Source organism: Fistularia commersonii, chromosome 12 (assembly GCF_037954325.1).
Source record: "Fistularia commersonii isolate RoL2024-O1a breed Wild chromosome 12, RoL_Fcom_v1.0, whole genome shotgun sequence".
NCBI classification, from domain to species: domain Eukaryota; kingdom Metazoa; phylum Chordata; class Actinopteri; order Syngnathiformes; family Fistulariidae; genus Fistularia; species Fistularia commersonii.
The window spans coordinates 1145664-1217752 of NC_141295.1; the positions used below are offsets into that span (position 1 = coordinate 1145664).

The 72089-nt window shown below is 43.4% G+C and overlaps 2 protein-coding genes across 2 annotated transcripts in view; both read left to right on the plus strand.

Annotated features, from left to right (window-relative positions):
* The first annotated feature begins 25431 nt into the window (after nt 1-25431).
* On the plus strand, nt 25432-43822 carry LOC147228064 (mucolipin-1-like). Its single transcript, XM_086156263.1, has 14 exons — nt 25432-25634; nt 32158-32435; nt 32585-32752; nt 33021-33177; nt 33748-33829; nt 34102-34198; nt 35102-35201; nt 35402-35508; nt 35846-35995; nt 36129-36230; nt 37146-37268; nt 40382-40588; nt 41040-41170; nt 41775-43822. Exons 1-14 carry the CDS (start codon nt 25604-25606, stop codon nt 41809-41811), a joined length of 1770 nt encoding a protein of 589 aa, XP_086012389.1. The 5' UTR covers nt 25432-25603; the 3' UTR covers nt 41812-43822.
* Nucleotides 43823-58628: 14806 nt separating this feature from the next.
* LOC147228065 (uncharacterized) overlaps nt 58629-72089 on the plus strand; it is a 21176-nt gene continuing 7715 nt past the window's right edge. Inside the window, exons 1-3 of the mRNA XM_086156569.1 lie at nt 58629-58876; nt 65682-66296; nt 66447-66534. Of these exons, the coding sequence (XP_086012695.1) occupies nt 65720-66296; nt 66447-66534 (665 nt within the window). The 5' untranslated portion in view covers nt 58629-58876; nt 65682-65719. The remainder of the gene's footprint in view (nt 58877-65681; nt 66297-66446; nt 66535-72089) is intronic.

The window sequence follows — 72089 nt, forward strand, 5'->3', positions numbered from 1 at the left end:
AGGTGGCGGTTTGCAACGTCCACTAACAGGTCGTTGGCGCACAGTAAGTCCAATAATGGGGGTTGTGATCGCGGTGATCACAAACTCCCGCTCAAAATGGCGGCTATCAAAGCAAACTGACAACGACCGTGAACTGAAGGTGTCTATGGCGGACCCGTTTGCAGCACTCAACAGCAGTCCACTGCCTCTGGCCCACATGTCCTCCCCTGTCGATGGAATCAGGCTCTTCTGCGATCCAGAGTCAACCAGGAACCTGAGCTTGGACCTGGAGTCAATGACGGCCGCTGGCGCACACAGCTGCTACTGAGCGCCAGCTCCGCCATTTCCCCGGCTTCGCAAACGAGCAGGGCAGGACACACCGCCATGCTCTGCTGCCGAATCGCTGGTGGAAAAAAGAGAAGCCCGTGCTACGTCTCCCCCGCGCGGATACTTCGGCTACTACGGTTGCGTCCTTGTCTTCACGCGCTGTCTATAAGGGCTCAGGAGTCGCACTCTGGACAACGAATGTTCTGGAAGTTAGCAAGATGCGGTCAGCCTCCTCCGCCGAACCACGGTAGTCGCCGGCGGCTAAACATCAGGAGTTCACCAGGATCGCACACGCACAGGGGCTGGCAGTTGACGAAGAAAAACATGTAGAAAAAGGAACCCGCCGTCGTTGGATCCCAGCAGCGACAACATGTTCTCCATAAGATCCACAGCAGACCCGTCTCCCAAGCCAGGAAAGTAGCCTGGCGCCCGCTCTGGAGCTACTTCTGGAGTAGGAACTCTTTTAACGCAGCATACCTGCTGCGCCACGGAGGGTCCGCAACAGCCTCATGGCCCATTTCGTGGTCTGTTGGTCCTGCGCCGCGACGACCAAAAAATACCTGGCATCCTCTGACAAAACTCCGGCAGCCGGACGGCCGTGACGATCAGGTCCGGACGATGAGGTTGAATCGCAAACTTCACCTGATTCAGACATGCCCAGCTCGGAGTCACCAATGTGGTGTTTCAACGATGATATAAGGGCGGAGGCGTAGAGAAGTTCAGGAGTTCACAGTTGCAGAGTGGGAAGGCAGAAGTGTCCTATTACAAGGCCAAGTGGGAGGGAGAATTCAGCCTGCCTAAGTGGAGACGCAGCGCTCAGAAATGGGCCAAAAGAGAGGACATCACCTCTGAGCAGGTGTGCAGGTTATCACGCATCACGAACATAGTGATGAAAATGAAGGACAACAACAAAATGCAAAACCACAAATACAGAAATGCGCCGCAGCTGCAGCCAGTTGCGCTTTCTGAAAAATCAAAAAAAGAAACTCTAATGAGACGGCAACTCTAACCCACCCTGCCCCCTCTTTACTCCACCCCCAGCGAATCCCCTGCAACTCCTCCAACCGGCCTCTTCCACATGTTCCAAATAACTGGAACGGTAAAGGGAAAGGGAAAAATAATCCTGACATATGACTAAGGTACTGAAAGTGATGAGGCAGACAACGAAAGTAAGGTAAGAGTGACAGCCATATCCACCCCTCCCTCAGAACCAGCCAGCGCCTCACAGAAGGGGCCGGAGGAAGTAGGCGCAGGCGCTAGTTTCTGTGATGATGATGTCAACAAACGTATGAGGAAGTGTGAAACCATGATGGAACATTGGACAGATGAGTATGACAGAAACAAAGTCTTACTGGCTGATGCTGAGCAAACACACAAACGAGTGGAAATAGCCTTAAGTCACTGCAAGGACCCATTGGAGCGAGTGAAATTAGACCAAGACAAGAGTACAGCGCTTAAGTGCGTAAAGAGGTACCGATCAGAGGTAAAAGAAGCCTGGGAAAATCACCAAAGGTATTGAGACATCTTAGTGGCGCTCTCAAATGAAGCAGGACACCAGACGAATAGAAAAACAGCAATGCAATCAAAACAAAAGCAGAGGGTGCAAGGTTAGCCAAGACGGTTAAGTGAAGGTACGGATGTTGTGATCACAGGGCAAATGATAACAAGGCCAAAGGCTAGCGTCGCAAGAGCAGGAACAAGTTGTGAAAAGAGTAGGTCCCACAGTGAGATGGAGAGCAGAATGGAGTCAGAGTGCACAGACAGTGATGATGATTCGGTCAGAGTATGCCCATCTGGGAATAATACCTCAGAACCCCAAGAACTCAATATGATGCCCTTAGTAATAGATAATCAGGGCCAAGAACGTCATAAGCCCAATGCAATGACAGATGTGGTTCCCATAGTAGCCAGACGGCCCCCATTGGCCAAGGCGGGGGAGCCTGGATCACCAAATGAATGGAAGTCACTATGGGAACTAGCCTGGCCCTGGGAGACGTACGCAGTATACTGGCTGGCTGTGGAGTTACCGCTTCCACAATCGCTGATATGGAAATGGAAGCTGGCACAAGTGCTTTAGGACACAAAACATCACTGAGACAGGTGCAAAGTACCCTCCATAAGGCCATCCAAGAGGCATTCCCCCAGAATTGGACTCATGCCGCTGCCCAATATTCCCAAAAAGAAGGCGAGTCTGGCGTGGTCTACTTGATGCAAACTGGGGGAGATTGGGAGTCAGCAGCGGGTGTTTGCCCACAAGGCCCGCCAGGTGATGTTGCGGTAGCATGGTTCCTGACTGCAGTGCTAAATGGTTTGCCAGATGCAGTATCAAGTACCCCAAAAGATGACCCCCTATTGATGGGATGCGAGTGGACAAAGTTCTCTCTGAAGGTGGCCCATGCTGTGGACAGACAAACGGACAGAGAAAGATCAAAGCCAACCATGACACAACACAGAACATGTTGATGCAACTCCAATTGAAAGAGTCGAAAAATAAAGCCTTGGAAACTAAGAAGGGTTTTCTGCTTCCAGCCTCCCCTGACACATGTCGCCTGAAATGACCCCCTGGTCAAGTTGTACCAGCAGGCTGTGACCAGTCGGCCCCCATAACGGACCCCACTCCCTCAGAAAGGGAGGGAACGTGCCATAAGACAGGGCCCCCAAAGGGGAGGGCCAAACTTACTAGGTCCATACTATTGTTGTGGAATGGTGCAACATTTCTGACGATTCCGCGCAAGCTTGCAGCAACAGTCACCACTGCCCCAGCAGTAGAGCGGTCAACCCCTGCTTCAGATATGGCAATCTAATTGGCAGAACCCACAACCTTAGGGGCATACAGGTCTCTCAACCAGACTCTCACACCTAGCTACAGTATCTTGTGCTACAGAAACTTTATGTAATTAATTCCTTATTACCGACGTATGCCACTTTGCGGCAGGGACCTACTTCAGAAATTAAGTGCATCCATCTTCTTCACACCGGATGGTGTCAGAGTCATGTTTCTGAATGGGACCGTAGTGGCATCAACAGTTCCAACTGAGGACACGCTGCTCATGGTTTCGGACAGCCCCCAGTCGCAGGAGGAGGGAACACTGGCACACATCTATTGGATGCTACTAACACCAGAGACTGCTAAACGTCCAGGGCTACTTTCTACTTTTTAACGCTTGAAGCCCTGGATCATGGAAATGGGCACATACAGCCCACCACCAGACCCCCTGCATGTAACGATGGACTATACCAGGGAGGACGATGAGACCAATGTGGAGCGATGGGCTGCGGCTGCTGACCAATATCCGGCTGTGTTGCATCTGGGTAACATCATCGTGGGGGAGGCAGGAGTAGCGGCGATTGTTAATTTAACACCTGAACAAATGAAATGGTATTGCATGTCCAATACAGCTGTGCTACATTGCTCGCTCTTACAAAACATCAAAGGTGAGGCCAAGAATTTAGGACCCAAGACTAATCAAGCATCTTTGTTAACCGACTGGGTGCCTACCCAGATACCAAATGTTGTCTATTCTCCGTTGACAGCATATTATCGCATCATATGTGAAACTACACATGACTTTTTGGCTAAGGGGCCACATTGACTTTTAAAATTTGACAGGCGGGCCGGGCCAGCACAAGATACGGTGAATATAAAAAAAACGCATTTGTAAACGGTACATATCAGACTCATCTGACATGGTCTACTTGATGCGAGCTGGGGGAGGTTGGGCTTTGAAAGTAAAACCAGCCTGGTTTTGAAGGCTCTGGCATTTCAGCAACAACCACTTTTTCCCTTGTAGCTTCATGCCAGCTCATTCATGTGTGTCAGTATATTCCCAGTAAAGGCTCTTTTCAACCTTTTTTGAGCCGTGGCACAGTTTTTACATTCACAAAATCCTAGGGCACACCACATACCAAAATGACACAAAATGACACTAACACAGTACATATAATACATATAGTTAATAATATAGTTTTTAATGTATTTATACTCAGTGTGTGAAACTTGGGGCTGCTTCGATGAACACACAATGGATATCCTGGCAGTAATGGTTGAAAGACACACATGAAGCGCTTGCTCAAGCTTTACAAGTTGAGAGTATTCATGTTTCTGTCACAGTGTGGGACTTTTTGATTTAGCTACGAGTTCAGCAATAAGGTAGCTAGCTTTGAGGGCTCTCTCGTTTACCTTTGTGGTTTTTCTCCAAAAAATTGCCAGTTTCTCATTAATTGTACGTAAGCACACAAAATAGTCCATCGGCTTGTTTTGAAGGGAAGGGTGTTTGATTTGGAGACGGGGTTTAGGCTTGCTTGGCACCATGGCGCTATTCGATAGCTTCTCACCACACACCAAGCACAGCTGAGTCGGTGCCGTTGCATCCCCGGCACTGTTCCATCTAAGCCGCACGTTTGTGCAACTATGCACTGCTCCAGTGTTCTCCACGCACAGCAAATCTATGCTGTGCACAAAATAAAATCCAAGCGGAACTGTAAATTAAATAAATGTGTTTATTGCTGTTTATTGCTATCGCTCGTCTAGCTGTGATCCCTCACTGCCACTGTCACGCAGCTTTAACTCTAACATTGACCTCCACGTCATCGCGTCACAGACGTGACACTCAAAGATCTCTCATGGCACACTAGTGTGCCGCGGCACACTGGTTGAAATTCACTGGGCTAAATCACAAACCCGATTTGCTTTGATGTGTCATTCAGCTCAGAAAAATTCTCAAGTAGCTCCAAAAATGAAATAACATCCTGTTTGAGCTCCCATATTCATTGATCCAATCATTCAATCATTCACATCAAGTATGAATTCTGTTCCGATCTTTGGCGGGCCGGATTAAAAAGACCAGCAGGCCGGATATGGCCCGAGGGCCACAATTTGCCCAGTCCTGATCTAGAGAGTTACCATGGATGAGAGAAAACTGACCATCCTGCCGCCGAAGCCATGCTATCAGGGATCCCTGTCCATGTATGGTCTATGGGCAGTTTTGACATGGAGATGATTGATATCCCGCCCATCAATAAAACGGACATAACTTTTAAGCCGCATTATCCGCTTAAACCAGATGCAGTGGAGGAAATCCTTGATACTGTAACTGGTTTGATAGAAGCTGGTGCACTGATTCCCACTAATTCAGCCTCAAACACCCCATTGCTGCCAGTCAGAAAGACCGATGGATCCTGGCGAATGGTACACAACAAGTACAGTACAAGAGAAGTTAATGCACAGTGCATAACGGGTAAAGAACCAGTTCCTAATCCACTGGTTATTCTTACGCGCCAGCCCAGACATGGTTTACAGTTCTGGATTTAGCCAATGCCTTTTTCTGCGTTCCACTGCATGAGGACAGCCAAGACCTATCTGCGTTTACATATGACAATAACAAGTATACATGGTACACCCGAATCTCCCAGGGCATGGTTAATTCTCCTGACATTTTCAATTGTTGCCTACGTGCTTTGACGAAGGATGTACAACTCCCTGATGACGTTGAGGTCATTCAATATGGGGATTACATCCTAATTGCGGCTACAAATCCCCAGTCATGTCTAGAAGCCACCAGAAACATTCTTCTACAACTTGCAGACCGTGGCTACAAGGTCTCTAGGAAGAAGCTTCGGTGTGTTCGTTAATCAGTGGTATTCCTCGGACGCGTCCTTACTCCTGCAGGGCTTTCACGTACGACCACCCAAATGACCTCAATCTTACAATATGCTAGGCCAGAGAAAGTCCGAGACATGATGGGATTACTGTACTCCTGAACTATCACAGACACCACATCCCTGAATTTGTGGATCAAACGGCCCCCTGGAGACAGATGATGGCCGAAACAGGATACTCTAACCTCTCTGCCCCCCTTAAATGGACTCCACAACTGGAGGTGCATTTCATCAAGGTAAAAGGCCTGGTTATCCTGGGCATCACCTTTGCCATGCCAGATTACTCCAAACACTTTTGTTTGGAAGAGGCTGAAAACAAGGGCACTGTTAATGCTGTTCTTTTTCAGCAGAGAGGGAGTGGACAGGCAAAAGATCAAAGAGCAGTATTAATGCACTACAGCTCGAAATTGGATCCTACTGAAATGTCACAGCCTGCCTGCACAAGAGCAGCAGCAGAAATTGCTAAAGCAAATAAAAAAACTGAACATATGACAATGCATCACCCACTGATAGTGTACAAAACACATCGAGTGCAAGCGTTCCTGGAGTCCACAGCCTTCTCCATGTCAGCATTACGGAAAAGGCGACAAAGCAAAATATTGCTGAAACCAAATGTCTCATTCCAAAAACCTGACGTTTTAATGGCAGATGAGATCTCACCATTTCCGTTAAATGAATGCGCCCCAAATTGTGCGCCAAGACCTGAAGTTTGGAACTGACCTCCAAGCTGACTCGCTACCAGGTGATAGAAGAGTACTATACATCAGTGGCTGTTGCCACTGCACACCGTATGACATATATGAACTGAGAGCAGGCTACGCAATCGTGGAAAGAATAAAAGGAGCATGGCAGGTGGTAAAAGCACAAATGCTGGAAAAGAGTGAGAAACACTCAGCCCAGAGAGCTGAACTAAAGGCCATGGTGGAAGCCCTGACAGAGCTCAGAGGTCAAAGAGGAGAGATCTGCATAGATTCCCAATACATATATGGACTATACCATACAGAATTGGCAAGAATGTCCAGAACTGGCTCGACTCCATTGACAGGTACACCATGCAGACAGAGATCTAGTAACACAGTTGGCTCAAGCAATTTTGGTACCAGAAGAACTGTCAATCAGCAGCCCACACCGGTGGGTTAGATGAAGACTCACAAGGAAACGAACCAGCAGACAGACAGGCAAAACTAGTTGCAGAATTTGCAACGGAAGATCTATCGGTAATGCTGAACAAAGAGGAAGGAAGGAAGCTCCCCAAACAGAGATAGAACAAAGCTCTTGGATAAGCATGGACCCTGACCAGCTAAAAGAACTAGGCATGAACCCACTCCATGGGAAAAGTCGGTTTGGGCAGAAAATGGAGCAAGAAAAAAATGACAAAGGGTTCTGGAAGACACCTACGGGAGAAATGGTGCTCCCTTTGGAAGTGGCATATTGGATCAAGGAGTATGGGCAAAACTGTGGCAACTATAGAGGGATATAGTTGATGAGTCATACAATTAAGTTATGGGAAAGAGTGGTGGAAACTAGACTGAGAGCAGAAGTTAGCATTTGTGAACAGCAGTATGGCTTCATGCCTAGGAAGAGTACTAGAGATGCAGTATTTGCTTTGAGAATGCTACTCGAGAAGTACTGAGTAGGTCAGATGCAGATGACATTGTGATCTGCAGTGAGAGCAGAAAACAGGTCAGGTCAGAGAAGCCAGACTGAGATGGTTCGGTCATGTACAAAGGAGGGATAGTGAATATATTGGTAGACGGTTGCTGGGGTTGGAGCTGTCAGGCAAGAGGTCTCGAGGAAGACCAAAGAGAAGATTTATGGAGAGGATATAAAGGTAGTTGGTGTGAGAGAGGAGGATACGGAGAATAGGGTTAGATGGAAAAAGTTGATTTGCTGTGGCGAATCCTGAAGGGAAAAGACTTCAATATGAGAAGAAGAGGACTTCAATATGCAACGACAAGTCACACAATGCAATCACACAATGCAATAGCGGGGGTAGCCTCCCAACTCCATGCAACTCCTCTTATAGTGTATCAAATTTGTATCACTCAGGATATGATGTGGGCCGAGTGTGTTCTTTATTTGGGGTTAAAGGCGTTTATACCAAACAACACCGCGCCTGATGGATCAGTGTCAGGAGCCCTGATGGGACTAAGAGCACTGTCCGTGAAGTTAAGAGTGGATAACCCTTTAGAAATATGGTTGGAGAACACCTTTGGTAAATGAAAAAGCCTCTTCGTAGGCATTGGTACCTCATTATTAACGGTCATAGCAATATTTGTTTCATTAGATAAAGCAATACACAAGCCCCAACCCTATGACCATGCAGTGAGGCAAGCCCTCCTTACAGTAGAAGATCCCTTTGACGACAAAGACACATCACTGGAAGAAACAACCAATGGAATAGAAATGACATTTTGCTTGTAAAAACACCTGAGAGGGACTGTTAAAACCCCAAGCCACGCTCAAAGTGCATTATGTTTTTCTCATTGTATATGTCTCATCTCGTGTAATGGCCGCCCAGGCCAGGGGGCCCGGTTGAGAATTTCCCTGCACCAATGATCAAACGCAAACATGTAACAACACCAGCAGGTTTTCAGCTCCGCCCACTAAGTTTGTATTTTCGTATAATTTTGTGTGATGTGAGGATTCTCATGTCAAGAGATGGACTTGCAAAATTCCCTACCTTTATTCAGCATTCCTCTATTACCAAGTGTACTTGCAAACAGTGATAAAATTTGCGCGCGATTCACGCGCAGGAATGCATCACGTGGTGACAAAAGTCCATCCCCTGTATTTTTCCACTAATACCCCCCGCACTTATCAATGACGTATCCCAAGGCCCAGTCCAAGACGCAGCCTTGGACGCCTGGCTGCCCACTTCCGAAGGGTGTGAAAAACAACTTCTTAGTTGGACGTACCCTTGACCTTCGAGATAGTGGTATAAATCACCCATTGTCCCTCAGAGCGGGGCCAAATCCTCCTCATCTGCACATCCGACTGGACGCGCCTAAGCGGATGTCTTGGGAGGGCGAACGATCCCCTTGGGGCTGACATTCATTCGGGCCGTGGATATCTCGTAAGTGTATCTCTTGACCTCTAATAAATCACTCATTGTCTAATCAGTTCCTGATAGTATTGATGTCTTTCTTGGATCACATGTGAACACAGCGGGACAACAGAGTCCGGTACCGTGGCAGAGGCCCCAAAAACGGACACTTGTTTCCCTTACTGATACAAATATGAATTTCTTATTCTTCCATGGATTTAAACTAATTCAGTATCAGTCTTCGTCTATCATAGGTTCTTATTCAGATCCTACTTTTAAATGTTTCAGCGGTAGGTTATATTGTTTTAACTACCATATTTTCCACACTATAAGGCGCACCTAAAAGCCTTTAATCTTCTCAAAAACCGCCAGTGCGCCTTATAACCCCGGTGCGCCTTATATATGGATCAATATTGAGACGCAAGAGGTCTCGCAACTGAGGGAAGCAGCCGCCGACTCAATTTTCTCCAGTAAAAGAAGTAGCGCCCGGTGCATGTTGGGATATATGACTGCGCGAAGCGTGCATTTTCATTTCCATTGTGTGTGTGTGTGTGTGTGTGTGTGTGTGTGTGTGTGTGTGTGTGTGTGTGTGTGTGTGTGTGTGTGTGTGTGTGTGTGTGTGTGTGTGCGCGCGTGTGCGTCACCTGAGTAGCAGCGGTAAAAACGGTAAAGGGGAATTCCACTCCCACACCACTTGTGTGTGTATAAAGACCCCAAAATGGCACCTTTCAAGAGACACTCTAACTACGCAGAGTTTAAACTCAAGGCAATCAGTCACACAATAGAGCATGGGAAGAGAGCAGCAGCGAGAGACCTAAATACACGAATCAATGGTGCGGAAGTGGAGGAAGCGACGAGATGACCTATGATGAGTAAAGAAGACTAAACAGTTTACAGAAGGAACAAAGTGAGACGGTTGCAGTTAGAGGACAACCTTGGACAATGGGTTGTTGAACAGAGAGCAGCAAGTAGGAGTGTCTCTACAGTCACTATTCCAATGAAGGCAACAGCGCTAGCTAACGACAAATGCAACGATAAATGCAGAGGGCTAGGTCAGGAAGTGCATCCGGCGTGAAACTTTTGCCAAAACCAAATATGCGAATCAATCATAATAAATAGATCATACTGGATCGGTCGAGGCCGGGTTATTAACGACCGCCATTGGTATCGATGACCGACAGGGTACCAATGGAAACTGGGCTACTGCAGGTCAAAGAAGGAGAGGAGGAAGGCGTGTTTGGAAACAGAGAGAGGAGGAAAGGCAAGAGTCTGGAACTGAGTCGGGACTTTGAATATTGGGACTATGACAGGAAAAGGTAGAGAGTTGGTCAACATGATGCAGAAAGGGGAGATGGATATACTGTGTGGAGACCTGGTGGAAAGGAAGTAAGGATAGAAGATTAGAAGCAGGCTTAAAGTTATACTTTCATGGTACTGACAAGAAGAGAAATGGAGTAGGAGTTATCTTGAAGGAGGAGTTTGTTAGGAGCGTTCTGGAGAGGAAAAAATATGTCAACTAGAGTTATGAGTCTGAACCTGGAAATTTAAGGTGTGATGCTCAGTCTTATTAGTGGCTATGCCCGCAGGTGGGATGTGAGTTCGAGGAGCAGGAGAAGTTCTGGAACGACCAAGATGAAGTGATGCAGAATATCCCCAGAGATGAGAGAGTGGCATTTTGAGAAGACTTCAATGGACGTGTTAGTGCAGGCAATAGAGGGGATAAGGAAGTGATGGGCAGATCTGGTATACAGGATAGGAACGCAGAGGGACAGATGGTGGTAAAAAGGGTGGAAATGGCTGTAGAGAACACTTTTTCCCAGAAAAGACAGGAACAAAGGTTAACTTATTCGAGCGGAGGGAGACGCACGCAGGTAGACTACATCTGGTATAGATAAGGTAACCTGAAAGAGATTAGTGACTTCAAAGTAGTTGTAGATGAGAGTGTTGCCAGAAAGCATAGCATGCTGTTTTGTAGGATGACTCTGGTGATAAGGAACATCAAGAGGACAAAAGCAGAGCAGAGGACAAAGTGGTGGAAGCTGACAAGGGAGGAGTGTTTATGGTTTTCAGGGAGGAGTTGAGAAAGGCTCAGGGTGGTCAGGGAGAGCTCCCACATGATTGGACAACAACAGCTTGTCACTCCCAAAGAGAAGGTTAACATCTTCATCTCTGCAAACTCTACCTAGCCTCCTGTCTTTTCATCATTGTAATTGTTTCTAGTCCATACAGCATCGCATGTCTCTTTCCCATGACTTCATTGTTTGGCTCATCAACTTTATCCCTGTATAGTTGTCGCAACTCTGCACATCCCTCTCATTCTTAAAAATGGACACCATCACTCTTTGTCTCCATTCTTAAAGCATCTTCTCCCGCTAAGATCCCATTGAATAATCGAGTCAGAAACTCTACCGCTGCCTCGCCTAGACACTTCCACACCTCCACAGGAATATCATCAGGACCCACAGGCTTTCCACTCTGCATCCTCTTCATTACCTTCCTCACTTTACTTTTACTAATCTGTGCTGCTTTGTGGTCTACAATAGTCACCTTCACTACCCTTGCCTCTCTTTCATTTTCCACATTCATCAGCTCTTCAAAGTACCTTTTCCATCTTCCCATTACTCTTCAAGCATCTGTCAATACATTTCCCTCTATCCCCTCTATTTACCCGGACCTGTTGTACATCCTTTCCATCGTTATTTCTCTATTTCGCCAACCTGTATAGATCCTTGTCTCCTTCTTTATTGTCTCCCGCACCAATTCCAATGGTTTTGGAGAAGCCTGTGAAGAGCCTAGGTCGCTGGTATGACGCCTCCCTCAAGGACAAAGAGCAAATATAGCAGCTCAGGAAGGAAGTTGCCAGCGGCCTGGAGAACATTGACAGAACCCTGCTTCCAGGCAAGCTAAAGCTCTGGTGCTTGCAGTATGGCCTACTCCCACGCCTCCTGTGGCCACTAACCCTCTATGAGGTTCCACTCTCAAAGGTAGAAAAGCTGGAGAGACTGGTCAACTCATATGCAAGGAAGTGGCTTGGTCTTCCCAGGTGCTTCAGCAGGATTGGGCTCTACAGCAAAGGGATGCTACACCTGTCCATTTCCGGTCTGGCAGAGGAGTGCAAGTGTGCCAAAGTCAGATTGGAGATGATACTATTGGGTTCAAGCGACCCATTCATAGCCCAAGCACCCCCCATCCTGGCAACTGGGAGGAAGTGGACCCCGCTGGCTGCAGCTGAACAGGCAAAGGCAGCCCTCAGACACAGGGACATCATGGGCCGGGTTCAGGAGGGGAGGAGTGGACTTGGGCTCGGGGCCAGTACACTAGCCTGGAGCAAGGCCAATCCAGCCCAGAGACGCAAGCTGGTGGTCCAGGAAGTTTGCCGGGAAGAGGAAGTAGGAAGGCGCGCACAAGCTGTGTCACTGGTGAAGCAAGGGCAGTGGATGACATGGGAGGGAGTTGAGAAGCGGAAGATCTCCTGGAAAGATCTGTAAGAGATGGAGGTCTTCAGGGCGAGCTTTACCATCAGGGCAGCCTATGATGTCCTGCCTTCTCCTGCAAATCTAAACCAGTGGTATGGCGAAGACCCTACATGCCCTCTATGCTCAAGCCCAGCAACACTAAAGCACATCCTAGTGGGATGCAAGACCAGCCTCTCCCAAGGCCGTTATACCTGCCGACACAACCAGGTACTAAAATGTCTTGCAGCAGTGCTGGAAACTCGCCGGACGAGCGTAAACGCCCTTCCTCCCCCGTCATCCCGTTGGCACACAACTCCATTCGTGTGGGAGGGGCAAGCCAACCTCCCCCCCACGAGAACTGACCTTGGAAACATCCATGAAGGAGGGCACTCACTTGACAACCCGAAGGAGGCCATCCGCCACTTGAAACCCCACAGAGTCTCATCAGTGCCTTAGGCATGCTTTCATCAAGGGATACCAACACCAGTCCTACACAACAGATCTTTGTCCAACCAAGCATGCAGGTCATCGTACACCCTTTGTTTGCCTTTGCTACCTCTATCTTTACCTTACGTTTTATCTCCGTGTACTTCCTTTGGTTCTTTTCAGTACTCTCAGTATCCCCCTTCTTCTTTGCTAACCACTTTCTCTGTATGTACTCCTGCACTTCCTCATTCCACCACTAAGTCTCCTTATCGCCTTTCCTTACATATAACACATCAAGTACTCTCCTATCTGTCTCCCTGATAGCACTAGATGTAGTTGTCCAATCATGTGGGAGCTCTCCCTGACCACCCTGAGCCTTTCTCAACTCCTCCCTGAAAACCATAAACACTCCTCCCTGGTCAGCTTCCACCACTTTGTCCTCTGCTCTGCTTTTGTCCTCTTGATGTTCCTTATCACCAGAGTCATCCTACAAAACAGCATGCTATGCTTTCTGGCAACACTCTCATCTACAACTACTTTGAAGTCACTAATCTCTTTCAGGTTACCTTATCTATACCAGATGTAGTCTACCTGCGTGCGTCTCCCTCCGCTCGAATAAGTTAACCTTTGTTCCTGTCTTTTCTGGGAAAAAGTGTTCTCTACAGCCATTTCCACCCTTTTTACCACCATCTGTCCCTCTGCGTTCCTATCCTGTATATCAGATCTGCCCATCACTTCCTTATCCCCTCTATTGCCTGCACTAACACGTCCATTGAAGTCTTCTCAAAATGCCACTCTCTCATCTCTGGGGATATTCTGCATCACTTCATCTTGGTCGTTCCAGAACTTCTCCTGCTCCTCGAACTCACATCCCACCTGCGGGGCATAGCCACTAATAAGACTGAGCATCACACCTTAAATTTCCAGGTTCAGACTCATAACTCTAGTTGACATATTTTTTCCTCTCCAGAACGCTCCTAACAAACTCCTCCTTCAAGATAACTCCTACTCCATTTCTCTTCTTGTCAGTACCATGAAAGTATAACTTTAAGCCTGCTTCTAATCTTCTAGCCTTACTTCCTTTCCACCCGGTCTCCACACAGTATATCCATCTCCCCTTTCTGCATCATGTTGACCAACTCTCTACCTTTTCCTGTCATAGTCCCAATATTCAAAGTCCCGACTCGGTTCCAGACTCTTGCCTTTCCTCCTCTCTCTGTTTCCAAACACGCCTTCCTCCTCTCCTTCATTGACCTGCAGTAGCCCAGTTTCCATTGGTACCCTGTAGGTCATCGATACCAATGGCGGTCGTTAATAACCCGGCCTCGACCGATCCAGTATGATCTATTTATTATGATTGATTCGCATATTTGGTTTTGGCAAAAGTTTCACGCCGGATGCACTTCCTGACCTAGCCCTCTGCATTTATCGTTGCATTTGTCGTTAGCTAGCGCTGTTGCCTTCATTGGAATAGTGACTGTAGAGACACTCCTACTTGCTGCTCTCTGTTCAACAGCCCACTGTCCAAGGTTGTCCTCTAACTGCAACCGTCTCACTTTGTTCCTTCTGTAAACTGTTTAGTCTTCTTTACTCATCATAGGTCATCTCGTCGCTTCCTCCACTTCCGCACCATTGATTCGTGTATTTAGGTCTCTCGCTGCTGCTCTCTTCCCATGCTCTATTGTGTGACTGATTGCCTTGAGTTTAAACTCTGCGTAGTTAGAGTGTCTCTTGAAAGGTGCCGTTTTGGGGTCTTTATACAAACACAAGTGGTGTGGGAGTGGAATTCCCCTTTACCGTTTAAAGGTAGGGAATTTTGCAAGTCCATCTCTTGACATGAGAATCCTCACATCACACAAAATTATACGAAAATACAAACTTAGTGGGCGGAGCTGAAAACCTGCTGGTGTTGTTACATGTTTGCGTTTGATCATTGGTGCAGGGAAATTCTCAACCGGGCCCCCTGGCCTGGGCGGCCATTACACGAGATGAGACATATACAATGAGAAAAACATAATGCACTTTGAGCGTGGCTTGGGGTTTTAACAGTCCCTCTCTTAGTGTGACTCTGTCGCACCACGCTCTTTACAAGGTGTTTTTACATGCAAAATGTCATTTCTATTCCGTTGGTTGTTTCTTCCAGTGATGTGTCTTTGTCGTCAAAGGGATCTTCTACTGTAAGGAGGGCTTGCCTCACTGCATGGTCATAGGGTTGGGGCTTGTGTATTGCTTTATCTAATGAAACAAATATTGCTATGACCGTTAATAATGAGGTACCAATGCCTACGAAGAGGCTTTTTCATTTACCAAAGGTGTTCTCCAACCATATTTCTAAAGGGTTATCCACTCTTAACTTCACGGACAGTGCTCTTAGTCCCATCAGGGCTCCTGACACTGATCCATCAGGCGCGGTGTTGTTTGGTATAAACGTGCAGCCTTTAACCCCAAATAAAGAACACACTCGGCCCACATCATATCCTGAGTGATACGAATTTGATACACCATAAGAGAATTTGCATGGAGTTGGAAGGCTACCCCCGCTATTGCATTGTGTGATTGCTTTGTGTGACTTGTTGTTGCATATTGAAGTCCTCTTCTTCTCATATTGAAGTCTTTTCCCTTCAGGATTCGCCACAGCAAATCAACTTTCTCCATCTAACCCTATTCTCCGTATCCTCCTCTCTCACACCAACTACCTTTATATCCTCTCCATAAATCTTTTCTTTGGTCTTCCTCGAGACCTCTTGCCTGACAGCTCCAACCCCAGCAACCGTCTACCAATATATTCCCTATCCCTCCTTTGTACATGACCGAACCATCTCAGTCTGGCTTCTCTGACCTTCTCTCCAAAACATCTAATGTATGCTGTTCCTCTGATAGATTCATTCCTGATCCTATCCATCCTGGTCACGCCCAAAGTGAACCTCAACATCCTCATCTCTGCAACCTCGAGTTCTGCCTCCTGTCTTTTGGTCATTGTAACAGTTTCTAGGGCCTACAGCATCGCTGGTCTCACCACTGTCTTGTACACCTTTCTTTTTATTCCGTCCAATAGTCTTCTATCACATTGTACCATTGAAACTTTTCTCCACCCATTCCAACCTCTTGTCCTGTTTTCTACACTCTGTTGCTCCAGCTTTTGGATCTCCTCTCCCTGTAGCCTCACCGTTCCAGCTGAGTTCCTCTCACTCAGACACGTATACCATATATGACTATACGTCGCTCGAAATTATAAGTCACACCAGCCAAAAATGCAGAATAAAGAACGAAAAAAACATATATAAGTCGTACTGGAGTATAAGTCGCATTTTTGGGGGGAATTTTATTTGATAAAATCCAACACCAAGAATAGACATTTCATCTTGAAAGGCAATTTAAAATGAAAATAGAATAGAGAATAACAGGCTGAACAAGTATAGCCTATCTTCTTCTTCTTCTTCTTTCGTCTTTTCCTGTCAGGGGTCACCACAGCGAGTCAACTTTCTCCATCTTACCCTATTCTCCGTATCTTCCTCTCTCACACCAACTACCTTCATATCCTCTCTCACTACGTCCATAAATCTTCTCTTTGGTCTTCCTCGAGACCTCTTGCCTGGAAGCTCCAGTTCCAGCATCCGTCTACCAATATATTCACTATCTCTTCTCTGTACATGACCGAACCATCTCAGTCTGGCTTCTCTGACCTTCTGTCCAAAACATCGAACATGTGCCGTCCCTCTGATAGACTCATTCCTGATCCTATCCATCCTGGTCACTCCCAAAGAGAACCTCAACATCTTCATCTCTGCAACCTCTAGTTCTGCCTGCTGTTTTTTGGTCATTGTAACAGTTTCTAGTCCATACATCATCGCTGGTCTCACCACTGTCTTGTACACCTTTCCTTTTATTCTGGCTGAAAGTCTTCTATCACATAGTACCCCTGACACTTTTCTCCACCCATTCCAACCTGCTTGGACCCGTCTCTTCACCTCTTTTCCGCACTCTCCGTTGCTCTGGACTGTTGACCCTGAGTACCTGAAATCCTCCAGCTTCTTGATCTCCACACCCTGTAGCCTCACCGCTCCACCCGAGTTCCTCTCATTCACACACATATATTCTGTCTTGCTGCGACTAACTTCCATTCCTCTCCTTTCGAGAGCATACCTCCACCTCTCTAGATTTTCCTCTACCTGTTTTCTGCTTCTCACTACAGATCACAATGTCATCCGCAAACATCATGGTCCATGGGGATTCCTGTCTAACCTCATCTGTCAGCCTATCCATCACCATTGCGAACAAGAAGGGGCTCTGAGCTGATCCCTGATGGAGTCCCACCTCCACCTTGAACGTCTCGGTTACCCCTACAGCACACCGTACCAGTGTCTCACAGCTAGCATACATGTCCTGCACCAGTCAACATACTTCTCTGCCACTCCAGACTTCCTCATACAATACCAGAGCTCCTCTCTTGGCACCCTGTCATATGCTTTTTCTAGGTCTACAAAAACGCAATGCAACTCCCTCTGGCCTTCTCTGTACTTTTCTATTAGCATTCTCAACGCAAATACTGAATCTGTAGTACTCTTTCTAGGCATGAAGCCATACTGCTGTTCACAAATGCTGACTTCTGCTCTCAGTCTAGTTTCCACTACTCTTTCCCATAACTTCATTGTATGGCTCATCAACTTAATCCCTCCATAGTTGCCACAATTCTGCACATCCCCTTTATTCTTAAAAATAGGCACCATCACACTTTGTCTCCATTCTTCAGGCATCTTCTCACTCTCTAAGATCCTGTTGAATAATCTAGTCAGGAAATCTACCGCTGCCTTTCCTAGACACTTCCACACCTCCACAGGTATATCATCAGGACCAACTGCTTTTCCACTCTTCATCCTCTTCAATGCCTTCCTCACTTCACTTTTACTAATTTTTGCTACTTTGTGGTCTACAATAGTCACCTCTTCTACCCTTGCCTCTCTTTCATTTTCCACATTCATCAGCTCTTCAAAGTACTCTTTCCATCTTCCCATCACTCTTCTAGCATCTGTCAATACATTCCCCTCTCTGTCCTTAATCACCCGGACCTGTTGTACATCCTTTCCATCTTTATCTCTCTGTTTCGCCAACCTGTATAGATCATTCTCACCCTCCTTACTATCCAACCGAGCATACAAGTCATCATAAGCCCTTTGTTTTGCCTTTGCTACCTCTATCTTTACCTTTCGCCGCACCTCCCTGAACTCCTGTCTGTTCTCTTCAGTCCTCTCAGTATCCCACTTCTTCTTCACTAACCACTTTCTCTGTATACACTCCTGCACTTCCTCATTCCACCACCAAGTCTCCTTATCTACTTTCCTTCCAGATGACACACCAAGTACTCTTCTACCATCTCCCTGATAACACTAGCTGTTGTTGTCCAATCATCTGGAAGCTCACCCTGACCACCCAGACCCTTTCTCAACTCCTCCCTGAAAACCATGCAACACTCCTCCCTTTTCAGCTTCCACCATTTTGTCCTCTGCTCTACCTTTGTCCTCTTCATCTTCCTTGTCGAAGAATCATCCTACAAACCACCATCCTATGCTGTCTGGCTACACTCTCACCTACAACTACTTTGCAGTCACTGATCTCTTTCAGGTTACCTCGTCAATACAAGATGTAGTCTACCTGCGTGCTCCTACCTCCGCTCTTATAAGTTACCCTACGTTCCTGTTTTTTCTGGAAAAAGGTATTGACTACAGCCATTTCCATCCTTTTTGCAAAATCTACCACCATCTGTCCCTCTGCATTCCTATCCTGGATACCAAATCTGCCCATCACTTCTTCATCCCCTCTATTGCCTTCACCAACATGTCCATTGAAGTCTGCACCAATTACCACTCTCTCATTTCCGGGAATATTCTGCACCACTTCATCCAACTCATTCCAGAACTTCTCCTTCTCTTCAGATTCACATCCCACCTGCGGGGCATAGCCACTAACAACATTGAGCATCACACCTTCAATTTCCAATTTCAGACTCATAAGTCTATCTGACATTCTTTTCACCTCTAGGACGTTCCTTACGAACTCCTCCTTCAAGATAATGTCCGTTTTTGTGGCTCCTGCCACGGGACCGGACTTTGTTGTCCCGGTGTGTTCAGATTATCATTCAGGGAAAAACGTCACAACGGCCAGGAACTAATCAAGCAAGAATGGTTTATTCAAAGTCAGGAAAATACACTTACGAGATATCCCGGGCCAGAATGAATGTCACCCCGCGAGGATCGTTCGGCTCCTCTAGACACCCGCTGAGACGCATCCAGTCGAATGTGTAGATGAAGAAGTTCTGGCCCCGATCCAAAGGATCAGGCTCATTTTATACCTTTTGGCCAAAAGGGTCGGAGGGAGTCCTGACAATGGCTTCCCCGACCCCCCCCGGTTTTACGCTCTCTAGGAGTGCGGCCATCTGGGGTGCGGGCGTCCTAAACTGCGCTTCGATCAGAGCTGTTGGTCGGAGGAAGTTTTGATAAACTTCCTTCGACCCCTGGTTTACGCTCTCTTGGACTGTGAGCACCTGGGTTGTGTAAAACCGTGCTTTGATCGAAGTCGCGGTTCGGAAGAAGTCCTGATAATGATTTCCTCCGACCCCCTGGCCATCCCTGGGGGTTGTCATTGGTAAAGGAGGGCACTCCTGGTAAACTTCTCCTGATCCCCTCGGTTTTATGCTCCCTAGGAGTGCGACCATCTGGGGTACGGGCCTCGTAAACTGCGCTTCGATCAGAGCTGTTGGTCGGAGGAAGTTTTGATAAACTTCCTTCGACCCCTGGTTTACGCTCTTTTGGAATATGAGCACCTGGGTTGTGTAAAACCGTGCTTTGATCGAAGTCGCGGTTCGGAAGAAGTCCTGATAATGACTTCCTCCGACCCCTGGCTCTAGTCAATTATCCCCGGGGGGTGTCATTGGAACAACAGGGTAGCGCATTTCTTCACCTTACATGATGGGGTCTCGCAGTTACATTTTACAGTCTTTGCAATTGATAGTGGAATAATGATGTGAGGTTGGAGATTCTATAATTTGACGTAGGAGATTTTGCAAGTCCCTCTCTTGACGTGAGCGTCCCCACGTCACACAAGGACTACAAAAATAAGTAAATACAACAAATGCATGCAAACACAAGGTATTATAACGGAATATTCTGACAATAACTCCTACTCAATTTCTCTTCTTGTCAGTATCATAATAGTACAACTTAAAGCCTGCTCCTAAGCTTCTAGCCTTACTACCTTTCCACTTGGTCTCCTGGACACACAGTACATGTTACGTCCGCTAGTAATGTCTGCTAGAAGCAATGTCTGTGTTTTCCCTGTTCCTCTCTCTCTCTCCTTTCTCTGATTCCAGGTGGGCGTGTGCGGTTGTGTGGCGGTGAGGCAGACAGGTGGAAGCAACTGACAATCAGCAAACAAGGCGTGGCTTGCACCCTTCTTGCGCAGCTTAAAAGCCGCACACACCGGACGACTCGTCTCCGGAACGTCACAGTCCACAGCTAAAATCATCGGATTACACCTGCGCCCACCTGGACGGTTCACCTACTGGATCCTTCTCGCCAGCTCAGCTTCGGTCCGTCAGAACCCCTGGATCATTCCACCTGTCTGCTACACCGTCATCCAACTCCGCCGCCACACACCGTGCTCTGCCTGCCCGGAACCCCCAGCCTCACTCACTGCCTTCCCACCGGTTGACTACCGTAGGTTAGTTTAGATTAGGAATCCTTGTATTACTAGATTTGTTAGTTCGTTCGTTCGGCTTTTTGTTCGTAGCCCGGTCGATAATTGATAACGTTTGTTTGTATCGCCACTTAGGTCTGTCCACTAGCGTTAAAGCTAGTCGCCATCAGTTTGTTAGCCTGTTCGCTAGTTTTGCTTGTCGTCCTTTGTCCCTTATTCAGTTCTTGTTTGGCTCCGTTTCTGTTGTATTTTGGCAACCATTAAATATTTATTACTAACTTCTGAGTCCAGGTCGTGTCTTGTTGCTCCGCACCTGAGTCTTTGAACTACCCATAACAGTATATCCACCTTCCTTCTCTGCATCATGTCGACCAACTCTACCTTTTCCTGTCATAGTCCCAGACTCTTTCCTTTCCTCCTCTCTCTCTGCTTCCGAACACGCACTCTTCTTGTTCTTCGACCCACAGTAGCCCAATTTTCATTAGTACCCTGTAGGTCATCAGTACCAATGGCGGTCGTTGTTAACCCGGTCCGTGACCGATCCGGTATGGTATAGTTTTGGTTGACTTGCATGTTTAGTTTTGGCAAAAGTTTTACGCCGGATGCCCTTCCTGACGCAACCCTCTACATTTATCCAGGCTTGGGACCGGCACAGGGAGACACTGCTCCGTGCCCCCCCAAGGCAGGCTTGGAGAGACATAGGCCAGTGCCGCCCCAAGGCTGCATTATTAAATTAACATTAAAGCTCATACCTTTTACACAAGCATACATCAAATGAAAAGACATGATAATGCGTCAGGCAATAAGTGAAACATGGTAATACCACAAATCAATATTGCAGAGACACAATCGGGCTCTCTGAAAGGAAGGTCAATACACAATAATATAAGGCTTGTCATAGACATCATAGAATACAGAGACCTCATAGAAGATAATGGCTTCATATTCTTCTCGGACTTTAATAAAGCCTTTGACTCGATCGAACATCAATTTATCTTAGGGACGCTCGAACGTTTTGGATTTGGTTTAAAATTTGGGAATGTGATCCGTGGGCTCTATGAGAATAATAATAGCTGTGTCACCCTACCAAGCGGCACCACTCCAAGCTTCCATGTTGATGTGGGAATCCCCCAAGGTTGCCCCATCTCACCCTATTTATTTATACTTGCTACCGAAATGCTAGCCATTTATGTTAAAAATAGTAACGATATCCAAAGGTTAGATGTGTTGGGGACAGAAATTGTTATTAGCCAGCTGGCAGATGACACAACTTTATTTTTGAAAAATGAACATCAAGTCCCAATAAGCGTTGAAAAAATCAAAAAATTCTCCAAGGCTTCAGGATTATCATTAAACTTAAAGAAATGTGAACTTCTTGCGCTTCATGACTCACCACTAAAGGAAATATGTAATGTTCCTATTAAATCAGAAATAAAATACTTGGGTATTTTCCTATCTAAGGACCAAAAGTTATATCAATCCAGGAACATTGAATCTAAACTCAATCAAAGTAAAGCTAAATTGAATATATGGCTCCAAGGAGATTTATCAATATTAGGCCGGATATATTTGACCTAAATGGAATGTTTATCTAGATGTATACACCCAATTGTTGAGAGTTTTCTCGCTACACATCCAGACCTAGAGAGGGCCCACACAGAAGAATCCCTGGTGGAATACATAGTAGAAAAAAAAAAAAAAAACACGAAGACAACGAGATGTAATAGACGCAAATGAGCTGCCCGAATCTCAAACTGCTCCACAGGTGAAGGTCCTAGTTGGTGATTGGATCTTCGTGAATGTCATAGAGAAGCTGATGGAGTTCAGCACACTGGGAAGGGCCCTTCAGAGTACTTCTGACCATACCAACCGCAGTGAAAATTGTGGAACGATCCACTTGGACTCATCAATCCCACTGTAAGGTACTCCCTATTGATCCCACCGACACTGGCTAGTGGGGAAGGCTGACTACAAAGGGGAGTAAAAAGGATAGTCTTACTCGTCTCAAGGCATCGCCTCTGTCAGTGAAGAAACCACCAGCTCCCTAGCCGTTTAGGTTGGAGGGATCCAGGATGAGCCAGCCAAGACAAGAGAACCCTACCCAGCAAGAGAAGGCAGAGACAAACAATGATAAGTCTGATGAGAAAAGAAGGGCCTCTCTCAAAATGGCGAAGAACCAGCAGGAGGGTAAAGAGGACAATGATACTTTAACGCCATTTCCACAGTTTGACCCTCTTGGATGGATTGTGAACGGAACTTTGTGGCAAATAATTTTAAAATGCCTTACACCTGTCATTGTGATTCTTACCCTGTTTTGTTTGTTTACTATGTGCATTATTCCTTGTTTGTGAAGCATGATTGCTAAAATGACTTCCGTATCCTTTGTCCAGATGGCGATGATAGCAGTGCAGACCTAACCAAGGACTCACTACACTGGACGAACATATGAGCAACTGCCTATGAGTGATTTAGAAAAAGATAACTAATAATTCGACTGTGGAAGACAACAATGATGTATGAAGTGTTATCTTTAAACTATGTACTAACATGGCATGATGATGTTGAAGTGTTTAACATTGTTCGTAGTCTCATAAACAGGAGGGAATTGTTAGTTTTCTCGCTATATTCATAGCTGCATTATTTCGCCTACTGCATGAGGTCCTGGGTTCAATCCCCGGCACTTCCACTGTAAGTCGCTTTGGATGAAAGAGTCTGCCAAATGACTGCAAAGCAAATGGGAACCTACCCCCTGGTAAGGAGCCTACCCCCTTGAATGTAAACAGGATATACCCTCTCCCTGTATATGATGTTGTCGAGAACACCAATACACTTTCACACAATAAAAGGCCGAGCAAGGAGGAACTCGGTGGGATTCTCTGGATCTTGCCTCCAAAGAGCGCGCTGAGTCTCCCCCTCTGCAGAGCTCAAAAGAATCGTCACTTGTCTGTTATTTATTGTGATAACCTCGGTCTCCTCTTTACAGGCTTCAACTTAGACTAGCCCGAATTGCAGTTACTCTCTAACACCATTGTATTCCAATGCTATTCCAAATCAACTCATACAATCTATTAACCAAATAAATTTCAACCTAATCTGGAGGAACAGACCACATTATCTAAAAAATCACATATGGTGAAAGAAGCAAGAAAAGGAGGGCTGAAAGTGTTTGATTTGGACTGCCTCAATGGGACATTGAAGGTGAACTGGTTGAAATCCTGGATCAAACATCATCATTCCTTTTGGTATCGTATTCCAAACTACTTATTCAACAAAGTCAGTGGCCTGAGTCTTCTGCTTGTCTCTGACTTTGATATCAACAAGATTCCTGCCAAATTTGCAGAGTTCCATAAACAATTATTATTGTACTGGAAAATGATATATGTGCACAATTTCTCACCACATGGTACAATAATATGGAATAATAGATATGTACTACATCGCAACAAATCTCTATTTTACAAAGAATGGTTTGAGAAAGGTATATGGTCAATAATTGACTTGATGGATGACAATGGCAGTCTTCTAGACTATGAACAATTCTGTACTAAACACAGCTTTAACCCTCCCATATTAGAGTTCATAAAGTTACGTAACGCACTGCCTCGACAATTTGTATTCCTGACCAAAATTATAGTGATGCACCAAACTATACAACCACAGTTACCCCCATTATCACTCCAGGGAATCTCAATTCTGGATAGAAAGTGCAGCAACTCCTTTATCAGGAAATGTTTTACAGAAAATGTATTCACTGGACATCAAAACAAAAATAATATTTTAAATAAATTTGATAAGGAATCGATTGCCACGCTGCGAACTATGTATCTGACTCTACCCATACCCCCAAAGGCAAAAGAGACCAAATTCAAAATTATGAATGACATCTACTCATCTAAGGGATTATTGAGGGTACGCTTTGATTTTGAAGATAATATTTGTATATTTTGTGAAGACGACATTGAAACACCAGCCATATATTTTTCTCATGTGAAAAAGTACAGGGCTTTTGGGCTAAAACTCAAAAATGGGTTAAAGACAATTTTCCATCGTCACCAGTTTCCTTCTCAAGAGATGACATAACATTTGGTTTACTTTTGAGCAACAAAAGGGATGAACTATGTGTCAATGTTATTTTAGGCCTGGCCAAGTTCTTCATTCACAAAAAAAGAATGCAAAAATGTTCCCCGAATTTTATGTTCTTTATAAAAGATTTTGAGTTATATGAAAAATCCTTAAAACTTATGGAAAAATCCAAAAACCAAAAAATATACAGTTTGATGCCTGAGATTCCTTGTGAACCACCAAGTTAAATACATGTTATATTCCCCTTGCCAGCCCCCCCCCCCCTTTCTTTTTAATTTTATTTGTCTATCCATTTATTCAATTATTTTCTTTTACTTTCTTTTTCGCCTGGCATTATACATTTCTTACAAACCGTTAACACTATGAACTTCTTACATACAGAACGAATGTCCTTATGTCCTTTGCTTCCTCATCCCCGGTTGTTTCATTGACATTCAGGTCTACCTTGCCATGTTTATTTGTACATATGTATATTTGTTTGTACTGTTTTCCTGGCATTATACATTTCTTACAAACCGTCAACACTATGAACTTCTGATTACATACAGAACGAATGTCCTTATATCCTTTGCTTCCTCATTCCCGGTTGTTTCATTGACATTCAGTTCTACCTTGCCATGTTTATTTGTACATATGTATATTTGTTGGTCCTGTTTTTGTTCAATTAAAAAAACACACACACAAATCGAATCTACAACAATCAATTACCCCGTAGTTTGATAAAGTTGAACAGAGCGAGGCGGTATCCGGTCACGTGGTTTGAGCACATGACCCAGGGTCGGAAGACTGTTTGAGAAACAACGGAGGAGCGGTTTGCTGTCGGCACTTTCTGTACAACAGCAGACAATCAGAAGCTGTTATTAATACGGTATAATTATTCTGCAACTGTAGTTAATAGTTCTACGATTGACCCATTTTTTTAATTTTTTGAACATTCGTCATGGCCGCGACAGGACATCAGGACCACCCAGGTAATTGAATCACCTCAGCGTAACAAATATGTAGCCTAGACTCCTGACTAATGTACTAGATTATTTCCCCATCACCAAAAGTACCGTTTGATATTGATTCTTCCTCCAAAGTACTCCCCCAGAAGTTGCACATATATATTTATGTGTCTAAAGGTCGCTGACGCTTCATTTGTCTTAGCATTACTTCGCTGTCATCTTTGGGGAAGAAGAGTTGCATATCTGCTTTCCCCAAACAAGTCTAACAACAGCAGTGTTTTGTTGTAATGTCTCAACGATATTATTTTCGAGGGGCTGTTTTTAATGGTTTTCCTGCTATTAGTTGTCCTGTTTGGACTATCAATATACTTTTCATTACTGTAAAACAGGTATGAGGATGTGTCCTGTTGATTTTTCATTTGGTGTTGTACCCACACTAACTGTAAGCTAAAAAATTAGAAGAAATACTCAGTCATACTCGGGCATTTCTGCTTATTATTCGCTATGTTGATCACACTTTTGATCTACTACCGAGTTTTTCTACAAACATCAGTCATTTCTTTGATTGCTTGATTTCTTTATCAAAAAATCTCATTACTTGTTCAAGTGAAAGCGCTCTTTCATGCATAACTGTTGTTTTAGATCAGACTGGTGAGCCTTAAGTCTTCATATACATATTTGTGTTGTAAACAGGATTGTTGCTGAGGGATAGATCAACACTGCCCCTCCAAGGCTATCCATTTCTCTTGACTCCTATTGATTGAGGGATTTTAGTCCCCATTCCTCTGTTTCAGAACAGAGCGATGTGATTCCATTAAGTGACACCCCTGTATTTTACGGCCCACGGGCGTCATCTGGCCTGTTTTGATTTTTTATCCGGCCCGTCAATCTATTTTCTTTGAATATCTTAATAAATATTTTCAATCCATATTGAATTTAGAAGCTCCCTATGTTTTTTCCTTTTGTTTAATTTTGTATGGATGATTACTTACAAAATAATGTTGATCCATTTATATGATCATTAACTATTTTAAAGTCGAAATAAAATGCCTAAAAATGTAAATATATAGATTTCAATTGTCATTTTGTTCCAATTTCCATGATACCTAGTTGGCCCGCGCATAAAAATTGAAAAAGAAATGTGGCCCACCAGCCAAAACAATTGCCCACCCCTGCAGTACGTAGTGTGTTGTACTCAGCAACTTTGAGACATCCATCATGACTATTATTGCTGACAATTAAACGTTTTCCTTGTATTTTCATGAAGTGCTATTCAATGACCTAGTGCAGTGCCATCAGTGAAATTTTACTGCTGTCAATTTGTAAACAATGCTCTGATCTCACTTGACTACTATTGTGTGATGTAGCATTGCTTCCTTGTACTCCAGTTATGTGCAATGGGCCATATACCTTAATGATGCCCAAAAAATTCTGTGATTCAAAAGTGAAGACTGGCTGATTTTGAATAGAAATAGGGCTGTCTGTGTCTAAAGAGTCTTTAGTCTAAGTTGACAGCACAGGTATGCCTGTTTCACTTGCGGTACAGCACTTTAATACAAATCAGTGTCACACGTCATGTACTAAAGATGGCCTAGATGGCATTTAAATTAAATGTCAGCAGCAATAACCAAGTCCGAAGAAGAATTTCCTCCCAGACATGTCAAAGTGGATTATCTACCTTGATTCATAGGTTTTCATCTGCTTTCACGCTCAACATAGGCTAAATATTAGACAGACACTGGAACTTGAGCTTTTTGCAAATCGTATGACTATGTACTGATGCTGTTTTAATTTCCATTTAAATTTGATCCAATTCTTTAGCCAACTGAAAGGTTAATGGTTCATTATTATTATTATTATTATTATCATCATCATTACTGAATTATAACTACCAGTATAGATACAAAGTTAGGATCTATTGCCATGAACCTCAGATTAAGACCACTGGTGAATGTGGCAAAATAACAAGCTTAATGGTGAGATCATATTCAATCTCAAATTTAGCCAACTAAAATTACAGAAAGTTACCTTTAAAAATGTAGTAGCTGACATCAATCTAAATACAATCTGTCACTGGTGGCATCCTACATGACTGCAGAACTACTGTCTTGCCTTGTATTCCAAGACTCATTAGCTTCACCCTTATCTGAAATCCCTAAATACTGTGAAGATTATGTTAACGATTTTTTTATCTGTTAATTAATCCATCACTTCAAAATTATTGTTAGTAAGCTATTGTGAATTGTGAACAACAATTTAAATGTTATTAAATGCTTTTAACTATTAAAGGTTACTAATTTTTGTAAATATGAAGTGCTCACTTTGTATCTCCAAAGTAAAAAATTCTAATAAGATTCATATTTTCATGGAAATTAAATGATAGTAGAGACCAAATCCCTTAATCACTTCATCACTTTATTTAAAATAGCTTAAGATGGCTCTAGGCGGATTCTTTGAACATCAAGTGATCTGGAAACTTCTCACTCAACAAGCACTGTGTATTACACTGTTTATCATAAATCCCTATGGACTTGATAGCACATAAACAATTGGAGTCCACAAGGGCTTAGACTATGTGTCTGTCTTTTACATCACTTGTACTTTTGATTATTTGAATCTCGAACACTGCATACTCAGGATCTTTGTGTCGCATGCAGAGGCGCAAATCAGAACATCGCTGGTTTGACCAGACCTATGATACTAAGTTGTTGATACATTTTATGCTCTGCAAGGGGATATGAAGTGTAAGAGTCAGATGTTTTAGCAGAGTTATTCAGCGTAAGTGAATCTGTCTTGTGTCAAACTGTTGGTACAGTCAATGACCTATCCCCACTTTTATTTGGCAGATTTGTATCCACCATGACAATCCACACACCCCTCTGATCAAAGATATGTGTAGACTCGGCTTTGAAACTATTGTCTACAAGAAATGTTAAGTGTTTGGGTTCCTGTGGCTTCTTTTCATTCTTTTGACCTAGGCACGCAATGTGTTTCAAGGTCGGGAACCTTGTCAACTTCTTTGTTTAGCTGAGTTACTTAAAATGCTGTCAATTTAATATACTGAATGTTCACACTGATGCAAAGAAACTGTTAAAGGTTGACAGCAGTGTCTACTAATAAAGAAAGCACATCACACAATAAAATAGAGCACAAGTATATGCTCTTCAATTTGAAAATTGACTAGGAAATTATTCAACTTGCTGAAATGACCCTGTTGAATGTTAAAACATGTACAAATTAAGCTTTTTGGGAAAACAAGAGGTCTTGATGAGTACATTTTTCCAAATGACCAAATGTTCATAGAGCTCTTAGATTTGGTGAAAAAATTGTATTAAATTTTAAGCATTGTGACAGTTACTTCTAAGGAATAAGACCAGCATAATCATCTGAGTATTTTCTCTTCCGGCTCACTTTTCCAGGCAATTTTGGCATTTGCTAAATTAGAAGTCTGCTTGTATAACCCATAGATAAATATTGATGAAAGACAACACATATAACTTAATTGTTAACCACAGACTACAAACAAAAACAAAAATAAATCCATATGTCACTAATAGAAACTTAGTCATCCATATTTTGTGCAATCACTCTGGAGTGTGTCTCAGATGATGGCACAAAGGATTAAGACATCTGTGGACTGGAGTAGAAGTTTCCCTTTGATTAAGAACTCATTTAACATTATGATGGCCATCTATGACTATGACGATGACTATGATGGCCACTGCCGAGCAAAAGTTTTAATGGTTCAGTTCTGTTTTCAGATCTGTATGAGGCTCTGGTTATGGACCTTGTCCACTCTGCTTATGAGTGGGAACATAAGATGTAACCCTTCAAAACAATTTACACTTAAAAATGGTTGTTTGTTGGATTGTTTTCTTGACTGATTTGTTCAAATTATGTGTTCAATGTCAAGATGTTTTTTGCACTAAATTTAATGACTTAACGTAGTAAGTATTTTGAATAATAACAAAAATAAAGGGTATTTTCATTAGCAGAAGAAAAACAAATAAAATGACAATGAAATAAAAGACTAAAGAACAGACTAAAAAAAGGTTATTGATTGGCAACTGGTCCAGGGTTTACCTCCCTCAATGACTGCTGGGGTTGGCTCCTGCCTCACTGCCACCCTCCGTGCAGGATAGGCGTTATGGACTATCATTGCATTAAGGTATGATATAAAATATACATGAAAAAAGAATAAGAAGCAATTTACAAACTACACACATTGATGGCAAAAGCTCTGTCCCCTTTATTCCTACACTTTTTCCAAGGTATCGTCCATTGTTGGAATTTAGATAGGAGCAACAAATGAAAAAAGAACCTCACCATTCCCCCAAAAAAACTGTGTCAGGGGAAAATAAATCTCTAACATTTCAGTAATTTTGTTCAAATAAAATACTACAGATCCATTTCAGACACACCCAGTACAAATTGTCATTACTGTGCATGTGTTTAATAGTTAAAAAATTCAAACACATTGATTTGATTTTTCAAGCATTAGTAATACATTGACTGCAGTGTGGATACAGTGTGCAGAGCTGTGTTCTTAATGGGGCTATTTTTCAACCTATGGGAAACCTCACCCCCCCACCCCCACCCCCATGCGAACAAAGTGACTTTATATAGAGTTGTATAGAGAACATTGCAGAAATACCTGTCATTGCATGGGATGATTTTTCTTGGAAGACTAAAACTATAAGGTGCTATTGCACAAAGAATAGGTATATAAGTGGATCATGCTTTACAAGTTCTTTGCCTTGTGAATGTCATCGAGTAAAAGAATATAGCTCCAAAATAAGAACTTATTAATGTGATGGCCACATTTCTAATGCAGGGGAAACTGTGATATTTTTTGGTCTTCAAATTAGAAGAGTAAAATTGGGATCTCAAACTGGTAGATTTGAAAGCCCAATGCTTTTTCATAGATACTCTGGGGATTCATTCAAAGCAAGGTCATAATTTTGGTATATATCCAAGATTAATTCAGGGGTATTCCTGCAGGTGAAGACAGGCCAATTGGTATATATATGTATAAAGTAATAACTTACACCATGGAGGCGATGAACACAAATCTGAATAATTAGAACTTTTTCTTCATTTCTCCCACATACAGTACTCCTCTTTCATACAACAACAGGATCCTCTTTACTCCTATAATAATATGTTCTGAAACGGGCAGAGTAGGTGGCAAAGTAAAATTGGAGGTACTGTATGTGAAAGTGTTTTTTTCTGTTTGACTACAGACCTGTTTACAGTTGATTGTAGGAATGAGCCCAAAAACTGAAACACCCACATGTAACCAGGGGCCATTGTGATTTGGATTATCGAAGACATTATAGTCACCTAATTTTCTGTGTTCTGTCCATCAGTTACTTAAAAGCAGCGTTTCACTTTTATGCCCGCACATCTTATATGCAAAGTTTTATTGCAGCCATTTTGACAAAACTCTTTCGTGATGCTGGAGCCTATCCCAATACACCCTGGACTGGTTGCCAGTCAATTGCTGGGCCGAATACAGAGAAATACAAAATCACTCACTCATTCTGGGCAATTTTCTTCCAATTTACCTGCTGCATGTTTTTGGACTATGGGAGGAAACCGGAGACCATGCAACAAGCAAACTCCACACAGAAAGGTCCCCTTGATGGAATCGAACCAGGGTCTTTTGTGCTGTCAAGCGCTAACCAGGAGAGAGTATGATTTTGATTTCTTTCATCTTTATATTATATTATATTAATATTAATTGTGCAGCATTAGTTCTCACCCATCGTCTCACCCATGACGAAACCAGTCGAGATATATCTGTCATATATCTGCCACATGAAATCTGATCTATGTTGATGTCAGTATTCACCTGCAGAAATACCACTGAATTCCTATTACTTTTGTGATAAAGAGCTAAACAGCACATGCATTAACTGGCTGAGGGGACAGAGAGAGAAATACAAAGTATGAGACACAGAAAGTAGTGTAATTCTGATGTAAAAGCCATGAAAGATAAAGACCATCTGTCCTGGCTCACATTGCACACATTAGGTGCTGACAGGGTGCCCTCAGTGTCATACTGAGGCAGCAAGTTTTGCAATATGTAGCTAGACTTTGCCTCAGATGTTTGGAAAACTTTTCTTCTCATTATCTTTGCATCTGTTTAACTGAATGACTGGTGGTAATAATACTTGTGTGGATCTCTGTGTGGAGTCTGTCCTTGGCTTGTTCTATTACTATGTAATTTTATAACACCCTATTTTTCATGTCTCATTTACCAAAAAACACGAGGAAATATTCTGCTGTGTTATAGCTGGGTTGCTACAAGGCCAATCGCCCAGATGTTACATATGCATAATACCTCTCCTCTGTGATGGAGAACTTAAGGTATTTTCTGCACAGCAAAAATAAAGAAATTGATAGATATCTCACTTTGAATTTTCCAACCCCCTGAAAACCTATTGGAGTTGTGCTGGAAAAAATTATCATTTTTATCATAACAACCATATTACGTTTTAGGACTTCTGAAGACCAGAATTTTATCAGACTTCTTTCTTTCCAGAGAGGGAAAACCTGTCGTGCTCAGTGAACAGCTACGGGTCCACAGAAAGCAGCGACAAGCACGACCATCAGGTCAACAGCAGTGACAACAACTACTGCAACCAGCGGTTACCCACAGCAGTAGCAGGCCATTGGGTGGGGACAGATCAGGAGGAAGAGGCCATTCGCAGGAAGTTGAAATTCTTCTTCATGAGCCCTTGTGATAAGTATCATGCAAAGGGCCGCAAGCCTTACAAGCTGATTCTACAGCTTCTAAAGATCATTATTGTCACAGTTCAGGTATATAACTCATTTATAAGATTTTAAACAGACATTCCAGCAATGTTCACACAATTCAGTTTACATGATTGCATTCATTGTATACTATATAACTAATTGATCTTCTCGAAAATTGATCAACGTGTTTGTTCTTCTCATCTTCGTTGCAGCTAGTGTTATTCGGACTCAGTAATCAGGTGGTGGTAACCTTCAAGGAAGAAAATACTATGACTTTTAAACACCTCTTCCTCAAAGACTTTGATGAGTCCTTGGATGACTCCTTTGCTATTTACACTCAGAAAGACGTCTACGAACACATCTTCTATGCTGTGAAACAAGTAATTTCAAACATTATTCTCAAAATGCTTTTTCATTCTTTTCATTCATGGGTTTATCAAATTTAAAACAAACATCTATGTGGCAATTTAATAAAGAGTACATATAAAGTAATCTAGTAGCGGGCTATTTTTTGTGTTTCTCAGTCATATGGAATGAAAGTCTCAGAGCAAGATTGCCTTAAAAAACACAGCTCAGGTGTGGGTTACAATACCTTCAAATGTTATATCGTGCAAAAAACACCAAACAATACGTCTTTTCTCTCCCCAGTACCTGGCCTTACCAGAGACCACAGTGGGGCGCTACGCATACGTCTATGGTGTTGGTGTGAATGGTAGTGCACTGTCTCTCTGTCAACACTACTACAAGCGGGGGCGGATTGACCCAGCTAACGATACCTTCAGTATAGACCCTCACATCAGCACAGGTGCACCAGCTACACTGAAGATTTTCATCAACATGATGTGCTTTTGTTTTATGTGGTTCCCATTCAAATCACTGCCAGTTGACAAATGTTCTCAGGATACATATGAAATATTTTGGTGGTGTATGGATTTTCACAAAACAGGTCTGTGGATGTTTACTAAAACCCTGTTGAAATTGTTATCACATGGTTTCACCATTTTATGTAAATGTATCTAGGTACTTTTCTTTTGATCTTTCACCCAAACACACAAATTGAGAGTGGCATGGTGATTCAACATTTAATCTAATATAGAATACACAAAATTCCAGGAGGAGATGCCTCTGCAGGTTCCTTCTCATTCACGTCACTGACTGAGTCATATTAAGAGTATTAAAAGGAAGTAAGAACTATTTAAACTTCCTTGTGTTATAGTTTTACTTCACCTATTTCTCAGTATAAAAGGTTGTTTGTAGCAAATCACTACTTCTTCTTTTCCTTTTTGTGTGTGTAATATAAAATATGAAAATAAGCCACTCCTTTTGATGATGCATGTAATTATTCACCATGGTCCTGTACATTCTCTTTCTGCAGAGTGTGTAGGTGTTAATCCACTGTCAGTCCCTTCAGTTTCACTCAACAGCAGTTACAAGAACTTTACAGTCAAGTTACACAAGTAAGGCTTCATTTTTCACATGGCTTCTCTGCCACTGGCTTCCAGCACCAAGATTATCTTTAAATCTGATGACAGTCAGCCTGTCATTTATTATGAGTGTACAAGCATGCACAGGGGCATACTGTATCTGACATTGGCCCTGAATGTCTTTAAAAAATGTTCTCAAATATGTTTTATTGAGTGTCGGCCAAATTTATCATCCTTGTCAGTTCTTCAATTTCTGTATTATAATATCCATATTCTATACGTCTTTTTTTTCTTCTCTTTCAAAGGTTTATTAACGTCACCATTGAGTTTCAGCTGAAGGCAATCAATTTGCAGACGATCATCAACAATGAAATTCCAGACTGCTACACTTTTTACATAACGGTGAGACACAATTGGTTTGATGGAACCAATTGTGCCGGTTCGATTGGTCCAGAGGAAATGCAGGATATGCTGGTTGAGAAGCTACAGAGCAGGGGTGGGCAAACTTTTTGGCTCAGGGGCCGCATTGACTTTTGAAATTTGACAGACAGGTTGGGTCACCGCAAGATACGATACATATAAAAAACATGCATTTGTTAACAGTACATATCAGACTCGTCTGACATTTGTCTGAACATTGTCGGAAAATTGCTTTGAAAATAAAACCAGCTTTGTTTTGAAGGCTCTGATGTTTGCTTGCATTTCATGTTTAAACTGCTTTTTCCCTTGTAGTTTCACATCCAGCTCATTCATTGGTGTCAGTATGTCCACACTAAAGCCAATCTGTCATTCAGCTCAGGAAAATTCTCAAGTGTTCTCAAGTAGCTCCAAAAATGAAATAATTTCCTGTTCGAGCTCCCATATTTATCGATCCAATCATTCAATTATTCACATCAAGTATGAATTCTGTGCCAATCTTTGCCGGGCCGTATTACAAAGACCAAAGGGCCAAATGTGGCCCGCGGACTGTAGTTTGCCCACCCCTGCTATAGAGTGTTAATGGACCAAGTACAATTTAAATGAGCTTACTTAGTAAATGAAGAGGCAGCCATCATGTAAGGAATACTATTTGTGACTGTTGCTGAAGTTTATTGGCTTTTTGGATAGTAGCTGAAAAGTTGGAATCGATTTAACACTAAATGATGAGGAAATTCAAGTAATTGCAATGATATGCATCATTCGATGGGGTGGCACAGTTACCAGGTTTGTGATAAAAATGATTTTACAAAAAACAAAAAGAAGAAAACGCATTTCTTTAGTGTTAAGTGTTAAGTTAAAGGTTATCTTTTGATCTTTCTCCTTCAGATAGTGCTGGACAATAAGGCTCACAGTGGTAAGGTTAAGATCCATTTAGAAAACCGGGCATCAATAAAGGAGTGTAAAGACCCAAGCGTCTCTGGCCATGGTAAGATGATGATTTTTCTTGAAAAGAGGGTAGAATTATCTACAGACATGGTTGACAGCAAAGCATGAAGGTAGTGCTAATTTAGTTCTAATGAACCAAAAGATATTATTTGGGAGTTAGTGCTTAAAGAAGTGAAATCATGAACGTGCTGCATTAAATGAAAGATTGCTAAGATTGTTTTTCTTGCCTCACATTCCCAGCTGAGAATTACACTCGTGTGGCGTTTGATGTCGCTGTGGCCCTAGTGTGCATGTTGTCCCTATTGCTGTGTGGACGCTCTATCCTGCGAGGCATCATGCTGCAACAGGTAGTAAATTGACTTTCTACAGAGGCGCCCAATGTGCCACATGGGCTCAGTATTCACCATGCTGCACTGAAAAAGCTCCTGAACTTAAAGTGGGCTGACAATTTATTTAATTGTAAATAGCTCACAATTCACAATTCCTAGTCTTTTATCATGTCTTATGTCTCCTTGGTTCAGCTACTGACAGCATCTTTATTACGTGTGTGTGTGTGTGTGTGTGTGTGTGTGTGTGTGTGTGTGTGTGTGTGTGTGTGTGTGTGTGTTTGTGAGTGTGTGTGTCTGTGTCTGTGTGTGTGTGTGTGTGTGCGTGCGTGCGCATGTGTTTTGTTTTGCTTTTCAGGAGTTTGTGCAGTTTTTTAGGGAGACTCTGGATCGTAATGTGTGCTGGGCTGACCGCCTGGAATTCATTAACGGTTGGTTCATCCTTCTAATTATAAGCGACATCCTCACCATCACTGGAAGCATCATCAAAATCGGTATTGAGTCTAAGGTGGGTCCTTATCTTGTAAAATCTATACATACACAAATTATTGCAGGTTAACAAATCAGAGCCTTATGATGATGCAATTAACTGTCAGGCTGTTTTCCATATCAAATATGTCTTTTTTTCCTTTTCCCAACAGACTATGTCCTCCTATGATCTATGTGGCATCCTTTTAGGGACTTCAACTCTCTTGGTGTGGGTGGGAGTCATTCGTTACCTCACTTTCTTTCAGAAGTACAATGTAAGCTACAGACACACTTATCAAATGATACTGTTGTGTCTGTTCTTGGACTGAATAACAACTATGAGGGTGCAAAAATGACAGTTTTTGAAGGGTTTGCTTCTCATATAATGGAGCAATGCTGGGAGGTCTGTGTGAGCCTTGGGAACGTGCTTATGGTGTAGTATTAGCTCTATGGTGGAGGTGTTTTTTCTTTTTTTTGCATCAAGCATGCACTCACACAACACAGAGCAGGAAACATGAAGTGCAGTGAACAAACCTTCAAGAGACACCATGGAAAAATATTTAACAGGGATGACAAGAAAGGCAGAGATAATGAGACAAGCAAAAGTCACCCGAAAGCTAAGACCAGGAAATATGATGACCTGTATGTAGTGCTTGGCTTTACTGTGACAGCGGTAGGAGATGAAGAAAGACTGGTATGTTTACTGTGTCCAAAAATGTTGGCAGCGGACAGCATTAAGCCATATAAATTAAGGCGCCCCTTAAAGACATTACACCCCTATTACACTGATAAGCTGCTTGAGATTTTTCAGCGAAAACATGCCAAATATTGCCAACTTTGTGAAAGCTATTTCAGTAAGACAGCGAGCGCTGGTATGTTAATAAATGTTTATTAAGTTCTTCTTTGTTGTAAGTCGATCTCGGTTTCTATCTTTTGTATTTTATTTAATATTAATAAGGATGCAATGATGTGCATAGGTTTACATATAACAATTTTATAGACAAATGATACTTGTTATAGTTGCAGTGAAGAATGGGGGCGGCTACGAAATGTTTTCTTCTGCCTATGGGGGGCATAACAGATAATAATTGAGAAGCACTGGGTTAATGTGACATAGTAGAATATAATTTTGGTTCAGTCTCCCCTCTGTTTTTCATTTTGAGGTGATATAGCGTCTCTTCCCCCGGTAGATCCTGATTGTGACACTTCGAGCTGCGTTTCCCAATGTTATTCGCTTTTGCTGCTGTGTTGCTGTCATCTATCTGGGCTACTGTTTCTGTGGCTGGATCGTTCTTGGACCGTACCATGTCAAGGTAAAGAGCCCACACTCTTTTTAAATTAATTAAATTATTATGATATCATTTCATATTTTTTTCAAGTGTGTGGAGGTTCTCAGTCATCCAGGCCATGGTGAATGCTTGTTGAAATCTTGTGGCTATAATTTTTTCAATTGAAGACGTTTTACCCTTCATCCAAAAGACTTCTTCAATACTGAACTGAGGAAGCCTCTCGGATGAAAGGTTTCATAAAGGCTTTAAAAAGGCTTTCAAAGAGAAGCCTCATTCGAGAGGCTTCTTCACTTCAGAACTGAAGGTATATTTTTTAACACAGGCTAAGTTTGATGACCCATATGATGGACCCTCATCCATCTTCTGCTGCTTATCTGAAGATGGGTCACAGGGGCAGCAGCCAGAGCCCAGACTTCACTCTCCCCAGCCAAATGTTCCAGCTCTTCTGAGGGAATCCTAAGGCATTCCCAGGACAGCGTCTCCTGTCCCTTCCCTGGTCTCAGGTATTCCGGACATGCCCGGAATACCTCCCCCGGGAGGCGTCCAGGAGGCATCCTGACCAGATTCCCAAGCCACCTCATCTGTCTCTTCTCTATGCAGAGGAGCAGCAGCTCTACTCTGAGCTCCTCCCTGATGGCCGTAATTCTCACCCTATCTCTAAGGGAGAGACTGGCCACCCTGCGGAGAAAACTCATTTCTACCTCTTGTATCCGCAATCTCGTTCTTTCGGTCTCTACCAAAGTGACCAAACGTGAGGACAGGAATGTAAATCGACCGTTAAATTGAGAGTTTTGCCTTCTGGCTCAGCTCCTTCTTCAGCACAACAGACCAGTACAGAGTCTGCATCACTGTAGATGCTGCACCAGTCCACCTGTCAACCTCCTGCTCCGTCCTTCCCATTCATGAACAAGACCCCGAGATACTTGAAGTCCTCCACTTGAGACAAGACCTCTTCCTCTACTCGCATTGGGTACTCCACCCATTTCCAGTTAAGCACCATGGTCTGGGATTTGGAGGCGCTGATCCTCATCCTGGCCGCTTCACATTCAGTTGCAAACTGTTCCAGTGATAGCTGGAGATCATGGACGGATGAAGCCAACAGAACCAAATCATCTGCAAAAAGAGACTTGATCCAGTGGCCACTAAACCAGATCCCCTCTATGCCCTGGTTGCGCCTAGAAATTCTGTCCATAAAAGTTATGAACAGAATCGGTGACAAAGGGCAGCCCTGGGGGAATTCAAACTCAGCAGAAACAAGTCAAAATTAGAAACAGCAATGCGGAGCAAGCCCCGACACTAGGTTGTGAACAGCCCGTATAATAGGGTCCAGTACCCCATACTCTCGGAGCACCCCCCACAGTATTGCCCATAGGACATGGCTGAATGCCTTCTCCAGATCCACAAAACACTTTTAGACTGGTTGGCCAAACTCGCATGTCCACTTGAGGAGCCTGCTGAGGGTATAGAGCTGCATTGACCTTACCAGGGAGGCTGAGTGTGATCCCCCAGTAGTTGGAGCACACCCTCCGATCCCCCTTTTTAAAAAGGGGGATCATCATCCCAGTCTGCCAGTCCAGTGACAATGTCCCTGACATCCACACAATGCTTCAGAGGTGTGTTAGCCAGGATGGCCCTACAACATCCAGAGCTTTAATGAAACCAGGACGTTCCTCATCCATCCCCGACTTCTACTACTGAAGAGCTTTCTGACTGCTTCAGCAACTTCAGCCCCGGAAATAGTTGTGTCTGCTGCTGAATACCCCAGCTCTACTTCCTCATTGGAAGGCGTTTCGACGAGATTGAGAAGGTCTTGGAAATATTCCCCACACTGATCTACTACATCTCAAATTGAGGTCAGCAGCGCCCCGCTCCCACTGTACACAGATGTTGGAGCACTGCTTCTCCCTCCTTGGAGAACGACCCGGAAGTCGTTGTCCATGGTGTCCCCGAACTCCTCCCAGTAGGAGTACTCTTGAGCAGCCCCTCTAAGGACCCCAAGAAGGGTGTGTAAACTGAACTGCTGTTGGGTGCATAGCTGCAAACAACTGTCAGTGTCCGTCCCCCCACCTGAAGGTGGAGGCAGGCTACCCTCTCGTCCACTGGTTTGAACCCCAACGTGCAGGCACCGAGTCAGGGGGCAGTCAATATACCCACAACTGCCCATTACCTCTCACCAGGGCCACCTCCAGAGTAAAAAAAAAAAGTCCAGCCCTCCACAAGAGGCCTCATTCCAGAACGCATGCTGTGCGTCAAGATGAGTCTGATTACATGTAGTTGGAATCTCTCAGCCTCGCACACCATCTCGGGCTCCTTTCCCACCAGAGAGGTGACATTCCATTCCATAGAGCCAGCTTCTGTAGCCAAGGGTCAGACTGCCAAGGACCCCCACTGCCCCATGGGTGCAGGCCTGGCCACCAGGCGCTCACCATCGAGCCCCGCCCCTGGGCCTGGCTCATGGGGGGGGGCCGGTGACCCACATCCGGGCAGGGGAAAACTGGGTTTAATTCTGTTACTCTTCATGAGCATCTTCTGAGCTGCACTTTGTCTGGTCCCTTACCTAGACCCTGTTTGCCTCAAGTGACCCTTTTAGGGGCATAAAGCCCCCGACAACATAGCTCTCTGGGATGCCCAAACCCCTCCACCGCAGTAAGGTGGCAGCTCAAGGAGGGGGTTTGTTGACCCTTTTATATGTTTTACTGGCATCACTGTCTTTGCTATCCAGTTACCATATCACCATTAAAGTCATTTTTACATTTTATAAACATTTTATGAACCTTTTGAGGTTCTCATAATTCTCTTTTATTTAACCCAGCCTATTCTTGAGTATTCTTATTCCACTCATAATTTTTCAGTTAAGCCAGCAAATCCTGTATGCAAGGTTTGACGTCTTTCTCCCTCATTAGTCTGTTCTAAGAGAGGGAAACACTGGGCCTGGTCTTGATTTTCCTGAATTTATTAGAGCATAGGTTTGAAGGGGGCTTTCTAATATTGTTCCGTTTTAAAAGCTTTCAGAAAAATAAGCCTCCATGCTCAAACTTCGGGCTTTCTTACGAGTGAAGTTTTAACCACTTTCAGTTCAACCTCTCTTCTTTATATTTGCAGAGGATTTAATAAGTTCATTGCTTTTTGTCTCCCAGTTTCGTTCCCTCTCCATGGTGTCCGAATGCCTGTTCTCGCTCATCAATGGGGACGACATGTTCGTGACATTCTCAGAAATGCAGGAGAGCAGTATCCTGGTGTGGTTGTTCAGCCAGGTTTACCTTTACACCTTCATCTCCCTCTTTATATACATGGTGCTGTCACTATTTATTGCTCTCATCACAGGAGCTTACGAGGCTATCAAGGTAGGTGCAAGGGGTGATTAGAATTGATCTATTGCTTCTGAGCAAAACTATTTATTTATGACCTGCAAACAGGAAGTTAAGTTTTCACCTGCACCTGTTGTTTTGAGTTCCTTTCTTATATACAGTATATATTTATAGATTATACGCGATTGTGGAGGTTTTAGGGGTTTTTTTGTTTTAAGTGCTCTATAATTACCTTCCAATTCAGTTTAAGTGCTATTATGAAATTATATTGTAATACTTTGATACATATTACTTCATACTATTTTTAAGAAAATGCTGTCTTTTTAAAACTTGTGTTTAAGTGTCATTCTTGTCATTGCTTTATCTATCTGTCAGTTAGTTAGCAGAAATAAGAGACCTTAATTTCAAGGGTCAGGTAATAAAAGAAATCATCATTAATTACTATTTGAGTGACAATTAGCCACTTCCATGTTCTTGTTTTTCCTAGCACCAAACTCAAGAACCCATACACATCACTGACCTGCATGCATTTATAGCAGAGTGCAGAGATGCACCAAACTCTGGGAAGTTCAGGGGTCTGGAGACCTCGCCGTGCTCTGTCTTCTGCTGCTGTGACAGGTACGAAATGAGAAAAGTACAAATAACAAAGGATCAAAAACAGCAGTTCTTCCTCTTTGTTGTCTAAGAACAGTTTTTTTCATATGTGGATCTTTGCGGTTGTCCGGGTTAAGGTTTAACATTGTCACGTTGTTCTTCATAACCGAAGAAGCCTGCGATGAGAGTTGAAATGTTTTCAAGGAAAGAAACGTCCAGTTGCTAAGATTACATTTCACAACTACAGTGGTTTCCCACCATTGTATTCTTCAAGGTCCTTTCCTGGTTTAGCCTTCAATAAATGTGTTATAGATATATTAATGTCTATCTGATTTGACAATTATTTTGATTTCCTTAACATAAGCAATCAATTTTGATAGCTCATAATGAGACAAAACCTTGATTTTTGGTGCCCTCTCTTGGATATTTCTGAACTCATCATGACATTAAGTGATTTAATAATAAAGGCAGGATATTTGAATTCTAATGATTTGGTTGTTTTTATTTCCTCTGTTAATTTTCTAGAATAATGTCAAAAGATGTGTCTAAGATCATGTAAAACATCAGGACTGGTTATTGGTGTTTCACGGCTGTGACTAGCTTAAATAAGTCTTCTCATTTCCACCAGAACGACAACATATGAGGACGTCCTGCTGGTGAACTGAAGCTGACCTCAGGAACCGTAACAGTGTTTACTGCTGCCACTCACCCTTCTCTCTACCTATCTAGAGGAATGCAAATATTCCCATGATCCCTTGATCCCATGATCCCCTGCACTGCCAAATCTGGTCAAAACAAGGTGCTCATCTGAAGAAGGGGTCTTCATCCTAGTACTTCGAAGTGTCTCATTGAGAGTCTTACATTTCTTTTCTTGGGCTAACTTTTAAACTGAGAACTGAGAAAGACCAGCCCTATTTTGAAGCCCACCATAGTTTTTTAAAATAAACAGTATTTTTTTCCTCCACCAAGGATCCATTAACACAGATGTCTGTTATCGTAATTTCACAAAATATTCCGGATCTATTTTCCCGAAACGTGTGAAGAGGGTATATCACAAAGTTCTAGGAAATATTGGGGAACGAAAACATTGTGAACAGTGGCAAAGAAAAACTGCCCTTTTCCAGGCAAATCCTTGGACAAATCCAAGCTCAATGTGGGTAGCCATCTGTCTCAACCTACTGGGAAAGAACGAGATAGTCAGGGAGAGGGGCTGCTAGAGAGCAAGAGTGTGATAGAAGGGATGATATGATGATTTGGAGGGACAGGCACATACTAGTAGCAATAGCAGTGCTAACAGCTACAAGGCTCTGGAGGCAATAATAATGGCTTCAATCTTCACAAAAAAAAGTGAAATATTGTGTGAGCCTTGTAGGATTGCTGAAGTATATTGAGCCACGCTGGTCCGAGAATCTGCCACATGAGAGAGCTCAGGGACTCAGGAAAAGACATGAGGTTACTACCATACATTAGGAAGAGAGGAAGGAATAAGAGAAGTGTCTCAAAAAAGTAAGCCTACAGCAGCATAACTAAAGGCTAGCCTAGCCCCAATTATATGCATTCTTAAAAAGAAAGCATATAGTAAGCATATAGTAAGCAAGCCTTTTTTTCCACAAAGTGAGATTTAAATCAGAAGATGGTTTCACAGAAGAGGAGCTGGGTAACAGGGAGTGTGTCATGTGGATTGCCTTACAAGCTTTTTTTAAAATGTTTTTTTCAATTGCTATTGTGAACGTGTATCTTTGGAGACCAAATTCTAACATAGAGGCATAAATTCAGTGTACCTTATCGTACCACCCTCTTAATATCTCGCTTAGATATCCAATTTCTTATATCTCTTAAACTTATTGTTCTTATTGTTCAAAATACAGATCACTTTCAGTCTAGGCTTTTAGGTCACTAGAAGTAACAGAACCACAGACACACACTGGCTTTAGTTTCACTGCACAAATATGTCCCTCTGTTGTTTTCTGTTAGAGCTTTTCTGCATATTTGTTGTACTTTGTATGTGTGTTGTTGCATTAATTTTAGTTCCCAGTAATGTAGTAGAATGAACTCAAACACAAATACATATTCAGCATTGTCTATGGTGAACTTGAGCAAAGACTGCTATAATCCAAACCCATATTTTTGTTTTTAATCATGTTGATGTACATCAAGTTCATTATGTAGAACAGAAACTCTGTGGGGGCCAGAAACTTTGTTTTGTCATTAGTAGCTGAAGAACATGGATTGCCCATAATTTATCTGGCTTTTTAGAACTGAAAAAAAAAAAAAAAAATTAACAAAACAATTTGGTCTTTCATATAAACAGAGCAGCCCTCGAGGCAAACATCTGGAGGATAATTTAATGACAGAAATATATTGTACTTCTTCTATAGTGTTCACCTTAGACAATACTATTGACTATACTCTTGTTGGTTTGGATATGTTTGTTTTTATTGCACAAAATGCACACTTTTTGAAGAGGATTTAACTTGAAGACATGTGGTTCTTTCAAAGCAGTAATGGAGGATGTAATGTCAAATGACAGTACTTTTTCAGTTGGATACATCTGTATTAGTAAGGCCTGCAGAAAAATGTTTGGGCTTTGTACTTTAGACTTTGAATCAGGCAGTTTTACCATATCAGCCTGTGCCTTCACTAAAAATGAAATAATAAAATAATAAATAAAATATATTTTCTAGTATTGTTTAGATGTTACCTTTTGTTTGTTACCTTTTGATGTTACCATTTTAATGCAGCTCATTTCCTGGTTATTGACCTTCCCAGCAGAGGCTTCGAGATTTAAATGGGGTAAGGTTCCCCATCTTGTGAACAACTGCGTTAGCAAATCTTCAACAGTTGAAGAACACTTCTCAAGGAGCTATTGCAAGGAATTTAGGGATTCCATCATCTACGGTACATGATGTCAAAAGATTCAGAGAATCTGGAGAAATCTCTGTGAAAGCAGCGAAGCCAAATACCAATACTGAATGCCTGTGACTTTCTATCAGTCAGGCGGTCCTGCTTTAAAATCAAGCATCTTTGTATAAAGGTTACTGCCACGTGGGCACAGGAACACTTAAGAAAACCATTGTCAGCTAATACAGTTCATGGCTGCATTTGTAGATGCGGCAGTGTTAAGTTAAAAACATTAAAGCTGAGCCATGCAAAGCGAAAGCCATACATCAACAACACCAAGAAATACCACTGGTTTCTCTGGGTCCAAGTTCATCTAAAATGGACTGATGCGAAGTGGAAAAGTATGCTGTGGTTTGATGAGTCTAGATTTTAAATTGTTTTTTGGAAATAATGGACATCATGTCCTCCGGGCCAAAGAGGAAAAGAACCATCCAAATTGTTATGTTCAAACTTTAAAAGCCAGTGTCTGTGATGGACTGGGGATGTGTTAGAGCCCATGGGGAACTTGCACATCTGTGAAGGCACCAATTATGCTTAAAGATACATACAGGTTTTGGAAGAACATATGCTGCCATCCAAGCAGCATCTTTTTCAGAGATGTCCCTGCTTATTTCAGTAAGACAATGCCAAACCACTTCTGCACGCATCTTAACACCGTGGCTTTGCAGTAAAAGAGTGCTGGTATTAGACTGGCCTTCCTGCAGGCCACACTTATCCCTTATCAAAAAAATGTGTGCCGCATTACGGAGCACAAAATATAACAATGAAAGCCCCAGACTGTTGAGCGACTGAAGTTGTACATATTGCAAGAATGAGAAAGAATTCTGCTTACAAAGCTTTACCAATTAGTGTCCTTTGTTCCAAAATTTGTATGTCCCTGTACCAGCTTTTTTGAAATGTGTTGCAGGCATCAAATTCAAAAAGAATGAATATTTGCAAAAAAAAAAATTTATCAGTTTGAACACTAAATATCTTATATTTGTAGTTTACGCAACTGAATATTGGTTGAAAATGATTTGCAAATCATTTTCTGTTTTTATTTAGGTTTTACATAACTACCCAACTTCATTGGAATTGGGGTTTAAATTGGTAGTCAAGATAGAACATGATTATGGACTCCTGTCAGTTGGTAAGGAGTCTGATGACAGTTAGCTAGTGCAACTTCTTCAGTCATGTTGTCCTACATTTCACACTCCTGTACCTCTAGTCAGAGGGTAGGTAGCAGCGTACCAGATGGTGATGGAGTAGGTGAGCATGGACTTGATAGTGTAGGTATAGAAATGCACTATCATTGTCTTTTGTAGGTTGAACTTGCTGTTTATCACAGCTACAGCACTTTAATCGAATAAGCTATGAAGCAAAGAAAGATGGAATAATACTACTTTTATTTTCCCAAATTAAAAATTGGCTTTGCATTGAGAATTTATAATTAAAACTGCTCCTTTTTGTATTTGATTGCAAAATACGTTATAATGTATTATAATGTAGTCAACATAATGACTAGTTTCTTTTTATTCACTGTGATATTTAACAGTAAAAACTAGTCTTCTCTGTCTTTCAATAAGAAACCAACTTGAGAACTTCATCCACCCCCTCTCTTTTGGGATTTTTCCCCTCTCTATGACAGAGGTCCCTTGCTGACTGGGAAACACTGACTGACTGCATCGACTGCATCTTACACAGAGCAGGGATGCTAAGGCAGAGAAGAGACGTGACTTATATTTACACACACAGTCATTCCACTGTAGAAGCCATAAGCAAAGATTTGTTCAAAGCCTTCATGAATATTACTTCTTTGTGTTAGTTTGCTACATTGATTCATTGCTTCTGCATCTACCGCTTAAAGAAACAACCTTCAGGAAAGATTTCACTTGAAGCTTTTGTAGCTTTGTACCATAGGGAAGTTGAGGCAGTACAAAGCAACATGGAGAAAAAATACAAAAAATGTTTTGTAGAAAATCACTTTCAGAATCTGCATCTCCCTCTTTGGAACAAATCCATCAATGGGAATTATATGCCTTGATGAATATCATCAGTTACGTGATATGATCATGTACTTTATTGGCCAGTAATAATGTTATTATTTCCAAGCACTTCTTGCAAAGAATAACTGAAAAGGGTGAAAGGCAAATCAAAATTTGAAATTAACTGTGAAATTGTTTAAAAAAAATTCAATGCAGTAATGTAAAAAACAACAACAATTATATTTCATTTTGCAGTTGATTGAGGTACCATTTTGAAGAGCCTTCAGTAGAAAAGGAATTATTGATTGTTTTACACTGACTAACATCATCATATTATTTTTTTCTAAGTCAATGATTAATTGGTTTGAGAATCCAACCCCTGTCAAGAGGCCCGATTTCAGTCTGAGCCGTGCATAGAGGTCTGACTTTATCTAGCCAGAACCTCTCAGCCTCGTGCACTAGCTCAGTCCACCTTTCCCATCAGAGATGTGATGTTCCATGTTCCTAGAGCCAGCTTCTGCAGATTGAATTGCTTAGGTCCCCTTCTCCAGCCACAACCTGTCTCACATGGCACCTGACCCCATGGCCCTTGCATTGTCTTTTTCTTCATTGGGTTCTTCTTGAGACACAGTTTGTCTGGATTGTTGGATTCGTTTCAGTCAGGGTTGGACTCAGCCAGGGCTACCCTTTGTCACTTTCTAGGTGCAGCCAGGGTCTTGAGAGGATCTGGTTTGGTGGCCTCAGGATTAGGTCCCTGCATTTTGCAGATGATATGGTTCTGTTGGCTTCATCGACCATTATCTCCAGCTCTCGCTGACATTCATAGACAAATGTGAAGCAACTGGGATGAAGATCAGCACCTTCAAATCTGGTTCTCAGCCAGACATGAGTGGAATGCTCATTTGGGAGGGGAGGAGGTCCTGCCTCAAGAAAAGTTCAAGTATCTTGTGGTCTTGTTCAAAAGTGACCAGCAGTGATGTGTGCTCAGAACCAGTCTGTCTTGGTGAAGAAGAAACTGACCCAAAGGCGAAGCTCTGAATTTGCTTGTTGATCTACGTTCTTACCCTCACCTATGACCACGAGCAGTGGGTTGTGACCAAAAGAGAAAGATTGCGGATCCAAGGGGCTGAAATGAGCTTCCTCCACGGACTCTCCCTCAGAGATAGGGTGAGAATGCCATCCAAGACAGGCTCAGAGTAGAGTGGATAGATAAGATAAGATAAGAATACTTTATTGATCAATCCCTTTACACAGCACTTGGATTCCAGGCTCCATTCACCACTTTTTACCCATGGTCATTCATGCCTGCAGAGCTCATTTTGTTTTCATATGACATGACGCTCACCACTTGGGTTCTTGAGACAAGTCCCTGGGGTTGTGTACTTGAAACGGGCAGATGAAGGTAGCAGGACATGCTTGATAGACTTAAACCGATGCACAGGGAGGCAGACAAAGTTGTGTTTCCAGCCCAGGATCCCCATCAGAGTCGCCTTCCTTCCAGGACTCCAGCAGTCCCATCATAGGCTCAGCATTGGATGGTGTTTCTTCTGCTGTTACGGCTTGGGGTCGCTGCAGTTGTTATGGTAGGCTGCTCAAGCCTCCAGTGAGAGACTAATTACTTTCCTGGAGTCCCTTCTTGACATTTGGGGGAGGAGCTGTGCGGCAGACAGTAGGGCTATTGCCACTCATCCAACAGGGCTGTGGCCTGGGGGCATGGTTTACATTACCTGGGTTTTTCTGTTAAAAGGTGTTCCAGTTTCAGTTTGGTTTTGAAGCTGGGGAATATAGTTTAAACTCACGTGTGTTTCTGATGTTTTACCTTATCCTGCCACAACATAAATAGTCAAAATCCATATAGGAAATTTTGAATTTGTTGTAATGCCGTTTAATTTCCGTGCAAGTGGATTTTGATGGATCATCCACCTTCCATTTTAAAGAGAGCTTCTAAAAATGTATCATTTATATCAACAACTTAAACTTCTGGAGATGGGAGGCATATGGACCCAATCACAGCAACATCAACGACTCTGCACCACAGTGAGAGTTCAAAGACTTTACCAGGTGAGGTGAATTAACTGACAAGCCTGGCAGACTGAGAAGGCAGAAGTGGGACCAACAGAGAAACACTGATTGAATCATGATAGAACCCTCCTCCCACCTCAAGGGATGGCCCTGACATCCAGAAGAAGGGGGGAGAAAAAAAAATATGGTTCAGAGAATCCGGGTAGGTGGAGGGGGAAACTGGAAGGTGGAGTGTGGCAAGCTCCCTCTGCTGAGGCCACCCCCTCTTCTAAGCAGTCCTGCAGATCAAACGTGGCTGAAGGGCCAGCCATCGAAGCCCTATGGCTGATGTTGTTTTCTTGCTGTCTTTGAGGAAGGGCTGGTCTGGATGTGGATCTGGAAGGTAGGGTGGACCCTCAAGGAGCAAGGCAGCTTTAGTTGAACCACTGCTGGGTTGATGACCTTTTGGATCTCGAAGGGGCTCTCACAGAACACAGCAGGGTGGCTCTGGCCCAGGTACTGTGACAATGGTGAATGAAGACCTGGACAGAAGGGCAGAGGAGTTCCTTCTCCTGGGCAGTGAATAGAAGGGGCTAGTACCCATATGCGCATTGAAATCGCGAAAGTGGAATCAGTAGAGGAGCTGGTCAGGGTGTTATGGGCATATTCTACCCATAACAGCTGTTGCAACCAAGGCGAAGGGTGACTGGAGGCCACGCACTGACATTCTGACTCCATCTCCTGATTCTTCCTCTTAGTCTGGTCGTTGGATTGGGGATGGAACACCAAAGATAGGCTGGCAGAAGCCCTGATGAGGGCACAAAAATTCCTACCAGAACACCAATGAGAATTCAGGTCCCTGATCAGACATCACATCAACAGGAAGGCCATAGAGGCGAAAGACATGGTACAGGACCAGTTCAGCCATCTGCTTTGCTGATGGAAGCTTGGGGAGGGGAATGAAGTGGGCCATATTACTGAAGTGGTCAACACTGTTCAGATGGTAGTATGGACCTGTGATGGTGGTAGGCCTGTAATAAAGTCCAACACAATGTGGGACCAAGGAAAATGGGGCACCAGGAGGGGTTTCAAGAGCCTGGTAAGAGGTCCTGTGCTGGTTGCAGAGCTAGAAAAGAGAAACACACGCACATCTGCTACCCAATTAGGGATGGGAGCTGGATCAAAAGGAAAGCTATTTTCAAAACTCTACTTCTTCTGGTTGCAGACAAGGCAAGACTTAAATCAATTCTTGGTGTCATCCTATACCGTGGTCCACCAGAATCGCTGTCAAAGGACATCCTGGATTCTCTGAATCCCAGCTCGTCCAGCATGCTCATTTCTTCAACCGTGGTCCACCAGAATCGCGGTCGAAGGACATCCTGGGTTCTCTGAATCCCAGCTCGTCCAGCATGCTGATCTCTTCAACGAGCCGGCGGACACTCCTCACCAGCACCTCTGAATAGGCCTTACCAGGAAGGCTGAGGAGTGTGATCCCCCTGCAGTTGAAACACACCCTCTGATCCCCCCTTTTTAAAAAGGAGGATCACCACCCTGGTCTGCCAGTCCAGCAGCACTGTCCCCGACGTCCACCCAATGCTGCAGAGGTGTGTTAGCCAGGACAGCCCTACAACATCCAGAGCTTTGAGGAACCCAGGGCGGACCTCATCCACCCCCAGGGCCCTGCTCCTGAAGAGCTTTTTGACTAGTGACAGAGCACTGCTTCCCCCTCCTGAGGCGCGAGATGGTGGACCAGAATTTCCATGACGCCCACCGGACGTCACTCTCCATGGTCTCCCTGAACTCCACCCAAGCCTCGGCAACCACCAAAGCCACATATCGCTTGGCCTGCCGGTACCTGTCAGCTGCTTCTAGAGCCCCACAGGCCAGAAAGGCCCGATAGGACTCTTTCTTCAGTTTGACGGCATCCCTCACCACTGGAATCCACCAGCAGGTTCAAGGGTTGCCGCCCCGACAGGCGCCGACCGCCTTATGGCCGCAGCTCCAGTCTGCCGCCTCAACAATGGAAGCACGAAACAAGGCCGATTCAGACTCAGTATCTCCCACCTCAATCACAGACTTGGTTGTAGTTCTGCCGGAGGTGGGAGTTGAAACTTCTTCTTACAGGGGACTCTGCTAGATGTTCCCAGCAGACCCTCACATTACGTTTGGGTCTTCCAGGTCTGACCGGCATCCTCGCCCACCAGCTCACCACCAGGTGGTGATGAGTTGACAGCCCCGCCCCTCTCTTCACTCGAGTGTCCAAGACATGCGGCCACAAGTCCGACGATACGACCACAAGATCGATCAAAGAACTGTGGCCTAAGGTGTGTTGGTGCCAAGTGCACATACCTTTGTGCTTGAACATGGTGTTCATTATGGACAATCCGTGATGAGCACATAAGTCCAATAACAAAACCCAGCCCAGGTTCAGATCAGGGTGACCATTCCTCCCAATGACACCCTTCCAAGTCCTACTGTTGTGGCCTACATGAGCATAACGAGGGAGTCCCTGGTAGGAGCGCTCCTTAGCAGCCCCTCTAGGGATCCCAAGACGGGTGGGTAAACTGAACTGTTGTTAGGTTCATAGCCACAAAAAAACAGTCGGAACCCATCCAGTGGGCGGGGGCAGGCTACCCCATCATCCACCGGGTTGAACCCCAACCTGCAAGCACTGAGACGAGGGGCAATCAGTATGCCCACACCTGCCCGGCATCTCTCACCGGGGGAAACTCCAGAATAAAAAAAGAGTCCAGCCCCTCTTGAGAGGCCCGGTTCCATACCCCATGCTGTGTGCTGAGGTGAGTCCGACTATATCAAGTCGGAATCTCTCAGCCTCGTGCACCAGCTCAGGGTCCTTCCCCGCCAGAGACGTGACATTCCATGTCCCAAGAGCCAGCTTCTGCAGCCGTGGATTGGACCGCCAAGGTCTCCCGCTCCAGCTACCGCCCGGCTCGCACTGCACCCGACCCCCATGGCCCCTCCTATGAGTGGTGAGCCCAGGGGAAGAGGGACCCATGTCATTTCTTAGTTATGTGCCTGGCTGAGCCTGATGGGTAAAGACCCGGCCACCAGGTGCTCGCCACTGAGCCCCGTCCCCAGGCCTGGCTCCAGGGGGGGCCCCGGTGACCCACATCCGGGCAAAAAAATGGGTGCAATGATTTGCTTCTTCATGGGGGACTTCTAAACCACAATTTGTCTGGTCCCCCACCAGGGACCTGCTTGCCTCGGGTGACCCTTGTAGGGGCATAAAGCCCCTGGCAACATAGCTCCCAGGATCACTGGGACATACAAACTCCTCCACCATGACAAGGTGGCAGCTCACAGAGTGGTAACTTAGTACTATTTTAAACAACCTTCACAAGTGAGTCACCAGCATTGTGCCTCAAGTACAGACTTTAACGGAAACTTATTTCTGTTAACCAAACTTATTTCTATATTCAACCAGCACGTGTTGAACAAAAGAGGTCAAATCCTAAAGATCGACCCCCACCCCTGTCGGACAGGAAGTGTGATCCACCTAGGTGGATTCTGGCATGTTCAGCTGGGAGAGCTTGTTCTGGGAGAGGACTGGGATAATTGTGTTAAAGGCAGAGCTTAAATCTACAAATAGGATCATGGCATAGTTCCTGCTGTGTGCAGGTGCTGTAGGATGTAGTGGAGGACAAAGTTTACCCAATAGTCTACAGACCTGTTTGCTCTGTAGGCAAACTGCAGGCAGTCCAGGAGAGGGTCTGTAATAGATTTTAGGTTGGACAACCACAGGTCAGGTCAGGGTAGTGATTCTGTAGTCACTGTGTTCTGTGGACCTTGTTTATTCTGTGGACAGGGATGATGGTAGAGGGCTTGAAGCAGACTGGTATGTCTTTAGTGAAATGTTAAATATGTCAATAAACACTGGACAGCACAGTGCTTCAAGGTAGATGGATAGACACAGTCCGGTCCTGCTGTTTTGCCAGGGTTCTATTTCTTGAAGATCCAATTCACATCTCTTTCTGTAAGGGAAAGAAGTGTTGCTGGGATGGCGGAAGTGAGTGGCTCTGGGGCAGCCCCACCTTCTATTGTGATGGAGGGGATGGTGGGCTGGAGCTGGGAACTGTGAGGTATCATGGGGGATGAAGTCAGGATTGTCCCATTGTCATTCAAAGCGACAAAGCAAATAGAACTTGTTCAGGTCATTGGCCAGACATGCACTGTTCATGGAGTGAGGGTGTGGTTTGAAAGTGGTGATCTGTCTGAACTTTCCAGGCAGAAGCAGAGTCATTGGCTGAGAATTGGAGTTTCTCTGAGTACAGCTGTTTAGCTTCCCATAAGGGAGGATTGAAGGAAAATCTGAAAGGGAATGTGAGAAGCAGGGAGGCTGCCCTCTGGAAGGAAACGGGATTTGGAAGGACAAAGATGGGTGGTGGAAGTGGGCAAGGAAGCAGTTAGTTAGTGGAATCACGATGGGAAAGCATCAGGAAGAGTTGATTGAATACCAGAAGGTGTTTGAGATGTTGCAAAAGGAAGGCAAGGTGCTGCCAGGAGTCAAGCAGGAGGCATTGTTGCTTTATCTATCGAAGTCAGAAGAGTGGCTGAAAGGCAAAGTGCATGTATTGAGAGGAGAGCCACAGAAATTATGTACGGAGCTTTCAAGGAATGCTGACATTCCTGGACGGGACACAGCTGAACTTTTCTATAACCATGGCTATGGGAGGCAAGCAGATGATGATGTCAGAGACATACATCCAGCGGCCCCAAAGCCATGGGCGGATGTGTATTGGAGAATAATCGAGCTACACTCGGCTGACAGTGGCGGAGTTTTGGCTGGGAGCCCAGGATCAAACTGTTGCATCCATACATCCCAACCACTAACCCTCTCCACATCACCTTCTATTAGTATTGCAATCAAATTTAAGTCTATCACGATGCCTTTTTTGGCGAGTTGGAGGGGGGAAGGTGGCACATTAAATCTAGCTGTCTGGTAGTCAGGAGGGAAGACATTGCTGAGGATATTAAAACGTAATACATTTTAATGATGTATAAAGGGATTGAACAGGGCTGCTTGACAAGGGCCGTCTCCATCATCCTCATTACTTCCCAGACCTTAGACTGGCCCAGTTATTGCTGGAACACAACAAATGCTGATCTTGCTCATTTGTTGATCTTGTGGGGGTAGGAAGTGCGATTTCCACATATCGAAAAGCATAATCAACAACCAGCAGTTGTTTCTCCCAAGTGTGAACATATCTGCTGACAACTTTTGCAATCGTCTATCTGGGTATTCAGATAGCATCAGCGGTCCCTTGCTGTTTTGTCTCTCTTTGCTGCATGTTCTGCAGTTGAGGACCAATTCATTCAGCTGTTGGCTCAACTAAGGCCATCACGCTGACTGTTGTGCACGCTCACTGCACTTTACCACTCCCAGATTAACTTCATAATCTGGGAAGAACATCATTTCTCATTGCCGCTAGAATAAGCCTGCTTCCTTTCAGCAAGAGGACTGCACTGCAAGACAAGTCCTTTCTACCCAATACAGTCTGTGTCCTGGTTCATTCTTGCTGCGTAAGGCCACCCTTCCTCAAACTACAGCATCACTCTGCTGCAGATGCCGACTCCTTCAGTTGTCCAGGAATATAATGCTTGCATGCAAATTGTCCATCACCATGTCCACGTAGATATTGGTGTCTTCCAAGAACTGTTTCTCTTCTGATGTCACTCCACTCTTCACAGGAGGCCTCAACAGCATGTTGGCTGTCCACATACTCTTCCTTGGGACATGTGTGACTGAATGCATCTGGCACATACGGAAACACAAAATCCGAGGAGAAAGAGTATCAAGTGGCTGGCAGCCTAGGAAGCTTAGGAAAGATGTATGGTCAGTTTCCATCTGGAAGTGTATGCTGATGAGAAAGGTTTGAAACCTTTCACATGCCCAGGTAAAACTCAAGGCTTCCGTCTTGACCTGTGCATATCTCTGCTCCGTAGGTATGAGAGGCCATGATACAGTATATATTGTATTAGTCTCCACCCTCCCCCTGCCCCCTAGAGAAGAACCGTGCTCAAGCAAACTGTGCCTTATCCTGGCTATCTGCATACTGAGACTATCTTGAATCTGCCCTGAAGCTGTTTTTAAACACTCGGCCCATGGCTATAGCATCACTTGCCTCCTTAGCACTGTCCCCTCGCAGAGCGGCCTGTTGCCATTTAACCACCTCACTTTGTTTAGCCATAATTGTCACGCTCTCCAGCGTTAGATTGGGATCCAGCTGTATTTTCTCTGCAGCCATGCTGCAGCGCAATGACAAGCCTGTCACAAAGAAGTTTGTCATGTAAATGCCTATAATTGCAATGTTCCGCCAGTACATCGTTAAGAAAGAATCTACAGTTTTGCCCTCACCCTGTTTGCACATGTTGAAATTCACCCGCTCATAGATCACATTCTTTTTAATGACAAAGAAGCTCTCCAGAATGTCCCACACTCCCATGTACGTGCGCCCTTGATTGGGCGGTAGAGCCAGTCCATGCAAAATATCATCAGTTTCATCACCCATGCAATATAACAGGGTGTTCACATGAGTTTCCTCCTGAAAAAGCAATGCACCTAAGCTGTAAGATGAAGCATCTGCTGAGACTCTGCATTCTTTGTTCACATCATACATGACCAGCACTGGTCGGGATATCAGGACCTCTTTCAGGTCCTTGAACGCACTGGCTTGGTCAGGTCCCCAGAGCCAGCAGTTCCTCTTCGACGGGAAGATGCAAGGGCTCCATACCTCCACAGGTACATTATCAGGACCAACTGCCTTTTACCTCTTCATCCTCTTCAGTGCCCTCCTCAGTTCAACTTCAGTAATCTCTGCTACTTTGTAGTCCGCAACAATCACATCCTCTATCCTTCGTCCTCTTTTTTTTCATTCATCACCTCTTCAAAGTACTCTCCGTCATCCATCACATTTCTGGTATCTGCAAATTAATTTCCCTCTCTATCTTTAATTGCCCTAACCTGCTGCATGTCTCTATCACTTTGTTTCTCAAACCTGTATAAATCAGTCTCTCCCTCCATTCTGTCGGAGCTGGCATACAAGTCATTATACAACCTTTGTATGACCTTTGCAACGTCAACTTCACCTTGCGCTGTGTCTCCCTTTGGTCCTGTCTTCTGTCTTTAGTCTCCTCAGTGTCCTACTACCAACCTCTGCCTCTGTATACACTCCTCCATTCCTCATTCCAAACCCAGTCCCCTTATCTGCTTTCCTACCAGATAATATATCAAGTACTTTCCTACCTGTCTCCTTTATCAGTTGTTCAGTTCTGTGAAAGCTCCTCCTGACCACCCAGAACCTTTCTCAACTCCTCCCTGTAAACCACACAATACGCTCCCCTTTTCCCTACCACCACTTTATTCTCTGTTCTGCTTTTGATCCCTTCATATTTCTTGCCACCAGAGTCATCCACCACCTACCAGCCACCACACTTTATTGTCTGTCTAGACTCTCCAATACAGCTACTTTGCAGTCACTGATATCCTTCAGATTACATTGTCAGTACAAGATGAGGTCTGCCAAGTGCTCCTATCTATGCCCTTATAACAGACCATATGTTGCCTCTTTCCGAAGAAAGTATTCACTACAGGCCTTTCTATCTGGATACGAAACCTGTCCATCATTTCTCCATCACCTCTGATCACCTGCACCAATATGCCCATTGATCCCTGCACAAATGACCACTCTCTCGTCTTTAGGAACATTCTGCACTTCATCTTATTCACTCAGGAAAGTCTCTTTCTCCTCAATCACATCCTTACCTATGGGGCATAGCCAATCACAACATTGAACATCACACCTTTTTAACTTCAGACTCATCACTCTGACACTGTATTTATCCCAGAATATTCCTAACTAACTCTAGCTTCAAGATAACTCATACTACATTTCCAGTGACGTGCGGTGAGGTTCATGGCTGGTGAGGCACTGATGTCATTATAGTCAGATTCACAAACATATGAACCCTACAGAGTAGCTTATTCACCATTTTATTGGCAGCAGTTGACGTGTTTTGTTTAAGATATCATATCAGCATTCTTTACATATACAAACTGTAGCATAGAAAAAAAGCACATTTAAAGAAACCTTTATTATCTCTTACCTTTACTTATAAATGAAGTCCATGCGCCACTCCTTCTGAAGAAAAGCATCGATAACTTGCTTGTAGAAGTCTTCCTTATCTATCTTCAGTTTTAAAAGTGTCTGTCTCAATGGAAGTCACTGCCAGTGAAGACAGTCACCCTTGATCAGTCCTGTTCCAACTGTATGTTTTGAGTCTTCTCAGTGCTGAGAATGACCGCTCTACCGATGCTGTCATAGCTGAATCAGAGACCACCAGCCGGAGCAATTTTGTCGCCTCTGGAACAGTTTAAATGAGATCCTTTTGAGCCAAAAAGGTGAGAAGCTGCCCAGGAGATTTACATTCATCCCTCACCGTTTGTGAGCTATACAGGCCGATGAGATCGGGAAAAAATAACTGGATGGCTGGTATACATTGTGCAATCCATTGTGGGCTCAGCTGGTTGCTGTGTCACTACATGTCTCTTCTTCATATTTGAACTGTAAATGTGAATTTTTTTACAGCGATTTTGAAAAAAAAAAAAAGAAGAGGGTGAAGTTAAATGGAAACTACTTTATAGAACAAATCACTGAATAAATATAACCATTTAATTTACTTTTTCATTTAACATTTTTTTCTTTCCATGATGACAGGTGAGGCCCGGCCTCCCCGCCCTCTGCTGACTGCACATCACTGTACATTTTTCTTCCCAACATTAACATGACAAAAGTACCAACATCCTGCTCTGAGGCTTGCTACCTTTACACCCGGTCTCCTAAACGCACAGTTTTCTCCACCTTCCTTCTCTTTACCATTCCAAACAGTTATCTAGCTTTTCCTGTCAAAGTCCCAATATTTAAAGTCCCAAGTCACATTCCTAGACTCTTCCCTTTCCTCTTCTCCCTCCCCTTCTTTGAGCCACAGCGGCCCAATTTCCAGCAGTGTCCTGTAGGTTAACAGCACTGATGACTGTCACTGCTAACCAGGTTCTCGACCAACTTGATTCAATTTGCATATTTAGTTTGGCCCAAGTATTACATCGGATGCCCATATCATAAACTTCTGCATTTTTCTGGGCTTGGGCCCTGCTCAAAAAGAACGTTGGCTTGTGCGCCCTCGAGGCTGCAGTAATGACTGAATGAAGATGAAAAAATGCTTTTTGTCATTTTATTGTTCATAAAAATACATTTTAAGAAATATTGTGCTTTCTTAGCCTTCTTAAATATTACATATGGCTCCTTTGACATGACTCAACTAATGGGGACCCACAAGCTATGGGAGTTGAGACCCCGACCCATAAGAGGACTTTAAGACCTAGAAAAAGCATATGACAGGGTGCCAAGAGAGGAGCTCTGGTATTGTATGAGGAAGTCTGGAGTGGCAGAGAAGTATGTTAGACTGGTGCAGGACATGTATGGTAGCTGTGAGACACTGGTACGGTGTGCTGTAGGGGTAACAAAGAAGTTCAAGGTGGAGGTGGGACTCCATCAGGGATCAGCTCTGAGCCCCTTCTTGTTCGCAATGGTGATGGACAGGCTGACAGATGATGTTAGACAGGAATCCCCATGGACCATGATGTTTGCAGATGACATTGTGATCTGTAGATTTTCCTCTACTTGCTGTCTGCTCTCACTAGAGCGGTGGAGGTATGTGCTGGAAAGGAGAGGAATGGAAGTTAGTCGCAGCAAGACAGAATATATGTGTGTGAATGGGAGGAACTCGGGTGAAACGGTGAGGCTACAGGGAGTGGATATCAAGAAGCTGGAGGATTTCAGGTACTTAGGGTCAACAGTCCAGAGCAACGGAGAGTGCGGAAAAGAGGTGAAGAGACGGGTCCAAGCAGGTTGGAATGGGTGGAGAAAAGTGTCAGGGGTACTATGTGATAGAAGACTATCAGCCAGAATAAAAGGAAAGGTGTACAAGACAGTGGTGAGACCAGCGATGATGTATGGACTAGAAACTGTTACAATGACCAAAAGACAGCAGGCAGAACTAGAGGTTGCAGAGATGAAGATGTTGAGGTTCTCTTTGGGAGTGACCAGGATGGATAGGACCAGGAATGAGTCTATCAGAGGGACGGCACATGTTAGATGTTTTGGAGAGAAGGTCAAAGAAGCCAGACTGAGATGGTTTGGTCATGCAGGGATAGTGAATATATTGGTAGACGGATGCTGGAATTGGAGCTGCCAGGCAAGAGGTCTCGAGGAAGACCAAAGAGAAGATTTATGGACGTAGTGAGAGAGGATATGAAGGTAGTTGGTGTGAGAGAGGAGGATACAGAGAATAGGGTTAGATGGAGAAAGTTGACTCGCTGTGGCGACCCCTGACGGGAAAAGCCGACAGAAGAAGAAGACCCATAAGAGGACTTTATAAATCAGACGGTAGACACCGCGGTTGGGGAGCCCTTCAGATCTCGCGTTTGTTTTGAATTGACACCACGCCCACTTCGCGTAAGCGCCAATCCTGCTGTTTTGATTGGCCCGCCCCGTGGTTACAGTCTGCATAATTGTTTTTTAATCCGTTGCACCCGTACCCCTCTTTCACTCGCCCTCCTTGTTCGGGTCCCTCCTTTATGAATGACCCTGGCTGCCGCTTCTCGTTTTTAACGTGGAGGGAAGGAAAGAAGCAAGGACTTAGAGAGGGGCACTTACCCGAGCGTCTCCTTTGTTAATCCCGTGAAATTTACGCCGCGTCGTGTTATTTGTACGTTTTATCTTGAAGCCGGACCGGGACGCTGCCCGTTTCTTCTGGACTCTTGAAGAACAGCGTCGTCGATTTAGAGGTACGTATTATTTCTTTCATTATTGAGTTTTTCACACGAGGGAAAAATCGAAATGACCCCGTTCTCCTATTTTTTTTAGATCACGACCATATTTTTTTTTTCGACGAGGTATATATTATTAGGCGTCGTGTTAATTCGCCATTGTAGTCTCTACAGACGCCCTCTTTTGTCTCTTGGACGCCAGTTTGTGGATGGATGGGATGGTGGACGTACAGCGTTAGCTTGTCACGGCGAGGCTGAGCGGTATTTTCGACCTATTTTTCTATCTAAATCCCTCGTATTTGATTCTATGGTGGTAGCCGAGTCAGCTGGCACGTAATCGTTGTGAATTTATTGACTGTGTGTGCCTTACATCTCTCCCAGCTGCCTCGGCTTCCTCCGCTATTGCTTTGAGGGCCTTCTGCTAAACGAAGGGGAATCCAGCGTGTTTGTCTCTAGGGTCAAGTGATGCAGTAAAAGCTCCGCTCTACGAGCGATGGAAAAAAGAAACAGACCCCGAAAAGCAATGGGTCCACAAGTGGAAATTGGCAGCCCGTGTGGATAATTTGGATCTTTGACAGAGGGTCAAATATCAGGAAGGACTGCGGTACTACGTTGAAAATACTAGGTCCTTGCGGGATGCATAAAAACAATAGCGTCACGTGAATTTGGTGACGTTTTGGATTTCCTTTCCTGATGGCTGTATTAGAAATACTGTTCATGGTCACCCGAGCTTAATTTCCTTTTTTAAAAAAAAAAAAAAAATCTGCTTGGACTGTGACAAATACGTACAGGTACATCTTAAAAATGAATCTCTTGAAAAAGTTTAATATTTTGTCAATCATTTTAGAAAGAGAAAGCCATATAGATTCATTACATAGATTTATTGTTTTGAATTGTTGATGTATGGCTTATGGATAATGAAACACAGAATTCAGTGCATCAGAAAATTTGAATATTTTGAAAAAGTTCAAATTTTGGAAGTCATGATGTCTTACCCTAATAAGCCAATTACCTCAAAACTCCTGAAACGTGTTCTTGAGTCTTTAAGTGGTCCCTCAGTCTAGGTCAGTAGGATACAGAGTCATGGGGAAAACTGCAGGTATGTCAGAAAACCATTGTTGACATTCTCCACAGTGCTGTATCCAGGAATATTCATCAAAAGTTGAGAAGAAGGAAAAGGTGTGGTATGAAAAAGGTGCACTAGCAAAAGACATAACTGGATGGAGAAGATTGTCTTACAAAATTAATTCCAAGAATTGGGGGGAGATTCACAAGGAGTGGACTGAGGCTGTAGTCACCGCATCAAGAGCCACTATGCACAGACGAGTCCTTGACATGGGCTTCAATGTTGCATTCACAGTGTTAAGCCCCTCCTGAACCAGAGACCACTTCAGAAGTGTCTTACCTGGGCTTTGGAGAAAAGGAACTGGACTTTTGCTCTGTGGTCCAAAGTCCTCTTTTCATATGGTAGTTAATTGTGCATCTCATTTGGTCCTAGAGTGTGGAGGAAGAGTGGCAGGGCACAGAATCCACATTGCTTGGAGCCCTGCGGGAAGTTTCCATAGTCTGATTTTGGGTTGCCATGTTGGTCCACTCTGATTTTTTTTTAAGCCAACGGTCAACGCAGCCATCTACCAGGAATTTTTAGAACATTCCATGGTTCCTTCTGCTGACTTCATGGGGATGCATTTTTCATTTCCCACCAGGACTTGGCACCTGCCTACACTGTCAAAGGTACCAAAGCTGGTTCAATGGTCATGGTGTTACTGTAATTGACAGGGTAGCAAACTAGCCTGAACTGAACCCCAAAGACAATCTTTGGGGTATTAAGATGAGAAACACCAGACCCAAAAATGCAGATAACCTTATGGGTGTTATCAAAGCAACCTGGGCTTCCATTACACCTGAGCAGTGCCACAGGCTGATCCCTGCCATGCCGTGTCGCACTGAGGCTGCAATTCATGCAAAAGCAGGTCCAGCCAAGTATTATGGCAAAAACATACTCTTCAGAAGCCTGACATTTCGGTTTTAAATATCCTGATTTTATTGATCTTTTTTTTATTTTGTAATTTTCTGATACACTGAATTTTGTTTTTCATTATGGTCACTCAAGAAATAAAGACTTGAAATATTTCACTCTGTAATTAATGTATGTAATATATGGCTTCCACTCTCTGATATGTGACTTTTTTTTTTGATGCACTTATGCATTTTACTGTTAGCTTTAACTCTGTTCTGCTGCTTCCACTGCTTCCTCCTTCGACACTCCTGTGTATTGCTTAATCTATTTCCCTGTTTGCAACTCTCAATAGGAGTGATCTAATTTTGGAGAACAATGTGGCAGAAGAAGGGAAGAGCCCAAAGGCATACATTTGACTGTATCATCTATCGATGTCAATGGCTAAGGGATGCTGCTTTTGATTCTTTTGGGTTTGGGTCAGTCTTCACTACATAATCAGCATGCGCTTGACTGAAATGGGTGTGAGGAGTAGAATGTGGGTGGGGGAGCACTCACTCTCTCTGCTTTAAAAAAGTAATTGATATGCAGGCATGTCACCACCTCAGAAAATGATCCTGTTGCTGGTATGACTTGTTGTTTAGTTAATCTGGGTGTGAAATCCTGAATGACCCATACAGGTGGTGTCTGACTGTCTTGCTCTTTCTTTGACTTACCAAATTTGGATTGAGAATGCTAAAGTAACGACAGGCCCAACCTATATGTTGTGGGTTTGTCGATCGATGATTTAGATCAATTATTGATTATGTAAAATCACCGATCACTACCTTATTTATTAGGGCATTTGCCTTTTTTTTTCTTGGGTGCTTATTGTTCATTTTCACAGTTAACAGTTGATATAGTGGAATATTATAGTATTGTCAGAATTCGGCAATTTTTGATTGATCATTCAGCATACGATGTCTGAGGACTGCTATGCCTCTCTGTCCAACAATTCCTTTTACCGAACCATGCCCTTTCTAAAAGCTACAGCCTCAAGCCTTAAACATGTTTAGCGTGATCACTTCATTCTGTTACCCTTTCCTTTTAGTTAACCACTGGGCCAGCTTGAAATAGTGGTCAAGTCTTTTTATCCTATATTTCTTGGTAAGCTCAGTGATTGGATAAGCTGTTTTTGAAAACCTACAATAGTGACTGAAACACTTCCATAGTTTAAATGACTTATGCCAATTCATAAAATGGCTTCTAGTAAGTTATGCAACATAAGAACATTGTAGTTTGTTTGTTTTTTTTGTTAGTTTGGGAAGAGGAAAAAAGTCTAAAAGAGACTTTTTACCCTTTCGTTCGTTCCCTTAAAATTTAGTTTCATCCTCTTTGTAGTACTTCCTTAGGCCATCATATCATCTTTCTCATTTGCACAAAAACACTGGATCTTTATGTTATCCCTTCAATAGTTGATTTCAGACTTTGCCAACTGTAAATAGAATCCACCTTCAGCCCATTCTATACTCTCAATGCAATGCCATAGCGGCTGATCTTGCAATTTCACAAAATGGTAACTGGTCAGGGTACTATTCAACCTTGCCCTTCTTTGTCTCCAGAGATTTTTTTTTCCCATTTGAGATAAAGTAGGCTTTATTTTTAGTGAGGAGCCCACTGCAAACACCAAATGGCCTCAGTTGCTTCAGGAAGAACATTACGCTCTGTCCTTTCCTGTAGAGGGCATCTGGGTATGAGTCCAGTCTAAGTTTATTATTTATGTAGACCCCAAGTTACTTGTACAAGTCCACAATCTCCACCTCCACACCTTGAATGGTGGCTGGGACAGGTCTCCTCTGGTTCCTCCTGTAGTCCACCACCACCTCCTTGGTCTTGGTGATGAACTGAAGATGCATCATTGCATGGGTTTTAGCTACACCCCATGCAATGGAGCATAGCAGGAGCTCTGCAGCCAGGCAAAGTGAAAGATGTATTACATTTAACCTTAATTCACCCTGCCGAGTAAGTGGCATAGTAGCTGATCGTGCGTTCGGGCTCCAGGGCATCATATTGACTATCTGCCTGCTTGTTTATGGTAATTTTGCTGACTTATAAGTTGAGTAACTGCTGGTTGGATGTATCACTTCATGGTTTTTGAGTGAGTTGTGTAGAGAAAGAAATATGTAGAGTGACAAAACCACTATCACAGGGAAGAGTCTATAAAGAGAAACAGATGACAACGCTATTGCTGAATGCCTCATTGAAATGTTGTATGCAGCATTGCCTTTTTTTTTCCTGTAACTACCCAACTTTATTCTTCAACCACTGAAACTGGACTGCTTTTATGAGATGATATTTTGCATTACCTTTAAATTATAGTGTTTAAATAGTGAACTGTGTAGGACGTGAGACTCTGGGAAGGAGAGGTGAAGCTAAGTGGGCAAGGGATATCAGTGGAGAGACCTGGGTCTGTGGTACCTTGGATTCTTACATTTTTAGGAAATCATGATGCAGATAAATAGTTTTATGAAATATATAAAATATATATATATACATGATATGAAATATAAAAGTTTATTTGACAATCCTGTGTGTGTGTGTGTGTGTGTGTGTGTGTGTGTGTGTGTGTGTGTGTGTGTGTGTGTGTGTGTGTGTGTGTGTGTGTGTGTGTGTGTGTGTGTGTGTGTGTGTGTGTGTGTGTGTGTGTGTGTGTGTGGGACTACAAAAATGGTGGAAGCCTACAAACTACAAAATGGTGGTCTGAATAAAAACTACCAAAATGGCAGCAGTTGTAGTCCAAAGGCTACCACCTGGTGCTACCACATGGCTGGGGCCAGAGGGCACAAAGGAATGAATAAAACGCCAGTAGATAATGTCCTGTGTAAAGATTACGTGGAGGTGCGTTTGTGTAGAGAGAGTTAGACAAATACCATGTTAACAAGGTAACAATAGCAATGACATGGGAATATAGTGATTACCTAAGGCACGACAGGAAAACACCAGTTACAGCCCCATCACAAAACTGAACAATAACTCAAAAACTAGCCACTTGTAATGAGCTGATCAGGGATGTGATGTTCTGGTATGGAAGGGCCGCTTCCGACGACGATCACGTCAGATCCGCAATGGATTTGGGGTCGTCAACAGGAGTGAGGTGTTCTCTGGACACACCTCTGGGACAGCAGACAGCTGGCGATCTGGGGATGGGGTTTAGCTCTCAGATCTGCGGGTGCAGCCTGTAGGTCCGATAGTCGGTTCGGGACATGGAGCTTGGGACCACAGTCCGGACTGGTGGGAAAAATTGTCTTTGCTTCTATATACAGTCACCTCTTATGCACCTGAGAGTAGCTGCTAGGGTGTAACTGTTAGAGTTATAACAAGTTTATGACTTCACAGCATGGGTCTCATGGTCCGATGGGTGAGCGTGCAGAGACGATTTGCCTCCCCCTCTCATCACTCACCTGTAGAGTGTGTACCTGAGTAATCAGGAAGGTGAGAATTTGTTTGACACATGGGGGTCAATCCTTGGAACAAAGGATTCAACCCTTTTGGTAAATACATGGCGGTTGAATACAGAAGCAGGTTCAGTTAATGGAAATACTCTTTCCCATAGCTTCATTGTATGGCTCATCAACTTTATCCCTCTAAAATTGCTGCAATTCTGCACACCCCCCTTATTCTTAATAATAGGCACCATCACACTTCTTCTCCATTCTTCAGGCATCCTCTCACTTTTTAAGATCCTAAATCCCTACTCTCAGTCCCAGACTCTTGCCTTTCCTCTTCTCTCTTCTTCTGAACACGCCTTCCTCCTCTCCTTCTTTGATCTAGAGTAGCCCAGTTTATCTGTGTGTGTTTGTGTGTGTGTGTATGTGTATATATATATGTGTGTGTGTGTATATATATATATATATACTGCTCAAAAAAAATAAAGGGAACACTTGAACAACACAATGTAACTCCAAGTCAATCACAGTTCTGTGAAATCATAGTGTCCACTCAGGAAGCAACACAGATTCATTTTGACTTGTTTTAAGGACATTACATCAAAGTTGGATCAGCCTGGAGTTTGTTTTTACACTTTAATTTTGAGTGTGATTCCTAATCCAGACCTCCATGGGTTGATACAATTGATTTCCATGGATCATTTTTGTGTGATTTTGTTGTCAGCACATTCAACTGTGTAAAGAGCAAAGTATTTCATAAGAATATTTCATTCATTTAGATCTAGGATGTGTTTTTTAAGTGTTCCCTTTATTTTTTTGAGCAGTGTATATATAGTACTCCTGATACTTTTCTTCACCCATTCCAACCTGCTTGGAGCCAGTTATTCACCTCTTTTCCACACTCCATGGTACTCGACTGTCGTCCTAAGGAATAGAATACATTTGACAGATGCTTTTATCCGAAGCGACTTACAGTGGAGATTCCAGGGATCGAACCCAGGACCTCATACATTGCAAAGCATGAAAAGCAAGCGGTCACTGGGCAAAAATTCTCCACCATCTTAAGCTTCACACCCTGTCGCCTCACTGGGGTTCCTCCCATTCACACAAATGTATTCTGTCTTGCTGCAACTAAGCTTCATTCATGAGCTGAAGGGGCAGAGCAGGGAGGGAGTTGAGCATCCTGACAGCCTAGTGGATGAAATAAGATTATAAGGTGTATGTATACCACAGACTGTGTATTTTGTTGCATTAAAAGGTTCTCCGAAATGATGATGTCCAGGTGGAACTGAGACTAGTCACAAAACAGATTATATAGTGTACAATTTGCCCACTTCCTGTTTTTCAGACAAAATTCCTTAGTAGCCCCTTACCATCAATTGTTGACACATTAACTTTATGAGAAGCCCAGTATATATTTAAAATGTTTGTTCTTTTTCAGGAACATAAAAAATTGGTAGGAGCTAAGCTAAAGAGGGAATGAAAGCTGATGGGGTTACCATGGACACCACAGATGTCACAGAGCCCACTGAAGGTGTCGGAGCTGCAGACCCTTCTGTATTTCAGAACATAATGGAGCAACCTGCAACATTACCAGAGCAAGCAGCAAATAATAAAGCAGCTCATGCTCCAACAAAAGCAAATGAGAACCCGGAAACAACACAGTCAAAGGTAAAAACACAATTTGTTGCGTCAAAAATGCGGGCCACTTGTAAAGCTGCAGGGAATTCTGGATCAAAGTCCCAAGCAGGTACCTCCTCACAACACGCTATGAATAGCATCCAGTCATCAAATAATTCAACAAAGACAACCCTAGCCAAGAAAACAACAGTGGCAGCACCTTCAGCAAATGCTTCAACAGCAGGAACAATACCTAAAAGTTCATTGGACATTGCAGCTGTTTCTCTCACAGTCAGATATTCCACTAAAAGGCCTATTGGACCAGCTAAAACATCTGGTGCTGCAACCTCAGCAACAAATGGTACTAAACCTTCAACAATGGATGGGAATCCTACTGGGAGACAAGCAACCAAGACCAGTAAACCCAAAAGTATTGGTAAGTGTAAAGAAGTTATAATTGAATAGGAAAACCTGTCTCACCCCCTTGTGGTATCACATCACCATCCTGCAGCATTTGTACTTATGTTTCACCCTACTTTGCAGTCTCCAATAAAATTAATTTTATTCCTTTACTTTGTTTTTGTAGCCTCCAGGCCGCCAACATCTGCTGCCCTAAAAAATAGTACTTTGATAACAACGAAAGTGCAGACTGATGCTATTCCAAAGACTACCAGGTATGTTTGCATATTTATCACAAAAAACATTAGTAGTTAAAGTCCTAAGTTTACTGTTGTGCTGCTGACTGAGTGACTTAGTCAAAATCCTGATGCTTGGACCATAGTGAGTTAGATTTCACTTTTGGAGTGGGAGTCAGGTTTGCAGAAAATAAGAGCCCTAACAGAGCAAATGATACAGAAGACCTGTGCCTAATACAAGCGTGCTTTGGTTGAGATCAACCCTTCGGAGAGAGTGACACACAGCTTTTGATTTGATTTCTCAATCCCTCTCCTTCTGACCTAGTGATTTGTATTGAGTAATTGGCTCTAAATACTGGTATCAAATTCAGCCATTGTAAAAAGTTTTGCTTGAAGGAGCCATTTGTTAAATTTTTTTGGGAGTGAAAAATTTCTAGTTTCAAGTTGCCTTAAAAGCAAATCACACAAAATGCAATAGAAGTTATGACAAGTAATATGTATTAAAGCAAAGTAAATAGTTGCAAAAATTAAATCATCTATCTCGTAAGAATGGGTTAACTTTGCAGTGCAACTCTCACTTTTACTCATCTGTGTTTTAGCCTTACTTCAGTATCTCGCTTCCCAGTTTTATGTTTTTATTGTAGATAAAACTGTCTCCAATCATTTGGCAGAAAGCTGATTATTGTTGTAGAACAAAGAGTCATGATTTATATCATCATTTTATTTAAAAAATGGAAAATCTGCTTTGCTGTAACTCTTCAACTTCCTCTCCTAATCGTCAAGAAGATAGCTGAAAATGTCAGGCTCAGGAATTCGTACACTTTTGAGTCCAAACAAGGTGTAATGTAGATCTCAGTCCATATGTTGTCACCAAAAGGGCCCTTAAACTGGTGAGGTCATGAGGAGGGAAGAAACAAACCTGTAATGTGCATTTATTTAAATAATTACATTTCCCTGAAAATTACAAAATTACATTTCAGGGAAATGTAATTATTTCTGTCTGTTATCAGACAAAAAGTAGTTTTTAGAATTAAATCTACAATATTCTGCTCATGATTCCAGCTATATTTTAAGTTAAGAAAAGGGGCGTTATGGATAAATGTAGATCTGACATTGCTGCAAGAAATCCATTCATTAAGATAAGATACATTTTATTGATCCCCATTGGGGAAATTCCTTTGTCACAGCAGCGTAACTGTTATAATGTAAAAAAAAGGAAAATAAATATGAATATAAATAGAAAGACAGAATAGCAAGAACTCAACAAATTACATAGAGAGCAGATAAATAGACAGCAGATGACAACAACATCAGGGATAACAATGGGCAACATCAAGGAACAGTGAGGGTGAAAAATACGCAACTAGAACTAAACAGTGCTATAAATAGAGTGACAAAAGTAAATAGCAATGAATAAAATAAATAAATATAGGCAAGATGTATGCGGGCTGGGACAAACAAGAATAATAGAGACAGCAGAATTAGGACACTGACATGAATGGGGTAGGGTAGTGGGACTGTGGAATTGTGGAAGCGTGGAAGCAGCACAGGTACATTCAGGCCGGTCAGAGTTGTGTGCCATCCAGACTGCTGTTGTACAGTCTGATGGCCATGGGCACAAAGGAGCGTCTGAAGCGTTCAGTTCTGCACTAAGGTGGGAGGAACCGTTGGCTGAAGGAGCAGCACATCAGCCACAGCTCATTGTGCAGGGGGTGGGAAGGATTGTCAAGGATAGCTCCCAATTTGTCCTTCATCCTCCCCACTGCCACCGATTGAAGATGGTCCAGGCTCAGTCCCACCACCAAGCGGGCTTTCCTCACTATCTTATTAAGCCTATTGAACTCACCAGTCCTGGCACCGCCCCACCAACAGACAATAGTGAAGAAGAGTGCACTGGCTATCATAGACTGGTAGAAGGTCTTGAGGAACCTGCTACAGAGGCCAAACAACCTCAGTCTCCTCAGGAAGAACATCCTGCTATAATCCTTCCTGAAGGATGCATCCATGTTGTGTGACCAGTCCAGTTTGTTGTTGATGTGAACCCCAAGGTACTTGTAGGAGTCCACTATCTCCACCTCTTCACCCTGGATGGTGATTGTCTGTCTCCTGTCTCCGCCGATTCTATCGGAAGCCCACAACTACCTCCTTGGTCTTGGAGATGTTGAGTTGGAGGTGGTTCTGGTTGCTCCACTCAACAAAACTTGCAATCAGACCTCTGCACTCCTTGTCATCATTGATGCCTCTAAAGATGGAAGAGTCATCGGAGAACTTATGGTGGTGGCAGGAACCGGTGTTGTAGAGGGTGAAGAGGAATGAAGACAGGACAGTACCTTGGGGCACTCCTGTGCTGCACACCACAGCCTAAGAAACAAATCCATCCACCCTAATATACTGTGGCCATCCTGTGAGGGAGTCCAGGATCCAGGAAGTGATGTCAGGGTGAAGTTGCATACCCAGCAGTTTGTCCTTGAGGAGGGTGGGTTGGGCGCTGTTGAAGGCACTGGAGAAGTCAAAGAAGGTGACTCACAGTGCTTCCTGCACCCTCAAGGTGGTATAGAGTCCTATGAGTGAAGAAGATGATTGCTTCCCTGGACCCTCTGCAGTTTGCTTACAGGCAGCACATAGGTGTGGAGGATGCAGATTGCTGGTCTTTCAGCCAGATACTGTACCTAAAAAGATCCACCCATGTGGTGTTGTCGGCAAACTTTACAGAATATGGTAGAGGAATGGACCGACTACACAGCCTTTTTGTACCACAACCTTGTTTATTGCCTGCATTGAGTATGATGCTGTGGAGAAGATGTGGCCTGACCTAACATGCTTGATTAGGAAGTCCCATAATCACTTAACAGGGGGAGGCGTTAATGCATACATCTTTAAGCTTAGTGACTTAAAGGGATTTACGGTGTTGAAATGAACAGCACTCTTTCGTATGACTACTTATTGTCCAGATGTTTGAGCACAGAGTGCAACGCTGTGGACTATACATCCTCTACCATCCTCACCAGTTTACCTTTTGCAGAAATAGGAGTACAGACTGCTTTTCAGGTGTGCTAGAATCAGTCTCACAAAGGTCTTCATAGCACTCGGTGTGAGTGTTACACAGCAGTTGTTGATAAGGCTGTTTGAGGGCCTGGGGTGTTTCGGCACAATTGCAATAGAGGTGAATTTGAAGAAGGCCCAGATACCTGGGCAAGTAATGGGTTAAAAATGTCCATGAATACTCCTATGAGCTTAGTGCTGCGGGTGATTACTACGTAGGAATGAGGAACAAAGAAAGGTGGTCTTACTGTGCCATGTGGTGGAGTTGGGGTTGCAGTGTCAGCACTACCAATATTTTTATCAATATGATCAAAACGTTTTCCCATTTTGTTGGAGGAAACATGCTGGTGGAATTTGGGGAGCACTGTCTCTGAGTGATAGATATAGCCTGTAACCGTAAATGCAGTCTCTGGTAGAAAAGTCTGCTGCGCACTGATGGATGTAAAAAGTATCATGATAGCAAGTTTGGCATATAGACTGCAGTTACAATGGTGCACGTGAACTTACCTTACGGGAAGAAAAAGATCTAGGCTTTTCGAATTTTTGCATTGTTTATAAGTGCATAGTCCATTGCTTCTGGTCTTCCCAGAGCCACTGCTCTTTGATGTGTGGCTAGCGGCTAGCTCAATAACATTAGCCTGGCTCTTAGCCCTCCATGCCTCCCTCACCTTTAAAAACCTGGGCTTGAAGGTAACTGCGAGCGCTCCTGCCCGGATCTGCAGAGTCTTTACCCTCCAGTGTTCTGGGGATCTCAGGAGCGAGACGAAGATTGGTGTTGGTAGAATAATATCCAAACGTCTCGGTCAGGTGTGTGATGTTAAAGTGAAACCTTTCTGTATGAAAAGACCCAAAAGTAGGAGGAAGATAATGCAAAACTGCAAAAATCAGGGAAATTTAAAAGGAAAGTTATTATCAAATTACACATGAGTCTTAGAGCAAGAAAAGGGTTCACTCTGTGGCAGTGAAACAACCCCAAATGTTTTTTTATTCTTAACTTTAGCTTTAGTTTGACATTTGACTTGTGCATCACTGCCACGGTCTACTGTTTAGTTTAATGTACCGTATTTTTTGGACTATACGTCGCTCCGGATTATAAGTTGCACCAGCCAAAAATGCATAATAAAGAACGAAAAATAACATTTACAAGTGGCACTTAAGTAAAAGTCGCATTCTTGGGGGGGGAATTTATTTAATAAAATCCAAGACCAAGAATAGACATTTCATCTTGAAAGGCAATTTAAAATGACAATAGAATTGAGAGCAACAGGCTGAACAAGTACAGCCTATATGACGCATAAACAACAAACTGAGAACGTGCCTGGTAGTCTATGTTAACGTAACATATTACAGTAAGAGTCATTCAAATAACGATAGCATATAGCACATGCTACAACCAAACAATCTGTGTCACTCTTAATCACTAAATCCAACGAAATCTTCTTCGATGTCACTTCTCAACAACTCCGCCAACTCTCAAGGTGGACAGTGCGCCGCTTCCTCAACTGCCGGTACATTACTTACGTCAGAGTCATTGTCACTTGCAGTTCCAATTATTCCAGCCTTTTTGGATCCCGACAGGATGGCGTTCTTGCTCTGATAGAGAGGCGATTGCGTTGCATGAAGCTGTAACACTAGGAAGGTCCTCCCGCAAAGTCATTTGTATTTATCTCCTTGGCAGACGCAACTGTACTGTTGACAAGCCTCTCCCAGCAGCACGTTGTTCAAGCACCCATGTGTGAACTCGTTCCTCTAGCCGTGACCAGCTAGCTTTCAGCCCGCGATTAGCTTTTTTAGTTTTCTTCATTTCAGTAAGAGTAACCTCCGCTTTTCGCCAGTCCCTTACAAGTTTCTCACTAACTTCAAACTTTCTCTCTGCTCCTCGATCGCCATCTTCGGCTGCATATTTCACTACTTCCACCTTGTAACCTGCAGAATATGATATTCTTTTCGGTGCCATTTTTGTTCAGCCCTTCTTAGTTGTTTTTATCAGTTAGCACGAATGTTTAAATGATCAATTATCATAGGTACAGAAGTCGCTGGTAGCGTCTTTTTTCACAACACACTTCTGCCATGACCCGCCCCCGCTGAATTTTGATTGGTTGCCATGTGTGTGTTATATTAAAGACACACGCAGACACAGACACACGAAAGAGCAAGAGAGCTCAATTATTTCACACATAAGTCGCTCAAGAGTATAAGTCGCACCCCCGGCAAAACTATGAAAAAAAAACCTGCAACTTATTGTCCGAAAAATATGGTAGCTCATACTTACCCTAGTTAATCAGTGCTCAGTATATGAAAATAAAGAGAAGTAAAAGCGGCTTGTCAGAGCAACTGAATAGATGAGTGAAGTAGTGTCATGAACTTCTGGAGACTAAATAAAAAGAGCTTAGAACACAATTCATAGTAAGTTGATCAGCATTCTGAACTTCAGCCTGCTGTATCCTCTTGGCGATTTTTGGTCATTAACCTTTCCTGAATTATTTGTCTGTCCTCTGATATTAATCCTTTTTGTCACATTTTGTCATGCTTTTTTTTTGTACTGTTTTCAC

What these genes read in the sequence shown, in the direction of transcription:
- LOC147228064 (XM_086156263.1), top strand. Translation starts at nt 25,604, where the DNA reads ATGGCCGCGACAGGACATCAGGACCACCCAG. An exon ending in AGACCCTCACATCAGCACAG is followed by an intron (nt 33,178 to 33,747) that starts GTGCACCAGCTA and finishes CTCTTTCTGCAG; the next exon opens with AGTGTGTAGGTGTTAATCCA. An exon ending in GTCTTCTGCTGCTGTGACAG is followed by an intron (nt 41,171 to 41,774) that starts GTACGAAATGAG and finishes CATTTCCACCAG; the next exon opens with AACGACAACATATGAGGACG.